Below are 60948 nucleotides of genomic sequence, written 5' to 3' on the forward strand. Positions count from 1 at the left end.
AATGCTAGGAACCATTAGGAAAGGCATAGATAATAAGACAGAAAACATCATAATGCCACTATGTAAATCCATGGTATGTCCACACATGGAATACTGAATTCAGTTCTGGTTGCCCCATAGAAATGGGAAAAGTAGAGAGAAGGGCAACAAAAATGATTAACGGTATGGAACAGCTGCCGTATGAGGAGAGATTAAGACGACTAGGACTATTTGGCTTGGAAAAGACACGACCGAATGGGGATATGATAGAGGTGTATAAAATCATGACTGGTGAGGAGAAAGTAAATAAGGGAGCGTTATTTACCCCTTCACATAACGCAAGAACCAAGGGTCACCCAATGAAATGAATAGACAGCAGGTTTAAAACAACCAAAAGAAAGTACTTCCTCTCATAATACACAGTCAACCTGTGGAACGCATTGCCTGGGGCTGCTGTGAAGCCCAAAACTATAACTGGTTTCAAAAAAGAATTAGATAAGTTCATGGAGGATAAGTCCATCAGTGGCTATTAGCCAAGATAGTCAGAAATGCTCCCCATGCGCTGGGTGTCCCTAGGCCTCTGACTGCCAGAAGCTGAGACTGGATGACAGGGTATGGATCACTTGACAGTTGCCCTTGTCTGCTCATTCCCTCCGAAGCACCTGGCATTGGCCTCTGTCAGAAGACAGGATACTGAGCTAGATGGACTATTGGTCTGACCCAGTATGGCTATTAAAAAAATAATCTGTTCGTATTGGCTGTTCATGCTAGGTGACTCACCCCGTGTAAAGAGCCAGCACACCTATGGTGAATAGACTATGTACCAGTAAATTTCCACATTATCTCTATTTTTCTCAGCTAAGGAGTCAATGATCCATGTCTTGATACTTCAGCTACATATGACAGGTGTTTTGCCTTGCTGCTGAAGCATTCTTCATCTAATCAGTTATATGCTGCCAAAACTTTAACTAGGGCTCCCTCAGAAAATTTCCTCTTTTGTCAGAAAAGCATGCAATATTAGCTGGTAACATACTTTTCCTCCCCTTCTTGCTCCTGATCAATGAATTAATCAAATGTTTTTTTAAAAACTCAGTTCACTGCCCTCTGCAAACCCCCCATCAATTCCATGCTCTCTACCTCCTCAGTGCATCAGTCCTTTCACCCTCATCCCCTTCAGCACAGCCCCTTCTCACCCTACCATATTTCCATCTCATCAGTACGTCACTGAGGCTTCTTTAGGTGGCTCCCTCACCTGCTAACTTCCTCACAGCAACATCAGTAGCAACAGGTAGATCACCCTGCAGTCTCTGGTAGGGCAGGAAGCAGGCCCCCTTGGGCAAGGTGGCCAGTGAAATGCTTTTAGGCTTTGAGATAGACCCATCCCTCTGACCTCTAGAGGTCTCCCTTAGCTGGGACAGGAGACTGGAGAATGGGTCTCCCCTGGCTGCTGGGTGGTGACAGGGTCTCCTGGTTCCTTTCTAAAACAGTTTCTTCGCACTCTGAAATGGCAGACTGCAGCAGGACGAGAGGCAGGCTGTAGTGGCTTCAGGACTCCCACTCAGTACATAAGCAGCATAGCCCCTTTCCATCTCCTCCTATTCCCCTTTCTACGCTGCTGGAGCAGCTGGCATTGCGGGAGCTGAAAGGACTCTGGTGCACCCCCTATATGCACCAAGAGGCACTGGTGGGAATACAACAAAGGAGTGTCCTTGCAGCAGCTGCTTCTGTCACAGTGATAGCGAGCATCCTCGAAGAAGGCTGTAACTTTTAATAAGCACAGTCTTGTCATTTTTACGGTGACTTCCCAACTCAGATGTAACCAATTTCTGCCCGTGTTTATCGCTTTACTATGCACAGCACCTGGTAAAGGATTTGTGAGGAGTGAAATGACTCTTTAAGATACATACAGGCCAGACTTAACTGACTTGATAGAGTAGGTGTGGGGGATGTTTGGGGTCCATCTAGGTGTTTGCTACAGAAGTGAAACCCCGCTGCATTTTAATCTTAGCAATCGGTTTGCAGTGGTGTACATTTTCAAAGCTATCTTCACAGTGAAAAGGGCTAGAGACTTCCTTTTTCTTTTTACTGGGAGCTTGTGTTCTCCTTATCAGGGCCCAGTGATTGGATTTGTTCACAAGCCCTGCATGCCCCTTGCATCTGATCAATGGATTCATTACATTTTAGAAAGACTTGGTGAGAGGCTGTGTCTATTACAGGGGGGTGGGCAAACTATGGCCCATAGTCGGGATCCATCCCGCAAGCCATTTTAATCCAGCCCTCAAGCTCCCGCTGTGGACTGGGATCTGGGGCTTGCCCCGCTCTGGCGCTCCGGCTGGTAAGCAGGGTCAGGGGGCCACTCCACGCAGCTCCTGGAAGCAGCGACATGGCCCCCACTCCAGCTCTTACATGTAGGGGCAGCCAGGGGCCTCTGCTCTGCATGCAGCCCCCGCCCCAAGTGCCGCCCCTGCAGCTCCCATTGGCTGGGAACCGCAGCACTCTCCTACACCCCAAACTCCTCATCCCCAGCCCGACCCCAGAGCCCGCACCCCCAGCCGGAGCCCTCACTCCTCTCCCCCTGCACCCCACTCCCCTGCCCCAGCCCAGAGCCCCCTCGCACACCCTGAACTCCTCATTTCTGGCCCCACCCCAGCGCCTGCACCCCCAACCAGAGCCCTCACCCCCTCCCCTGCATCCCAACCCCAATTTTGTGAGCATTCATGGCCTGCCATACAATTTCCCAGATGTGGCCCTCGGGCCAAAAAGTTTGCCCACCCCTGGTCTATTAGCATCTCTCCATTTAGATTAACTTGAGCCTCTTAAAGGTGAAAACATAAACTGAGTTAAACTGTTTTACTCCTTCATTGTTTTCCTTATTGTTAAAATGCTCCCATCAGGGCCGCTCTTACTGGTATTGATGTCAGTTGGGATTTTCACTGATCCCAGCAGAAGCAGGATGGAGCCCCGAATCTCTGAAAGGTGGTATTTGCAAGAGTGCTCAGTGTTGGCCTAATCCTGCATCCATTGAAGTCAATGGTAAAACCTTTGCTGAATTCACTGGTAGCGGTGCTAAGCCATTGATTTCAATGGGAGCAGCGTTAGGTCAATGTTAACGCCTATTTGCAAATCTCACTCCAAAGGTCCAGGGCGGTAAAAGCCACTCCATGAGAGAATTCTGTCCCCTATCCTTGCCTGAAAAGTAGTTTAAGATAGGGAATAATATTTGGATTTCTTTCTAAGTCATCTATAATTTTCATTTAAGGTAACGTATTTCTACTCCTTACCATCAGTCCTAAAGGCTTCTTAAAAGCAATCTCTATGGTGTCTTGATTTCAGAAAAAGCTGTTCTACCCCCATTTATATAGCAATGAAACCAAGGCTATATCATGATATGATTGAGAGTTTCTTTTCTATCGCACATGTATGTAGGACAAGGTTTCTACTGAGCTACAGTTTTTAAAAGTCCATTACTGAAATTTCAGTCTTAGGAATTACATCTCCCCAAGATAGCCAAGTCCATTCCACTGGAGTAACACTAATCTTCGACACAGACAGAGGAAAGATGTTCCCATTATTCACTAAGATAACTAGTTCCTCATTTTTGGCTGACAATGTCCTTTTTCAACTACTCAGACCAAAAAAGCTGGCAGAGTTCATTGGGAGCAGAAAGAAGCTGAGCTTAGGACCAGTCAGTGAATCTCTGAAGATCTTAGTTCTTTTCATTTTAGTTCTGATAAATGTGGAAATAACTTTAAGGTGCATTGATAAATGCCTGGAACTGCAGCTTCTACATAAGTGTATTCTGTACTTGATATATCAACAATTTGATATATACCTCTTGGGTTGGATCAGTTTTCTGCTTAAGGTTGCCTACAGAACATTGACAGAATACATCAGGTCTTTTGTTTTGAAGGCATATGCTGTGGACTGAGTTTTCAGCTTCACTTAAGACAGTCTCTAGAGTTACAGGACCAATTTTGCATTGCACAAGCAATTGCACCTGCAAAACTGGGAATACAGAATTCATGTCTGTGAACACAAATTGGCAGTGTGTATGCCCCAAACAGATGTACTACCAATCAATTGTGCACATAAAACTGAGTATGCAAGAAGCTGAAAATGTGGTCCAATACATTTCTGGGGAAAGTACATAACTAAAATGGAATGTTGAAAAATGTTTATGGGTACACAATAGGTGAGAAGGGGTAGGAGAATAGGATGAACTATTCAGGGGAAAACTTGGACTTTCCTAATTTAGCCCTGTCCCAATTTGCTGAATGAATCTGAACTTCTGAATCTCAGATTTCAGAGTAGCAGCTGTGTTAGTCTGTATTCGCAAAAAGAAAAGGAGGACTTGTGGCACCTTAGAGACTAACCAATTTATTTGAGCATAAGCTTTCGTGAGCTACAGCTCACTTCATCGGATGCATTCAGTGGAAAATACAGTGGGGAGATTTATATACACAGAGAACATTTCTCTCCCACCACCCCCCCACCACCCCCGCTCTCCTGCTGGTATTAGCTCATCTTAAGAGATCACTCTCCTTACAGTGTGTATGGTAACACCCGTTGTTTCATGTTCTCTGTGTATATAAATCTCCCTACTGTATTTTCCACTGAATGCATCCGATGAAGTGAGCTGTAGCTCACGAAAGCTTATGCTCAAATAAATTTGTTAGTCTCTAAGGTGCCACAAGTCCTCCTTTTCTTTTTGAGATCTCAGAAGATTTCATGACTTCAAGATCATAGTCCATCTAGTCCATTCTCCCCCTTCCCTACCCATTGTGATAGGATTAAATTTACCTAGACCACCCTTGAAACATGATAGAGCTTTTGATAACCTTGCCTCATTCCAGTGTCAGCTTAACTGAGTCCATATTCCAGAACCATATCCCCTCTCCAAATAGAACATTGGTCACATAGGAAGAGGACTGGCCAAGAAGATCCCGGTGATCTCAGAGCCCATATTTCAAGCACAAGCAGAAAGAGATTTGCTGATGCTTTTCATTGTGGCTTCCCACCAGCGCTCCAAGAACGTCTTCACACAGCACAAATTCTTCTGCACTGGGATTACTATCTAGGTACTTGTTCTGCACTCGTCTCTGTGGTAAATGAATGTTCATAATGCAATGCAAATTTTGCAGCTAGAATATTATCCTAATCTTCTTTGGCACTGTCCTCTCCTAATTCAAAGCTCTTCTCATCTGTTGTGAATATACATGAACAAGACTGAAGGAATGACAGAGTAGTCTAAGCACCAGGAGAGACCATTCAGAAGTCAAAATCCTTAATGAAAGTTATAAGAAATTGTATTGCTCAGGTTTGGCAAATAATTGTAAACCTGAATGACTTGGCTTCCATATTTTTTTTCTTTCGGTATTCCAAAGGGGATTGTATCACATTAGGGACTTTTCACCTGTCAAATGTATGTAGATTATAAACTTTTCAGAGCAAGTGCCTTATCTGTATTCTTGTCTGTAAAGTGCCTTGCAGCGCTATTGGCCTGATATAAATAGAAAATGTGATTATTTATTATTAATTATTATTATTAGTTAGAAGTAATAAAACATCTCTAAAACCAAATCTATTTTTGAGTTATAGGAATGTGAAAACATTTAAACAGGTAGATTAAAATACCATAACCCAACACAAATGAATCTATTTTTTTTAATTACTTCTGAGCTGAAACACAGTCAAGTTTCACCCTAGAGCAAATTTCTGTGGCTGAGTTATAAATCTCTTAATAATGAAGTTTTTAATGAAAGCAAGGCTAATACAGTGTGAAAGGTAGCAGAGCAAATTGTGTCACTATAGCCATATCTTAATGGAATACTGAAAATGTTTTCTGATTATTGCTTAATTTATCAAAACCACATCATTTACAGCACACAGTAAATGAGGCAAAATCGTTTTTAAAGATGCTACAGAGATAATTATATGAAAAAGTACTGAGTGGCCAAGGAATGAGTAGGCAGAAAATAAGTCACTTGAGAGGCAAAAGTATTGCCCAGCTAACTGGGAGTCCAACAAATATATCAAGTAATTACATTGCCAGCAATCCACAGGGGTGCACCAAGTAAGTAAGTGGAAATGAGATTGTGGCTGGTGGGATGGCGGTTATTTTTGTAACATTTTCATCTTGAGATATGGTATAGCTGTTATAAATTGAGGCATTTTAACAAGAAGCTTTAGAAACAATTAAGCAAATGAGCAGCTAAAACCAAAGGGCCCCAAAAGAAAGGAAAGGTTAACAAATTAGCTGTGAGGCAATAACACTTAGCACTCTTATAGCACGGTACATTTTCAAAGCATTGTACAAATATTCACTAATTAAGAGCCTTCTCCTGATTACATTGAAGTCCATGGGAATTATGCCATTGACTTCAAAGGGAGCAGGCCCAAAAGGAGATACCCAAGTCCACAAAGCAAATGAGTGCCAGAGCTGGCATTAGAAAGCGCACAGATGCCATGGCACCGGGTGGTATAGAAAGCCCCAGAAGAGAGAGAATTCAGGAGTGACTGATGCCTAGGACACCAACTATCGTGTTGTCTGAGGTGCATTCTGGGAGCACCGAAAGGGCAATAAAGGAACGCACCAAGGAGCTAGAGGTCCAGTAAATAGGTAAGTGGGTAAGGCGGAAAGCTTGGGCGTAAACAAGTTGTTTCGTGTCTATTTACTGTCTGAGCCAGCGTTGGCTCTGAGGGGGACATACATTTCCCAGTTTGTCCTTCAGTTGATTCTGAATACTCTCAGCACAAACAGACGTGGTGAACATTGTAGAATATGGCATGTTTTTGATATTTCTGAAAATCTGGCTCTAAAGCTTTGGTGAGCCATTTATTCCAATACACATTTTGTGGTTATTAGTTTCAGCCCTGTATTGTTTTAGAGAGGACCCTGGCATACTCCTACTCCTGCCCAGGACTTTGGAACAACTGAAGCCGGGCTATGAAACTCCCCTGAAGAATCCAGCCACACATTTAAAACAAAAACAAGCCAACAAAGAAACACATCAATTATAGCACATCATGGAGCAAAACGTTGAGAGTTTTAGCTGTAGTTCCACACAGGCATTCATTCCAAAAGGATGTAGTCCATTAAACTGCTAGTGCCTTGCATTGTTAGAGTATTCATTCAAGGCTTTCACAAACCTGAGACAACATAATCTGAAATACCATACCCAGAAGATTAGGAACTGGGAAAGCAGGCCAGTTCAGTTACAGCACCACTCTTCTGCTATCTTGTTAGCTGCTGTCAATCTGCCTCTCTCCCATCACATTTCCAAAAGTACCACTGTACCTCCTGTGTCAGTGATTCCAACTTGCTTCTGTATAGGCAGACTAATGGAAGCTGGCTAGAGAGACAGCTTGGACTGATGGAGGCAGCTGCAATTTTGCAAGAATAAAGAAAGGTCAACTAGTAGAAGGCAGCACCTTGCGTGATGTGTTGTCCCTAGGTGGCTTAAGTAAGGGACAGCTCACCATAGATACACAAATTCTTAGCAGACATCGGGAGCACACCAAGGTCAATGGAGGTGCAAAGAGCAGGCTAGAGGCTGTGAGTGCCAGTTAATAATAAATGCATTTAAGATACATAATACCAATATTGCAACTTTTCAGGAAAATCCTCCTGACAGTGAATTTTATTCTCTCATGGTACAATACCACTAGACTGCTGAACGAAACACTAGAAAATAGATTACATGGAGCAGCCTTTCTGCTAGATGGCTTAATCGTAGGGCCTTGCCCTCTCTAACATCTATCATTCTTCATAGATTAAAGAGATCCAAGTAATTAAGGTAAAGAAAGTAGCTTAATGGAAAACTAAATTATGAAGAAGGAAAATAATTAAAAATAATGCAGCCTATATTGACAGATTATAATAAAAAAGCACCTCATGTGGATTAATAGTATTTAAATAGCTGAGAGAGTAACCAAATTCTACTTTTTTGAGCGGAGGCGGGGGGAATAATCCAGGCTTAGCATCAATTTCAAGATGTCCAGTGTCCAGGTCACGGGAAATTGGGTGCATTTTCCAGATGTATTATGTCATTGAGGGGAATGGTTCCTGCCTGCTTAATACAAGTGTATCCTCAGCCAATCAACTGCTAGATCATCAGTAACAGTGGTCTTAGTACAATTGCTCTCCCAACAAGAGGACAGGACTTCACTAGGGGATACTGCAAAAGGCTGGCATCAAGGGGTGACGTTCTGCCACCCTTACTCAGATTGGGTCACACTCTGAACAGTGCCATTTATTTCAAGGAGGGGATTTTATATGGCATAAACGAGTGAGTCATACCCATATGCAGATGTCTGGTGTCACAAGGGGAAGTAACCACAACAAATGTGATAGGGAAGATTTGGCTGAAATTGAAACATGGAGTTAATAAGGCTCTTAGGAGGGCTGTATGGTGGTAACTTAGATCCTGAAAAGAACGGATGGATATCATCAGAAAGCAGTTTATGACCGCAGCTGATTTGCAAGGTGAGTCACTGAAGCAGCTACTTCAGAAGAAGGAAGTGCCCAGTAAAGAATGAATATATGTGGCAAACCACATGCCAGCACTGCCTCATATTCATCAGCTCATGTAATGATCATGTGTATAGTGTCTATCCCACAAACAGCCATCAGTTCTTCCAGGCACAGCAATATCTTTGACAATATTTTAACATAGATTCAAATAATATATATCAAATCATTTGTGCTCTGTGCCTTATCGGCTGAGAGAGGAAAAGGGACCAGCCTGGAGGCTGTGTCATTTAATGTAATTTAGCCTGTCAAGCAAGAGTGCTCCTCAACTGGGGGTGTTTAAAAGGGAATAAAGTTGCTCGTGGTGAAGCAGCAAGGTCAGAGATTGCCCTCCCACTGTCTAAGCACTGGATGCAATTCCATTATGGACCCTGCTGTGACAAGGAAGCCTCAGAAAAAGCCAGCAGTTGTGTAGGGCTGAGGTAGCTTTGCTGCAGGAACGGAGACAGGCATATGCCAACACGAAGAGTTTTAATTTCCCAAGGACAGCATCGAATTCTGTTTTTCATCAAACCTTAACACATTGCCAGCCAGAGTGGATACCTATAGCATGCAACTACTCAAGTGGCTACTTTGGGAGATTTCTAAAGGCACAAGGGAAGCTAGGGTGGGATCTACGAAGGGTGGGATCCATAAAGGTATTTAGTTGTCTAAATCCCATTGATTTCACTAAGTCCCTGTGTGAATCCCACCCTAAATCATCTACCACTGGAGATTGTGTGGGAGATTTTCAAAGGCACAACAACTCCCACTGAAAGCTAATGGGAGTTGGGGACCTAAGTCACTTTTATGCCTTTGAAAATCTTCTTCTAGAGATAGAAATATGGGGGGAGAGGGGGATCAAATCAGCCAGTGCTGTTAATTATACCACCAGAATGCAGCAAACCATAGGTACTACCTCTTTAAAAACCAGTAATTCCGAGAGGAAAATGCCCTCTTAAATTATGGTTCTATGTTTATAAAGTGGCATCATATTACTGCCGAGATCTACTGCCTGTGGGATAAGTTGTCAGCACAAACATAGTCATACAATTCCCATTACTGAAGAGTCTTGTGCCTGTGTCTCTGCACATTACACTGAACATTTACTGTTATGTAGCCTCCAAGACGTATCACCTCAGTTTACTGACACAATCAAATGTTTACTGCTTTCAGCAGGGCACAGCCTATATAGCTGCCGAACAGCAAGCTGTATTCTAATCTACCTTTTGCAGCAGCATCAAAATTGCTAGCTGAATTCTAATGTCAGACGCTTTGTTATCGGCTGTGCAGATGTATAGAACCAAAAGAAGAAGGTTCAATTTCCAGAGCCCATCTGTCATTTCAAAAAATCATGTTTTTTCTCAACTATGAATTGAGCACATTTCATCTAAAAGTCATTGACTAAACATGGAGCATCATGGTGCACATTGGTCTGAATGATCAAAAACAGTCTCCAAATATTGTGGGCACAATTACTGACAACTGTAATTCCAGGCAGTTAGATGCCCAACATCCTACTTGAACCTACAAATCAGCTCATTAGGCATCTTCTGTGCGTGTGTGTAGTTAAAAATACAAATGGTTATGTCCACAGTTTTATCTATGCATTTAATTATGGGTGCCGATTGTGCAACCAATATGGGGAGGGGTAAGCGATACCTGATTAAAAAAAATCAGATTTTCAAAAATACTTGCCTAAAGTTAGCCTCCTAAATTCATATTTAGGCACATAAATATTTAGCTTGCTTTTCACAAGCATTGAGCATTCAGCAGAGCCCAATAGGGCAGGCTTGGCATGAGGAGAGAAAGCAGGAGGGCTTTGGTTAACAGGAAAGACAAAGAAATAGACAGTGGCCATTCAGGAGCAAGAAGAAAGGGGGAAGGATAGAGAGGAGGATGGAGGGTAGGGAAGTTTCAGCTAGAAATGACAGACCAAGAGTGCGAATCAGAGTGAGTATGAACAGCCAGTCAGCAAAGGAAGGAGATCTGTGTGTATTCTCACACATTATGCATGCGGTATATATACTTGAAACGGACACCAACACCAGCCAGCCATTCCGTGTTCCACACCTACCCATCATTCTTTGCACTGCTAAACAGCTGACACGTTCCGCCCCAGGGCTGGATGCGTATCAATGCTGGGTGAAGTGATTCCTGTATATGTTTTGAGAAGAGCTTTGGGATAATACAGTAGGATGTTATTATTTACTATACTGCATGCCATCCAGTTTCACAGACTTGGAAAAACATGACCAGTGACAGGCGGATTAACACTGTACTTTGCTAGGGTAACCAGCAAACATTGCATTAAATTCATTGCCGGGAGGTAAACCACATTACCACAGTTTCACTTGTTCTATGCCTATGAAATGCTATGTAGTAGGACTTCACACACTGGAAGTTAAAACAAACAGATCAAAAAAGTGACCAGTGGATTAACTGTAGTTTATCCATTATGGCGTGTTGGGTGATTTTTCCACCATCTCAATACAGTTATTAGTGATGGGCCAAAGAAATGAAGTTTAGATCCAGAAAACAACGTATCCAGCATTTGAGGGGATTCTCATTTAAGGTTCCAGTTCTGATCAATCTCTAATTAATAATCCTTTCTGCCTACATATAAATTATCCATATTTTTCAGTTAATAGGTGAACAGAATGAGTTCAGCTCTTCTAAAGGGAAAAAAAATTGTGTTGATAATATAGGGGCAGCTGCATTCTGGTTATAACATTAAACAGTGTTATTATGTTAACCTTTCAAAAAATATTATGCATTAAAGGTTATGAAAAAGACCACATTGCAGCAACATTTTGATTTGTGACATCGCTAAGTACAATATGCTGGTCCTGTCTCAATTGTGTTAGACAATATGCCAGCAAACTATAGTGTGTGCAATTAAGAATGATAGAAGCACAAATAAACAGTGCCATCTTTTGGCCATTGCTCAAACACCACATTTTAATATGTAACCTATCTATGTAATGGGTTGTTTTAGGGCAGGGGGTACATCAACTCATCTAGATATTTGCCTCATTTTACAACAGGCTACATAAAAAGCACTAGCGAAGTCAGTTCAAACTAAAATTTCATACAGACAATGACTTGTTTATACTGCTCTACACACTACACACTGAAATGTAAGTACAAGATTTACATTCCAGCTGATTTATGTTATAATTATATAATGAAAATGAGAAAGTAAGCCATTTTTCAGTAATAGTGTGCTGTAACACTTTGGTATTTCCATATCTGATTTTGTAAGCAAGTAGTTTTTAAGTGAGGTGAAACTTGGGGTATGTGAGACAAATCAGACTCCTGAAAGGGATCCAGTAGTCTGGAAAGGTTGAAAGCCACTTTAGTAAAGTACTAACTTTATAGCCATGGAGAGGAAGGATCATAACTTACAGGAGGTATGAGCCAATGAGGATGAACGCATGAGCCCACTCCACACATAGAATCATAGGGTTAACAGGGACTGGAGGGTCATCTGTTCTAACTTATTTATTTCATTTCCAGTATTAGTATCTTTGTGTTTTGACCCATGAAAAGTATTAGAATAAAGCAGAAATGGGTCAGTGAGTTCATTTTTTGGCTGGCAAGGAGATGCCCTCTGTTTAATAGAAGCCAGTGCATGTTGTCAGCCTACTAACATTCTGGGTCAGACTTTTAGTGCAAGACAGATGTGTGCATGTGGGAGAGAGAGAGAGAAAGACCCTTCTGACAGACTGGACTTGCCCAGCGTGGTCCACTCTTTGTCACTGTCAGGCCTGACTGCTGTAACATGCAAGAAGCTCCGCTTGGTTCAAAATGTGCCTGCTAAACAACAAAGAATAACAGAGGCAAATCACCACTGTGTTGCAGATACTTCACTAGCTCCCTAATGATTACTATATCAAATTCAAATATTTCTAAAGGGCCACCCCCACAGTATTTAGGTGCCAATCTGAAGGCAGACTGAATCACATATAACATTAGGGTGTCTTTTAAAATAGTTTCTAAAGGGTTAATGGTAATTAAAAGATGTTATACCATGTTAAAGACATGAGTAGTGTATATGTGCACCAGATGGTTATAAGTACATCAACAGAAAGGCTTATAGAAGATTATAAGCAACCTATCACTCCCCTAGATGCTAACACTTGATTAACCATTTATAAAAATATCTATTAATCACTCATTAACGCTTTGTAAGCTATTTAGACATAGAACCTTACTATTAAGTGACTATTCAGGATAGTTACTGAAGACATGACCTAAATAAAGCTAAATGGACTGGGGAAAACACTGGCTTCTTATGCTGCATTTTGTGTATGCAGCTTCCAATGGCATAAAGCGACCTTATTTACTTATCAGGTCCTCGTAGCCTGAATCCTTTATAAAGGTTAGCAGTCAGAACCTTCAAAAATTCCCCATCTCTGCCCATGGTGCAATTATATTACCTCGCACAGAAGTGTGGGTGTATATATATAACTGCCACTGCAGGTTTCTTGCCCTGGGTTACACGAGTGGAAGCACTGACAGAGCTAGAACACTAAAAAAACAGTGGGAGATTAGCATTAGATTTGGACAAACAGCATATGAAACCAAGGTGGAAGCAGAAAGGAACAATAGAAGGAATGAAAGAAAGAGAGAGAGTGAACCCTAGAGACAGAAAATTGAAGGCAAGGGAGAGTGACCAGAGAGTTCTAACAGAAAAAACAGCTTTATGTCTGCAAAATAATGTGTGTCTATTTTACAGACATAGCCTTGTCTATCAGATCTGTCAGTGCTCTATGGACATTGTCTCACTTTCTGTTTTCTTTTACGTAACTGAACTGGCCAGAGAGACGGGATTCATTGCTTCTTTACAGCCCCAGGCAGCCTCTTCTGGTGAGCCCCAACTGCAAGTAAAGATGCCTTGTCCCAGGTATGACAGCTATTACAACCCTAAGCAGTATCTTTGGGGGCCATTTACTACATTTATTAATGGTTTGTGTATGATTGTGTTCTACTCCATAGGGGAGGATTACCACAGCTCCACTACAAATTCAAACCAATGAAGGGTGATGAAGGCTAAACAACGCTAATGAGGTACCACTCCTTGGGGGCGGGGGGGAGGGGATGCATATCTTGGTTCAAACTGAGTTTTCCAATCACTCCAACATAAAAAGGGCATTAAGTATAAAAAAGGCTAAGTTTGAACTGACACCGGGCCTTCTTTCTACTCCAGCAAACACACAGGACATTCTGTCCAAGAGAGGGGCACAACCCTTCTGGAAGGACTGGAAGACTTTGGTTTACCTAGGGCCTCCTGGGACTAGTGGGTGATCTCTGGTAAGCCCTTAGCGTGCATATAGGGACATTTATTGTTTGTACGTTTCCTCTGTAATGCTTTTATCCTACAAATATATGTATTTTGCTTTGTGAAGGCCAGTCGGTAACTGGTATACACTGCTGTAGCCTCGGAGAAAGTGTTAACCACAGCTGCTGGACGGCCGTCAGACCTGCTGGGGAAATAACAGTGAGGCAAAGAGGGACAGCAAGCCTAAGCTACTGTGGTAGAGGAGGAGAGACACACGAATTTCTGTCTGAGAGAGATGATGGCTATGAGGCTGAAACCTTAAGTGAGTGCCCTCAAGGAAGAGTGTGGGGAGAGGTGGGGGTGTCAAAGGTGCAGTTAACCCTGAAACTGTGACACTGGGTAAGAGGAAATCACCCTGCAGTGCAGCATTTTCACTGGAGCAGGTGTTGTGAACTGAATCAACCTCCTTGAATGGCCAACACTGGTAGCAGAAACGGACAGTCTGACAGCACCTGAGTCACTCAACGAACCTTTGCCTGACATATAACCTGAGTGATGCTTTTCTCCGTGCTACCATGTTCTTAGAACTTCTTGCAGGACATTATGGCTGCCTAGCCCTCTCTAGGTAATACCATTCAGCTTTCCCACTTTCCCCTCTCCCTGCCCCTCTCTTTAACAGTCCCTCGTGGTTGGATTTTATATAGCTCCATAAGAATCCATTAAAATGTGAAGTCTGCCTGTACAAACTATTCTTTCAAATGTGTATGGTCCATTCCTTTAATTAGAATAGTTCGGCAGCAGCAACAAACTGTGCATGGTACACATTGCATAGAGATCTACGCAGATCTAAGCACCTCCCAGAGCCAGCACCCCCTCCCCCTTCTCACACACCCCCTCCTGCTCCCAAACTCCCTCCCAGAGCCTGAAACCCCATTCCCTCCTCCTGCACCCCCACCCCCTGCCCCAGTCCAGAGCCTGCACCCAGCACCCAAACTCCCTCCCAGAGCCTGCACCCCAATCTCCTACCCCAGACCTCCTCCCCCACCCAAACTCCCTCCCAGAGCCTTAGGCAGGTGGGGGGTGGAGTTTGGGGTGGCAGAGTTTTGGGAGGTGGGTTCTGGGCAGCATGAGTGACAGTATTGGCCCACTGGGAGGATTTGAAGACTGGCACTGGTCCTAAGGTAAATTGAGTTTGAGACCCCTGCCTTAGATAATAAAGTTCACTCTGGCTATATAGATATAGCCATAGCTCTGAATGGCCACCTAATATCAGCAAACACGTCTACCGACCTGTAATTCCCCAGCCACATTGACTAGGCAGGCCTTCGTGGTGTGCCAGGAGTCACTGAAGTGATTCTTCAGCAATAATATAAACTATTCCCGCATAGAAATATATCATTCAGATATCTAAGGTGACATCATGTTGCAGTCTTTAGCCAGATGCCTAATATCAGGTAAAAGTCACCTTTCTGCAGAGAGCAAGTATAAGACCTGTGCACCTCCTAAATCCCAATGGGTGTATTTCGCACATCTTACATTTGAAAAGCACAGGGCAACATGGGCAGCCTGTATATACACTGTCATCGCATAAGTAAGAGCAAAGTATATCCACGCCTATTTTATCTACCTAATCCTTTTAGCATTTTAGATCGATACACATAGTATTGAAACACTAATTTCGGTCTGGTATCTTACCAGCAAAAATGAGCCCTTGCTTGTACCAGCCAGCACTTTGATTTCAAACCGTTATGCCAACATTGTTGTGGTTTCAGGGGATGAAAGTTTAGTGAGAAAGTATCATATTTGGAAAAAAAAAAAAGGGTAACATAGGCACAGTACTTACATTCATGTTGGCTTTTGTTCATTTCAGCTGCCACTTTAGATCTAAAAGTGGCATTTTGGAAGAAATGACTTTAAGGTCTAGCAAGCTATTTAAGTCTAATAGTACTTTGATGGGACTTTTTTTAAATGAATCATGGATTGATTATTAGGAATGATTTAATTGTTTCTGGCAATTTCAGTTTTAGCTGCTGAATTCTAGCATGTACTGCTGGTACTCCCAATGTCAGCATACCTTGAGACTTTGCCAGACACTCAGTTCTCTGTTTCTTTCATAGTCTATGCTGCTTAAAGCAAGGAGGAAATTGTACATAGTGAAGTGCAATGCATTAACAGTTATGCATTACACTGCTCCATATTACTGCTATCTGCGATCTTCCGTGAATGCCTACTAATTGCCAGGTGCAGTTTAGTACTGTTGATGTTGACCTTTAATGCCATCAATAGTTTGGATCCTAGCTAACTTGGAGACTTCTTCTGTTCCCTTGTGATATGACAGCACTTGTGGCCAAGTAAAATACCCTAGATATCAAGCCCCTCTGTTTACATGATATGAAGAAGCTGCTAGGGCATTAGCAGTGAAACGTCTTTAATTTTGGACTCTCTCCAACACCTTGGTCAACTGACTCAGGGGACCATCATGCATAAGTGAAGGGGGAGGTTTGAGTGGCTGGAGAGGATGGTTGCAGAACACGGATTTGGTAGGGATTGGAAGGGTGTTAGTTCTTGGACATTGAAAAAATATATAGGAATTTTATACTATTCTTTGTATTTGTGGGGGAGGAATGTTTTTCTCAGTGGATGTGGCCCTGGGCTGGGAGCCAGAATCATAGAATATCAGGGTTGGAAGGGACCTCAGGAGGTCATCTAGTCCAAACCCCTGCTCAAAGCAGGACCAATCCCCAATTTTTGCCCCAGATCCCTAAATGGCCCCCTCAAGGATTGAACTCACAACCCTGGGTTTAGCAGACAATGCTCAAACCACTGAGCTATCCCCAGTTCCTCCCCCCCCCCAAAGATGTCAAAGTTGCAGACTCTTGAGTTCTAGTTAATTGACTCCATGGATGTGGTGTGCAGCTAACCCTACTTTTTCCATTAGTGAGTCTAAAGACTCTCTTGAGTAGCCTAGTTTCTCTTGAGTAAATAGCCTATAGCTGGCATCTTACATACCTCACAGGGTATTACGAGGCTTATTTTCAGTGTTTGTTAGACTTATTAGTTATCACCCTTACAAGATGAAGATGTAAATTCCTCTCCCACCCATGCAAACCCAGTTGACTGCAGAATCTTGCCCAGAAAGCACTCTCTATATTGTGCATTTTATATGAATGGACACAGAAAAGGCTGCATTAATTTTCCTGAACACATAATGTTAAATGACTTGATGGCAGGTTAAACCACAAGCAACATAAATAAATGTTTGCACTGACAATTATTTTGAAAGGGAAATACATTTCCATTTTCATGAGACAGAGGAAGATAAAGTGATGTTTTGTCAGTTTCCTCTTATAGGTCTAGCTGGCTTTGTGGAGTTTTTGGATAGCACTTTATCATTGTTGGGGCTTTTCCAGGAAATGAACATTTACCAGATTTTGAAACATATACTCCCTCTCCTAATCAGTAAACATGACCTAGTTTAAGTCACAGTATGAAGATGTGACCTAGTTTTAAAAGACACTTGTGTCCATTTTACTCAGCATAATAGTCTAAAATTTGAGCTGTCTTTTTCCCTCAAAGTATGGATCTCCAGCTTGTGTCACCACAGCTCTTGATCCTGTTTGTCTTGATGCCTGCACACCTGAAAAGAGACTAATATATCTGCCAGAAAGTCCTGGGCACTGCTTCTGTGTATGACTGACAGGAGGAAAGGCCTTTTGGGAACCACTGGACCATTTGGGAACCATTGGACCACTTCAACCCTGAAGACATGGGTGGAAAATTGACAGATTCCGAAACTCTGGCATATTGAGAGGTGCTGCAAACAGGCAAGCAGCATGAAAGAAATATAGATTAACAATAGACAAGTTGAATGTACTGTGGTTTTTCTCATAGAAGCTTTGCAACAATAGAGGGAAATTTTCTTTACTTGCAACTCCTATACCCCAGAAATCCCATATTGCTCCCACCATTCTTCTAGCAGAGGAATTCTGGGTAGACTTGCTTTTTAGAACCCATCTATGCCTATCTGGAGGGTTAGGGCTAGATCAGCAAAGGGACCAAGCATCAGTGTTGCAACCCCTAACATTTAGGTACCCTGACACCTACTGGAATCCACATCCTTGAGTTAGGTGCCCAGGCTTTCCATACAATGTGTGGGGAGAGTTAGGCACCTGAGTGTATCTCAACACTACAGGGGCTACAGCAGCACAGCGAAGACACTGCAACTGTGCTGCCTTCACACTGTAGTGTAGACACTTCCTCCATCAATGGAAGTGGTTTTTCCATTGATGTAGTCAACCCACCACTCCAAGAGGTGGGAACTAGGTCCACAGAGAATTCTATAGTCTACTGTGGGGATTGGGTAAACCTAGCTGCATCACACAGAGTGCAAAATTGTTCACAGCCATAAGTGAGGTAGCTAGGTCATCCTAAGTTTTAAGTCTAGACCAGGCCCAAGACTGGAATTCATAAAACTAGCCAGCAGGATATGCTAAAGAGAGGAGTGTAGCCGAAGCCCTGCCCTTCAAAGGAAGTTGGGTGCCTAACTTTGGGCTGGTGGGAGACAACTCCCTCCGCTCAGGATTCACAGCCATGAATCCATGCCCGTATCGGGGCGCCTAAGCCAGGTCAGCATTTTCTCACAAAAAACAAGGAGGAGCTGGCAATGGAGCTATTTCATCATGTGTAAAATACTTAAATATCCATCGGGCCAGAAAGAGAATGTAGAGAATGACTCTACAGCAGAGTGGTTCGGGCACTCAGCTAGGAGAGCCAGGTTCCAGTCCCTACTCCAATGACTATTTAAGTTTTAATACCAAGTGAAACAGCTTCAACTGGAGAGACTGGGAGAGCTCCATCCCAGAATACCCTCCTATGCCCAGTACACAGGGCACTCGCCTGTGAGATGAGAGAACTGGACTCAAGTCCCTGCTTCAAATCAGGCAGCACAAACACCTTGGCAATGTTTTGTGTGGAGCCTAATCCAGTAGGCACTCTCTGAGCACATTACCAGATTGGGCCCTGCAGGTCAGATAGGCTGGGGCTCATTTGAGGATCCCGCCAAAACTTAAGCACCAAACAGCTCAGTGGTATTATGACTTAGGTGGCTTTGCATGTGCTCAGCAGCATAAATTTAGGCACTTGGGGGACTTCACTGGTGGACAAGTAGGTACTTAAACTATTTAGGTGCCTACAGGGCTAGTCAGCAGCTGAGCAGGGGTTTTGTGAATGCCAGTGGTGTTTAAATGTTGGACTTGTGCCTAACTGCCCCTGTAGGTGCCTCTCAGTCCCCTTTGTGAATCTAGCCCAGTGTGTCCCCCATTTCCCCCTTCCAGTTTCCTGATCAGATGCGGTGTTCAAAAGTTATCATGTTACACCCAGACAAACAAACAGAGAGCCAAGCAGTGAAATGCCATCAAGTTGAGAGGAGGGCCTCACTTCACTCAGCCAGATAAAACATTGGTGGAATTAATATGGAGGTTCTTCCTTACCCCAAACTGAAGACTAACAAAAATCATGTTTATAATAACAATGGCTCTGGTGTAATGACCCATGCATTTAGTGACCAGCTCAGTACTCTAGTAGAAGGGACACTGAAATGTACTGTATTGTAATTCAGAAAAGGAAAGAATATACTTTCCAGAGCAATACAGAACTTGATCCTGGAGATGTGCATAAATAAGTGAAACAAGCCAGGCTATTATTCTTACTAATGCAAAACAATTGATTAAAAACATGAGGGTAACAGGAAAGCGTGGTACTAGTAATACATTGTCTCATTTCCACATACAAGAGATAATTCATAGAACACAGCCGTTCCAGGGTTACGTGCACCATTCAAATCTAGGTCACATTAAGAATTTCAGAGAAAACTTCTGAGTTTAATGATACATTTTTAACAAGCAAAATGTTTCCGAGCATGCAGTAGTCACATTAATACGAGAAATGCCAGCGTTTAATGCAGCGTAACCTTCTCTCACTCCGCAGTGAGCACTGTGGTGAACTTTCAGGTGACGGTCATAAGTAGGAAGCAAACAAGTGCTCAAGGGTTTCACTGTAGCCTAATTTTACTGCCTATTATCATGGTTGAAGCAGCACTCTACTTACTATACCCTTCATTTCCATTTTGCTGTCTGTGAGCATCCTGTTGGTGTGTGCTAATTCTGGTATTCAGCCCCAGGCACAAAAGGACAAACTTCAGTACAAAATAATTCATTTGCAACAATTGGGCAGCACCAACTATCATTACCTCAAGAGGAGGAGCTGGTATTAAACCCATGGTACATTCTTGGTGTTGGTTCTTATTTTAGTGGCTCTTAGCGTTTGTTGTTTTTTCCTCCCTCTAATGGCCAAGAGGGATGGGGAGATCCTGCACTGGCAGCAGTGACTTTCTCCAGCAGACTCTTTGGTAGCTGGCCCATTCCCATTGTTGATTCAGACTGTCTCATGTTGGTAGCCAACCCACATTCATATACTTTTGCTGAGCGAACTTAAATTGCTCTTAATTTAATGTGTCTCTAACCCATAATGGTCACAAAGCCCATCTGGGTTCTCAGGCTTTTGTCTGAAGGGATGGGGACAAAAGATGCTGGGCATGGCTTCCCTCTGCCTAGCACCTTTTAGGGTCAATTACACCCTGTGCAAAGTGAATCCCCAAAACTACCACCAATGGGAGTGAGGGGTGATTTCTGATTTGATCATGTTTTGCATCCATTTTGCACAGGTATATATACAAGGTGCGAGGCAGCAGAGGATGCCTTATGTTTCCCATTTCAATCTGTTTAATTTCAGTTGATGCTAGATGATTAATTTTGTATTGTTCTTTATAAAACTGGCATAGGAGTTGAAATACAATTTGAATGGGTGTGTTTTTAGAATCTTGCCTTATGAAAGATCTCATGAGAGCATGATAGATAATATGTCATCACTTTTAGCAAACACCATAGAACATGTACATCCAATATTATCATCAATCACATTTTTACCACATAAATTTAACATAAGAACATAAGAACGGCCATACTGGGTCAGACCAAGGGTCCATCCAGCCCAGTATCCTGTCTGCCGACAGTGGCCATTGCCAGGTGCCCCAGAGGGAGTGAACCTAACAGGTAACGATCTCTCTCCTGCCATCCATCTCCACTCTCTGACAACCAGAGGCTAGGGACACCATTCCTCACCCATCCTGGCTAATAGCCATTAATGGACTTAACCTCCAGGAATTTATCCAGTTCTCTTTTAAACCATGTTATAGTCCTATTTATATTTATATGAGGCAATTAGAATAGCTCACATAGAGCAACACTGTCACTTGTTTGGGGTTTTTTTTAATCAGTTTAATGCAACACAGAGTAAACAGGTAGAAGCATAAACTATAAGGCTCAACAACTATTTCAGAGAAATTGTCATATTTTTAGAAAAATCTCATCTATATTCTACTGGTATCAGTAGAAAAACTCCCTTTGATTTCAATGAGAAGGCTCAGGTACTATATTACAAGTAACACACTAGATTATTAAAATGATTTTTTAAATCACCAATATGTGTATTTTTCAGAGGGTTGGTTTTTTTACAGTTAGCAAGTCTCACAGCTGCACCAATGGACTAGTCAGTTTTATTACAGCTGTTTTTTCTAGTCAAATGTACATCCAGGTGCTCATACCTCAGCAAAATATTGCAATGTACAGATTGTAAACACTGCAGAAGAAAATTTTTGTTTAAAAAATATTCTTTGGACTTTACTAAAACCTAAGCCCACTAGATATTGTTTCATTTTTTAAAAGTTTTTGGTTTCATAAAATCATTAATTTGAACCAAATTTGACTTTATGACTCTAAGAAACAAGCATAATAAAAGTATTATTAATCCAAAGGCTGCAATGCTTTAAATTGGACGGATAGCTAAAACTGCTTATTTTTGATATTTTCTGGGTTGGGCAACGTCACTGAACCTGGTTAGTGCAGCACCCTCCTTCATTCGGGGAAAATGTAAGAAATGGTAGGGGCCTCAAACCAAAACACAGACACTGCCCAAAACAATGGCACATCTGAGTCTGCTCAGGAATCAGAACTGTGTGGACAGAGGGTTTTTTGCTGGGTATCATTCTTGGGGTGGTATATGTGTGTGAGAGAAGGGGAGAGACGCCAGAGACGAGCAGGGAGAAGAGAGCAGGAAGCCAGACAAGGCCTGAACAGAGAGTGGCCCTGAGGAAAGTCGAGAAAGAGAGCTTTTGTACCAAGTAATGGCTGAAAGGGACTTGGATCTGTGAGCAAAGAAACTATCTCTTGTTTGATATCTTCCTGGGTTCAGGGAAACAAGACTTTTTACATGCTCTGTAAATAAACAGGAGGGTATCAAAGATACCTGAACTCGATCATCAATTTCCCCTCCTAATGGAAACAACCTACGGGTCCCCAAACTTGGCTATTTGTTGGATCAAAAGGGAAACAACGCAATACTGATAGTAATACAAATCCACAGTTATTAGTTACAAATAATAGGAATTTTTTTCAAATTCACAGTGATAAAATAGGAGAACTGGTTAACGTGCATTGAAAGAAGGGGGTTTAGACTAATCATGTAAACAGCAAGTTGAACCATAAACCATAAACAAAGGCATTTTAAATTGGTGGGATAATTAAAAATCTCCTCTCTGGATTGGCTATTACAGACTTGCTCACTTTCAAATTTCTTGTGTCTTCCTCTAAAGTATAGAATTCTGGCCACTGGATACTGGACTGGATGAACCACTCTTCTGATTTGCTATGGTAACTCCTATCTTCCTCAGTTTGACACTACACAGAAGGAAAGTATTTAGTCATGTTAACTTTGCAAAATGTGACATAACTAATGAATCAGTCAAACTGACGGTGAAATTGTTCTGAATAATACAGAAAGTGCAATAAATGGGATGTTAACACAAAAATAACAGAACTTCTACATACAGCTGATGATTAGTGTAGATTCAATGGAATTATAACAGCAAGGAATTTGAAGGAAAACAGGTAACAGTCTAGAAATTTGGATACACAAGCTATACCATTTACTGTATTTCATTTCAGCTGGAGCTCCGAATGTGCCAAAGGGAAGAGCATACTAGGGAAGAGAACCAAGAGGACAGAGCTGAAAGAGAACGTAAACAGACTAAATCAATAGCAGAAAGGTTAGAACAGTAAAAATGATTTTTTTTAACTTTCAGCACATATGCATTGAATATAATTGGGATTATTTCAGTTAGTCAAATGTCTACACTACGAAATTAGGTCGAATTTATAGAAGTCGGGTTTTTTGAAATCGGTTTTATATATTCGAGTGTGTGTGTCCCCACAGAAAATGCTCTAAGTGCATTAAGTGCATTAACTCGGCGGAGCGCTTCCACAGTACCGAGGCAAGCGTCGACTTCTGGAGCGTTGCACTGTGGATAGCTATCCCACAGTTCCCGCAGTCTCCGCTGCCCATTGGAATTCTGGGTTGATATCCCAATGCCTGATGGGGCTAAAACATTGTCGAGGGTGGTTCTGGGTACATATCGTCAGGACCCCGTTCCCACCCTCCCTCCCCCCGTGAAAGCAAGGGCAGACAATCATTTCGCGCCTTTTTTGTCTGCTGCCAGCCAAAGATGTAAAGGATCGATGGAGTGGGTCAGAACAAGACATAGACCAGATTTGTTTTGGACTCATTTTCCTCCTCCCCTGTCTAGATCACACTGCAGTCAGTCACAGAGAAGGCGCAGCGAGGTTAATCTAGCCATGTATCAATCAGAGGCCAGGCTAACCTCCTTGTTCCAATAAGAACGATAACTTTGGTGCACCATTTCTTATTGGAACCCTCCGTGCAGTCCTGCCTGAAATACTCCTTGATGTACAGGCACACCCTTTGTTGATTTTAGCTCCCTGAAGCCAACCCTGTAAGCCGTGTCGTCAGTCGCCCCTCCCTCCGTCAGAGCAACGGCAGACAATCGTTCCGCGCCTTCTTTCTGTGCGGACGCCATACCAAGGCAAGCATGGAGGCCGCTGAGCTCATTTTGGCAATTAGGAGCACATCAACCACCACACGCATTATCCAGCAGTATATGCAGCACCAGAACATGGCAACGCGATACCGGGCGAGGAGGCGACGTCAGCGCGGTCCCGTGAGTGATCAGGACATGGACACAGATTTCTCTGAAAGCATGGGCCCTGCCAATGCATGCATCATGGTGCTAATGGGGCAGGTTCATGCTGTGGAACGCCGATTCTGGGCTCGGGAAACAAGCACAGACTGGTGGGACCGCATAGTGTTGCAGGTCTGGGACAATTCCCAGTGGCTGCGAAACTTTCGCATGCGTAAGGGCACTTTCATGGAACTTTGTGACTTGCTTTCCCCTGCCCTGAAGCGCATGAATACCAGGATGAGAGCAGCCCTCACAGTTGAGAAGCGAGTGGCGATAGCCCTGTGGAAGCTTGCAACGCCAGACAGCTACCAGTCAGTTGGGAATCAATTTGGAGTGGGCAAATCTACTGTGGGGGCTGCTGTGATGCAAGTAGCTCATGCAATCAAAGATCTGCTGATATCAAGGGTAGTGACCCTGGGAAATGTGCAGGTCATAGTGGATGGCTTTGCTGCAATGGGATTCCCTAACTGTGGTGGGGCTATAGACGGAACCCATATCCCTATCTTGGCACCAGAGCACCAAGCCGGCGAGTACATAAACCGCAAGGGGTACTTTTCGATAGTGCTGCAAGCTCTGGTGGATCACAAGGGACGTTTCACCAACATCAACGTGGGATGGCCGGGAAAGGTGCATGACGCTCGCATCTTCAGGAACTCTGGTCTGTTTCAAAAGCTGCAGGAAGGGACTTTCTTCCCAGACCAGAAAATAACTGTTGGGGATGTTGAAATGCCTATATGTATCCTTGGGGACCCAGCCTACCCCTTAATGTCATGGCTCATGAAGCCGTACACAGGCAGCCTGGACAGTAGTCAGGAGCTGTTCAACTACAGGCTGAGCAAGTGCAGAATGGTGGTAGAATGTGCATTTGGACGTTTAAAGGCGCGCTGGCGCAGTTTACTGACTCTCTTAGACCTCAGCGAAACCAATATTCCCACTGTTATTACTGCTTGCTGTGTGCTCCACAATATCTGTGAGAGTAAGGGGGAGATGTTTATGGCGGGGTGGGAGATTGAGGCAAATCGCCTGGCTGCTGGTTACGCGCAGCCAGACACCAGGGCGGTTAGAAGAGCTCAGGAGGGCGCGGCACGCATCAGAGAAGCTTTGAAAACCAGTTTCATGACTGGCCAGGCTACAGTGTGAAAGTTCTGTTTGTTTCTCCCTGATGAAACCCCCCGCCCCTTGGTTCACTCTACTTCCCTGTAAGCTAACCACCCTTCCCTCCTCCCTTTAATCACCGCTTGCAGAGGCAATAAAGTCATTGCTGCTTCACAGTCATGCATTCGTTATTCATTCATCACACAAATAGGGGGATGACTACCAAGGTATCCCAGGAGGGGTGGTGGAGGAGGGAAGGAAAATGCCACACAGCACATTAAGCACAGCACTTTAAAAGTTTACAACTTTAAAATTTATTGAACGACAGCCTTCTTTTTTTGGGGCAATCCTCTGTTGTGGAGTCGCTGGTTGGCCGGAGGCCCCCCCACCGCGTTCTTGGGCGTCTGGGTGTGGAGGCTATGGAACTTGGGGAGGAGGGCGGTTGGTTACAGAGGGGCAGCAGTGGCAGTCTGTGCTCCAGCTGCCTTTGCTGCAGCTCAACCATACACTGGAGCATTCTGGTTTGGTCCTGCAGCAGCCTCAGCATTGAATCCTGCCTTCTCTCATCACGCTGCTGCCACATTTGAGCTTCAGCCCTGTCTTCTGCCCGCCACTTACTCTCTTCAGCCCGCCACTTACTCTCTTCAGCCCTCCACCTCTCCTCCCGGTCATTTTGTGCTTTCCTGCACTCTGACATTATTTGCCTCCACGCATTCGTCTGTGCTCTGTCAGTGTGGGAGGACAGCATTAGCTCGGAGAACATTTCATCTCGAGTGCGTTTTTTTTTCTTTCTAAGCTTCACTAGCCTCTGGGAAGGAGAAGATCCTGTGATCATTGAAACACATCCAGCTGGTGGAGAAAAAAAAAGGGACAGCGGTATTTAAAAAGACACATTTTATAAAACAGTCGCTACACTCTTTCAGGGTAAACCTTGCTGTTAACATTACATACATAGCACATGTGCTTTCGTTACAAGGTCGCATTTTGCCTCCTCCCACCGCGTGACTACCCCCTCAAACCTCCCCCCTCCCCGTGGCTAAAAGCGGGGAACATTTCTGTTCAGCCACAGGCAAACAGCACAGCAGGAATGTGTCCCTGAAGAAAAGCACCCTATTTCAACCAGGTGACCATGAATTATATCTCACTCTCCTGAGGATAACACAGAGAGAGAAAGAACGGATTTTGGTTGAATGCCAGCAAACATACACTGCAATGCTTTGTTCTACAGTGATTCCCGAGTATGTGTTACTGGCCTGGAGTGATAAAAGTGTCCTACCATGAAGGACGAAATAAGGCTGCCCTCCCCAGAAACCTTTTGCAAAGGCTTTAGGACTACATCTAGGAGAACCGCAAATGCCAGGGCAAAGTAATCCTTTCACATGCTTGCTTTTAAACCATGTATAGCATTTTAAAAGGTACACTCACCAGAGGTCCCTTCTCCGCCTGCTGGGTCCAGGAGGCAGCCTTGGGTGGGTTCGGGGGGTACTGGCTCCAGGTCTAGGGTGAGAAACAGTTCCTGGCTGTCGGGAAAACCGGTTTCTCCGCTTGCTTGCTGTGAGCCATCTACAACCTCCTCCTCCTCCTCATCTTCTTCGTCCCCAAAACCTGCTTCTATATTGCCTCCATCTCCATTGAAGGAGTCAAACAACACGGCTGGGGTAGTGGTGGCTGAACCCCCTAAAATGGCATGCAGCTCATCATAGAAGCGGCATGTTTGGGGCTCTGACCCAGAGCGGCTGTTCGCCTCTCTGGTTTTCTGGTAGGCTTGCCTCAGCTCCTTCAGTTTCACGCGGCACTGCTTCGGGTCCCTGTTATGGCCTCTGTCCTTCATGCCCTGGGAGATTTTCACAAAGGTTTTGGCATTTCGAAAACTGGAACGGAGTTCTGATAGCACGGATTCCTCTCCCCAAACAGCGATCAGATCCCGTACCTCCCGTTCGGTCCATGCTGGAGCTCTTTTGCGATTCTGGGACTCCATCATGGTCACCTGTGCTGATGAGCTCTGCATGGTCACCTGCAGCTTGCCACGCTGGCCAAACAGGAAATGAGATTCAAAAGTTCGCGGTTCTTTTCCTGTCTACCTGGCCAGTGCATCTGAGTTGAGAGTGCTGTCCAGAGCGGTCAGAATGGAGCACTCTGGGATAGCTCCCGGAGGCGAATACCATCGAATTGTGTCCACAGTACCCCAAATTTGAGCTGGGAACGTCGATTTAAGCGCTAATCCACTTGTCAGGGGTGGAGTAAGGAAATCGATTTTAAGAGCCCTTTAAGTCGAATTAAAGGGCTTCACTGTGTGGACGGGTGCAGGTTTAAATCGATTTAACGCTGCTAAATTCGACCTAAAGTCCTAGTGTAGACCAGGGCAAACTGTATGTAAGCTGATCCAAATTTTGTGACATGATGTTCTTTGTACAGCATCTGAACTAAAGAGCTGTGCCTGATACAATCTAGAGAAGATGACAGGAGGTGACTGGTCAAGTAGATGGAATGCAGAGCATTGGGCATGTAAACACTCCTAGACAAAAATATTATTTAAAATGGAGTTAAGGCTATGAGTACATATCAATAATTCTAGGATTTAAAAAAAACCCAATGCTTTACACTACCATTGTAGCTACTGAAAATACATTAGAGGTCCAAAAAATGCAGAGTTAAGACTAAACTTAAAAAAAAATCATTTGAAAATATGGGAAATCACAGAGACTCCAACAGCCTAATTCTGTCATCATAGTGACACCAGCCTCCCATCTTCATCCTTTTCATACCAAGGTCTCAGTCTTAGAAACACACGTTGCCTCCCCACTTGACCCCAACCAAAGAAATTCCCTCTAGCCTCCCCTTTTCAATTCTACCAAGCAGGAAAACCCCCCAACGATCTGAGCAATAAACAAATTCTTTGTCTCTCTGACTTTTGGGGATTGTGATTCTCAGAACTGGGACTTGAAGCCTTTCATTTGTGTTGTGAGTTCAATTCTAGCTCTGGTAGGTACTGAATAAAAGGTATTAAGCCAGCTGATACTTGTGTTTTAGACTTTATTTTGAACAGCTAAAATCTTTTAGACACAAAGCACCATCAAAAACTGGCCCCGCTGTTGGCACTCTCAGAAGTCTACCTATATCACTAGAGACCATCCCTTAGAACAGGTTTGATACCAATGTCTGGATGATGCAAGGAAAAAATACTACTACTTCCAGAGCTGGAGAGAAACTTGCTCTTGTTCTGTTCTCTAAAAAGCCTTCAGCTCACACGTCTCCTACCCACTCCGCTTTAAGATTTATGTGCTTCCCCCACCCTCATTTGTCAAACATGAATGTCATTCTGAAATTAACTAGAAAACAATTATGAACATTAGGTGCCAATTTTGATCTGTAAAGCAAAACTAACTATTCAAAAGAGGACTTGAAGGAGAAGTGATTAGATCATCAAGGTTCCTGTTAGACTTATGAAACAATAAGTTATAGAACTACCTGAAAGCTTGTGAATTCAGTCACACTCATTGTATTGCATCTCTGCATTTGCATCCAACCACATAGGTTGGAAGTTTGCACTAAGCAGGAGGATGACTGATCAATACATACCATGCTACACATGAGATGCTACAGAGAAGTGCTAAATTTACAAAAGCAATTGAGGTTTCAGATGAATTTGACAGATTTCTGGTTGACAGCCCTATTGTTGCAGTCTTAGTGGAAATTTGACTTAATCTAATTAACAAAGAAATGGAATCACTCAAATGGAATCACAAAGAGGTGAAAGGACAATTCAGAGAAGCTAAGTTATGGACCCTTTCCATCACTTTCCCCCATGACTGAACGAAATACAAAGGACATAAATTGAGACTAGAATGGGAAGAAGAGCCTGAAAATGGTAGGGGGGAATATAACACTGAGTTTGCTTCTTTTTGTTCGAGCAGATGAAGCTGAAGACCCATAATTCTACACCCAAATCTATGTTTGTGAAGAAGATTCTATCAGTATGTTGCATCAAAATTGTGGAAGTAAAATCATGGAAAGTTAAATTCAGAATGTTATCAGTTATCAGTAAAAATACCTGTACTCCTGTTCAGTCAGCTCAGCAGTAATCAAGCATGCATTAAACACACTTAGATAGGTTTGGTTGAAATCATTAGTAGTCTAGGAACTGGTAAAAAAAAGTTTGTAAAAGTGTAATGGTGGCTAATGTTAGACCCAAAAGAGCGGTAGATCCAATGAGTTGGACTGGGGACTCAACTATTGTGTTTTTATGTTGAGGAATAAAATGCTTTATGAAGTTAATCATACAATAGCTGTATGGCTTCATAAAACCGTCTTGGGGTTATGAGACGTGGGCAATGTCTCTCCCCCCCCCAACAAGAAAACTTTTTTCCGAGATGGTGTGGGGGACAAAGAGGCAGGGGAATCACAGCAACCCTGACTACTGCTGTCACTGTTCTGTAAATTTCAACTACCAAACTTATCTGACCACCATCATGAGCACTATCATTCGATCACAGACATTTTTAATGTTCATCACTGTAATATCTTAGCCAAACACAATTAAGACTTGCATTATTTTGGCCATAAAGGCCAAACTTTAGTTGGTGTTCCCTCTCCCCTCATTTAGAACTGATTCTTCTCTCACAGCTATGCAGAGTGGGTGTAAGTACGTCCAATTACTTCAGCAGAGATACTCCTGATTTATGTGTAAGTGAATGCAGATTTGAGCCCATTAATCTCTTTTTCTCTTTTACCTCATTCCACAAAAACCATAAAACAAAGAGTCCAGGAAACCAAATGCCAACAGATATAATCTGTGTCTGAATAATAATGAAGTTCATGTTTCTGTGTAATTCCCTAGAATGAGCTATACTACACACAGGTTGCATATTCCAGTACTGTGAACAAGATGGGGCACACACAGGTAAACTAAGAGTTAACGAGCAGCTCTGGGCCCAAAAGGTACCACCCAGCTGCACCTACTGGGCATGCTAGGAGGGGAGGCTGAGCTCAAAAGAGAGCAGCTCAGTTCAGTCTAGGCAGACCAGCCATGTGCTGCAAGCTCCCACAGAGAAGCTGCTGGAGCTCCATGTGTCTAGGATGAGGCACCCACCACCAAGTCACTGCCTCATCCTAGCCACATGGGGCTGGAAATGATGGGCTACGACTGATAGGGGAGCATGACCGGAGAGGACTCCAGGAGCAATCCAGATGCAGACCAGTGGAGCCAGCGGAGGAACTGAAGCCAGGTTAGGAAGTGGTCCAGGGAGCAAGTGCAGGGGCGCCCATCCCATGACCACACAGTTAAACTATTACAGGACCCTGGGTTCCAACCCTGTGGAACAGGGAGGGCCTGGGTTCCCCTAACTCGGCCAATGATTCTCACCACTGGGTGACACAGACACTGACTCTCACACTAGGTGGAGTTGCCTGGTTTGGATTTCGGCCCCCTGACACATAGTGAAGAATGTGGACAGCAACAAACTCCTGTTAAAAGAACAGCAGGTGTAACCATTAACCCGACACAAGAGAAGCCGTTGACATGGAAAAGTTACTGAAGTGGATGGTGGAGAGCCAGCAACAGCAGGCAGCTACTCTGGAATCAGGCAACACAGATGCAAGAAGAGCAACTGATTGAGCAGATGGTGGCAGCCTTACAGTCCCAAAGGGCATCTAACGTCATGGTGCCTTCATCCGCCGGGGATGTCCTCCCCATCAGGCTCACGCTGGTCATCTTTGAATGGGTAGTCATGGTGGCAAGCTAGTCACATAAGCACTGGGCCACCCTGATAGCCCCATATTTGAAGTGGAAGTGTTAGAGTACACCAAGGAAAAGGCAGCCATCCTTGAGTACCTGGACATCAACCCTGAGACATTTCACCAACAGTTCCGAAAAGAGAGAGACCTGCCAGGAGCCTGGCTCGGTTGATGGCCCAACACCTGAAGGAACAGGGTTGACACTGGTTGGACCCAGAGAAGCAGAGCACAGTACAGGTGGTGGAGGCAATTGCATTAGAGCAGTTCATCCAGGTTCTCCCAGCTGACAGGAAGGAGCGGGTGAAGAGCCATCAAACCTAGCTGAGGCTGTTACCTTAATGGAGAACTACGTGGTGGCTGAGAGTCCAGCCTTGCCAACACCTAAGATAGGGACCCCTGGAACCAGGATGCCAACCCCTTGTCAGGGTCATGCCAGGAGGGGAGGCTGAGGGTAGCTGAACAGGCCTTCCCTCCTCCACTTGGGTTGCTTCTACCTAGAAGACAGGATCCAGACACCGAGGCAGAGCGAAGAGGAGACTGGGGTCACCGAGGAGAAGAGTATGGCCCACTAGGAGGCCCCATGGCCCCGAAAGCAAGCCAGGCAACTATGACCCTGAAGGGGAGCTGCTTCAAGTGTGGTCAGGAAGTTGCATTTTAGGTGGGAGTGCCCCTTCATGGACTAATAGCTATAGGTGGGCAAGGACGGCAGTCACCAGAACCTATAAGTGAGGCCTGGCCAAGATGCTGCTGCCAGGATGGGTTAATAGTACTGAAGTGATGGGCCTGATGGACTCCAGGTGTAGTCAAACCATTGTACAGGTAAGCTCTGTAGAGTCCACTAACTTGCTGGATGCCCCTGTCTACCTCCAGTGCATCCATGGGGAAGTGTGACCCTACCTCATGACAAAAGTGCAACTGAGAGTAGGAGGCCACGCTGAAACTTTCCTGGTCTGCTTAGCAGCCACCCTGGCCTACCCAGTAATTTTAGGGCAGGACTGAAGATGGTTTGGGGAACTCCTGAAGCAGTGGAGCAGAGCCCTCCCCCCCCCACACACACACACCTTCCCTCCACCAATGGAAACTAACCCAGGCCCCAAAACGATGGGGTTGTGGGCCAAGACAAGGTGGAAGACCCTGTAAAGGGCCCATCCAGACAGCCAGAAACACCAACCTGGCAGTCTGCTAGCCCTAGGACATCTGAGGAAGTAAGCCACACGGGGCTATCAGAAGATGAGGACTTCATGCAGTAACAAGAGGACCAGACTTTGAGCTGGGCATGGGAGCAAATAGCTGTTGCCAATGGGGAGGAGGGTGAAACCCAATGGTTAAAGCAGCGGCCCCACTTCTAGTTCCAGAACAAGCGATTCTACTGGGTTACAGAAGACCCCAATCCCAAGAAATATGGTGACAGCTGCTAGTCCCCAAAAAGTTCCATCAGAGTTTTCTCCATTTAACCCACTCAGGGTCATGTGCTGGGCACTTGGGGAGAGAAAGGACACTAGAAAGAGTGGCCCTTTGGTACTTCTGGATGGAGATCCACTCAGAAGTTCACGATTTCTGTGCCTTGTGCCCAGAATGCCAGCTAGCAGGGCCCAAAGGGATGCCAAAGGCCTCACGGATTCTACTCCCACTGGTAGGCATACTCTTTGAACAGGTAAGAATAAATCTAGTGCCCCTCAAGAAGAGCATACCAGGGTACCGTCACATATTAGTGATAGTGGACTCTGCTACACGGTACCCCCAAAGCCATCCCACTATGCATGACAAATGCACCCACCATAGAAAACAAACTCATGAAGGTCTTTGCAAGGGTCAGAATACCAAGGGAAATACTGACAGACCAGGAAATCCAATATCTCATCCAAACTGATTCAGGAATTGTGCAAATTGCTTAGGACCAAAGCACTCAAGATGACACCGCAGACAGATGGACTGGTTCAATGGGACTCTGAAGGCCATGTTGAGGAAATTTGTCAACACAGCCCCACAGAAATGGGAGCAACTGCTACCATCATTGCTATTCACCATACAGAAGGGTCCCTCAGGCCTCCAAAGGGTCCTGGCCCTTTGTACTTCTATATAGGAGACGTCCCTGGGGGATTTTGGACCTCCTCTCGGAAGCCTGGGAGGAACAGGATCATGGGCTCCATCCACTACATGCTCTAACTACAGGAACAGCTGAATATGCAAGAGAGCTACACTAAGGAAAACCTTTCGAAAGCCCAGCAAGTCCAGGAATGGGGGCACAACAAGGGGGCACAGTTGTGAATGTTTGAACCAGGTCATTGGTAGTGGTGTTACTCTCAACGCCAGAGTCAAAATTATTGGCCTCGTGGTAGGGGCCATTTGAAGTGGTAAGGAGGGTTGGGTCAGTTGACTATGAAATCTGTCAGCTCAGGAAACAGGAGATGCAAATTTATCATGTCAACCTCCTGAAGAACTGGAAGAGCCTTCCAATAGCCCTGTACCCTCCCACCCCGAAACCATAACATTCCTGGGTCCAACCCCCATGTCTATGGGATTGGAGCTCAGGCCAACACAGCAACCCCAAATGCTGCAGCTGACTCAGGCCTTCCCCACTGTGTCCTCAGCCCTTCCAGGGAGGATGCACCTCACTCACCACCACATTGCAGTGACACCTGGACAGAGGGTAAGCTAAAATCAGCAACTCCTGCTGTAAAAGATGTGGGAGACAGTTTGTGAAGAGCTCCAGGCTATGTTGGTTATTATCAGAGTCCCACAGTGAGTACAGCTCTATCTTGCTGGTGCTAAAAACCAACTGCTCAATGAGGTTCTGCCCAGACTTTAGAAAGGCCAACATGATGTCAAGTTTCAACGTTTACCTGCTATTAGTGAGATTGGGGAACACTGACTACATCTCCATGCTGGATTTAATCAAAGGATACTGATAAATCCCCCAATGAGGGCATCCTGGGAAGACAGACTTCCCTATTCTATTCAGCCCTATCCATTTGTAACAATGCCTTGGGGCCTATATGGGGCAGCTACCATCTTTCACTGACTGATGGTCATGGGGCCACAGCATCTAGTCTAATACAGACATCTACATTGATGACCACTTACAGCATGTCACCGTGGTCACCCAAGCCCTAGAGAAGGTGGCGCTTACTACAGATCCTGCCAACCGTCATACCTTGGATACACCATGAGGCACAGCCAGCTACACCCACCCAGGTAGATAAGTTCCAGGCACTAACTGATTGCCCAATCCCATCAACCAAGAAGTAGGTGTGGTGTTTCCTAGGCCTGGACAGCTATTATGGGCAGTTTGCACCTGACTTTGCCACAATAGTCATCACCCTCTGCCCAGTTCCTGACCTAATGAAAGGCACTTGTTCCAGGAAGGTGCAATGGACCAACGCATGCAACAAGGCCTTCAGAACATTGAAGAACTGACTAACCCAGGGGCCAGTCCTTTTCCACACCTTTCATTCTTCAGATGGACAAGGCAGAAGTGGGTCTTGGCGATGTGTTATTCCAAGAGGTAAAAGAGGAACATCTGATATATCTGAGTAGGAAGCTGTTCCCACAGGAGGTGAACTATTCGATGCTCAAGAAGGAGGCCTTGGCTGTGAAATAGGCCAGAGAGACCCTAGCCAGGGGTAGTTTATTTTTTGTCAAGATCCAAATTTCTTGGTCAAGATATAGTCAAGGTCCAGACTCCAGAAAAACATTGTTGAACAGGGCCATGAGCAGTGTGAACAAACACACTACACAATCTTATACCCAGCCAGTTGCCTATATTTTGAGTGCATTAAATGAAAAATAAAATCAAACCACTATATAATCTAAAAATAACCTCTAAGAAAGATGCAATACATCTGAGACTTTAAGTATTAAGATAAAATGTCAAATATATGCAAATATTAGCATTAAAATACTTTTAGAAAAACTTAAGTTTTGAATTGGTTTTGAGTTTACAAAGAATATAAACTTCGGTTTTGTCAAATAAAATTATCATAGGCATATAACCCTCCTCCCCCCGGTCACCCACCAGCTCCTGCCCAGAGAGTAGGGTAACCATATTTCCCTAAACTGAAAAAGGGACACACAGGGCTGACCTTAGCCATGTGGCATTGCCACTCATTCCCCCACCAAAAAATGTTCCCCATGTCCCCAGTTGAACCAAGTAGCAGAGATAGGGGCAGGAGGAATTGATATAGGCTGTGGATCTAGGCAGCCAAGCAGAGAGAGTACTTTTGAGCTTAGAGCCAAAAAGGTGAAGCTATTGGACTATGATCCAGCTAGCACCGCAATGCCCCTTTGGCCGCTGGGACAGCAGATGGGCAGGAAGGAGACTCCAAATAGCAGCCCTTTGGAGGTGCTGGGAGGCCGAGATGTGGCAGAAGCAGGTGAGTGGAGGCAGACTGGAGAGTGTGAGAGGCCAGTTGGGACAGGAGGGCTCCCGGGAGGTGAGGGGGAGCACGGCACCAGGGAGGATACAAGGCTGGTGCTCCAGGAACCACTGAAGGACAGAGGGCACAAGGCCAGGCTCAGTACCCCAGCACAAATGGATGCTGGAGGACCCAGATGAGCACGTACCAGCCAGATTACCCAGTCATGGCTCTACAGTGCAGCTGGCCCTGCCATCTCCACAGAAAGCAGAGAATGTGAATTACAGCCCCTACAGTGCTGCCATCTGATTGGGCTGCAGAGTGAGCATGTGATACCTTATTGCTCCCTGATTGGAGGGGCAGGGTGTAGCAGAGACAAAGGCTGCCTGCAGGGGTGTGCACATGGAGACGTTTCCCCCCCACCAAACATTGCCTCTCCCCCACCCCCATGCCTGCACTGCTGCTGGTGGGGCTGCTGTGGCTGCGCAAGCAGCCACCCGGGGACACGATAGCGCCCTGCAGCCTGGCCCAGCCACAGCAGCCCTGCATTGGGGAGCAGCACAGCTCTGCAGTTCCAGCTCTGGCTCAGCTTCAGTCTGTGCAGTCCATTGAAAAGCATCTGGCAATCCGGATTTGGCCTGCAGCCCACTTATTAACTACCCCTGCCCTGTGCAATTACCTACTAGGGAACTCCTCCTTACTCATTATGGACCATGCCCTTCTTCGTACAGTTTAGCCAACTGAGAACACTAGTGCCCAGATCGAGAGAAACAGAGGACTTGTGGCACCTTAGAGACTAACCAATTTATTTGAGCATAAGCTTTCATGAGCTACAGCTCACTTCATCATTTGAGCTTATGCTCAAATAAATTGGTTAGTCTCTAAGGTGCCACTAGTCCTCCTTTTCTTTTTGCATATACAGACTAACACGGCTGCTACTCTGAAACAGATCAAGAGTACCTTACTGCCACCACCTGGGAAGGGCACATGCAAATGCCCATTTTGCCCCCTCAGAATAGAGGAGAAAGACCCACTGCTAGGTCCTAGCCTGAGAGGGAGGATGTGTGATGGTGAACTAAGAGTTAATGAGCAGCTCTGAGCCTGAAGGACTTGCCTAGCTTTACCTGTTGGGCTCAGCCTCCCCTGGGAGCATGCCCAAAAGGGAGCAGCTCAGCTCAGTCTCGAGGCAGACAGAGCAGGAGAGCAGTCATGTGCTAAAAGCTCCAGCAAACACCCTGCTGGGGCTAAACATGGCCAGGACCAGGCCCCACCACCAAGCCACCACAGGCCCTTAACGCTTGGGGGACAGGAATGATGGACCACAACTGATAGAGGAAAACCCTCTGGAGAGCAACCTGAGGGGACACCGGGGAAATCCAGATGCGGACCAGTGGCGCTAATGGAGGAACTGAAGCCACAATAGGAAGTGACCCAGGGAGCAGGGCCCTGGGTTGGAACCCAGTGGAGAAGGGAGGGCTTGGGTTCCTGTACCCCCCGGCCACTGCCACTTGCCAGGTTCAGACTTCAGTCACTCACAGAAGCACAAAAATGAAAGAGGAAAAAAAATAAGCCACAGTTTCTTTTCTTCAGAAATATATTTTGTAACAAAATATTAACATTCAAAAGAAATGTTTATTGTACAATATAAAATAATTTCTACTGAATTCAGCTTGGTTGCTTCAGTAAATAAACCTCTGAGGAGGTGTAAACACATGTTTGGTGTTGTACAAAAATTCTACTACAGGATTTACAATTTGCTGTAGGAAAAAATGCATGTTCAATAATTACATAAATACTCTTGACAGATTTCTATGTCCCATTATGTACTTTTTTTTACCTTCCCAATTTGAAAGGGATCTGGTGACCAACCTTCTGGTATAATTTTCATGACAGTTTGGTTTTCTATAATACTGAAAAGTTTAACAGAAATCTATTAAGTTAAAAAGAAACAATATATTACATTTGCTAATTGCAAACAATCTTTTAGCTGCAATTTTTCCCATTGGGATTAACAAAGTGCACCAGTTAAACATACATTAAAAACAGTTTAAAAACATTAAATATACAAACAGCAAGAGATTTTAAATATTTTGTATCAAATACTATAGGACAAATATAATTTACAATTTTTTTGCACAAAACATTACATCTGAAATATAACTTTAGATATTACAGACTATAAAAATACATATTTTGCCTCTTAAAAAAGTATTTGCAGGTTCCGGCACAATGTAACAGTTCAAAGGAATTTAACACTTCAGATTTCTTCATTTGTAATTGGATGTGCAATGATAATTAATCAGACTTGCAATTAGTCTTCTATAACTGCAAGTAAAATGTAAAGTCAGATCTCCTAAAAGAGCCCTTTCTAAATAATCCAAATGTAGTACCTGATTAGCTACAACACATATGGTGTGAACCATGGTCAGCCCTTACAGGAATGACCCACTCTAGTCCAAATTCAGCAAAACAAGCAAGCACATGCTTCACTAAGTATCTGCATAGCCCACTTGCTTAAATCGGACTAGTTACATACTTAAGTTTACTACAAACAGTTATTTTGCTAGATCAGGGCCAGAGCACTCAGCACTTTTAAGACTGAGCCCCTAATGAATGCTATGGCCACATTCTGCCCTGTCCTATATTTACACTGAAGTCAACAGGGTAACAGCATGTCAGGGCAGAATTTATAATTAGCAGTTCAAAGATGTAAGAACATCAGACCTGATTCAAATTTCAGTTATGTCAGTGTAAAATCAGTAGAGCCAGTGGAGTTATACAGGTATGAAACTGGTGTAAGATCAGAATCAGGCCCATTGTGTAATTTTGTCCTAATATGTTTTTCTGGGGATCCCTCTGAAGTAATCCTAGAGCAAAATTCAACCTGAAGAGTGATATTCTGCCTACAGTTACTGCAACTGGGCCCTAAAGGTTTTTTTCAATCATGTCTCCCAGTAGTCTCTGGCCCAGCTATATAATGATCAAACTTTTTTTTTTAAAGTCCTAAAAAATACATATTAATTTACAGGAAATATCAAGACTCAGTCTATATCCCTTACTTTAAATGCCCCAAAATAAGTTGCTTCTTGAGATGAATCCAGTAATGATGGATTTGATACCTGGATACTTATTACTTCTCCAGACTTTAGTTTAAAAAATCCTCCTATGTTTACAGAATAAAAATGAAATTCTGAATTTCCTGCCCAATATTTGGTGCTTCCTCCCTTCATCAGGACATCAGAGTGTCTTATTTTAAGGTTTGTTTTAATCATGTACACCATCAGCTGAAGCCCTCTTCTAGTTAGGTCTCCTGAAGTTTCATGGTGTCTAAAACAAATGTTGGCATACAAGTAGTAAAACCCATCTTGATTGACTATTAGTTTTCCATCACGGAAGGTCATATTCGATAAGTTTGCCTGGCCTTTGTCATGATGCCAGGATGTAAGGTTCACTTTGCGTGTGCCTAGGGAAAAAGGGTTTAGCAGAATGTTAGTTTTGCTCACAAACATTTTCTACAAAGTTGAGAGATACCATGGCTGGATTTTTAGTGTCAGTAACAAAGGTAGCTATATAAGCTAAGGTAAAGAGTCAAAGTGAAGGGGAGAGAGACACTGTAGCCAAAAGGCTAAGATGAGGTCAAATAAGTCTCAGGCTTTAGGATATAAGCCAATTGCCACAAAGGACAGGAATAAGTTTCCTCTCCCCTTGTGAATACAGCTAGCTGTTCCTACCCACCCTTACTCTGGAGCATCAGCTATTAGCATGAATCAGGACAGGAGGTTTGTTTCACCAATAATCAGATCAGGCAAATCCTACATGGAATCAATTGCTAAAAACTGTCCCAACTAAAAAACATGTTTAACGTACTTCAGAGTGGATTTTGCACTGGCCAAGGAAAAATGTCTGCTCTCCTTAGCTATTTATTCTTAAATGGTTTGGTTAGTATTAATATAATGTATAGTTCTGATATAATCAGGGTAACCACTGTCTTGATAGCGAATCGGGACTTTACCAAGTACCGCTCTCCATCACCACATAATATGTTTCAATATTACTCACTACCAACCCAAGCATGTACTCATTTCAAGACTGACTCACTTAGCTTTTCTACAGTACTCAACTCCTTCATCTCTCCCCCTCTCATCTGTTGATTCCAACACCACACACTCTTCTGTGCCCACTCCCACAGTGCCTGTCCCACTGAACAGTAACCTTGTCTTCTCGTCTCATGCTCTCCCCTCCCCATTTCCTGTTCTCATGCTGCAAAGCACCTCTGAAGAAAGTTCACAATGACTTTGTACTTTCAGGTACGTTTCTTCCTCCTTCACCTCTGCCTTTTACCTTGCTAAATAAATCTACTTCTTGAGACTCCTGCATCTGCAGCTCCCATGACTAATAATTTCCCTGACTCAGCTGAGATTCTCAAAGTATCTTGAAAGCCAAAACAGACGTTCTCTAAACAAAGCTGTCTTTCTCTGCCTCTCCTAGTCTTCCCTTCCTCTTTCTAATTTCAGAGAGATTTTTCATAGTATCCAAACTAATCCCAAATCCTGACTTTTCTCACTCCATGCCATATCTTCTCCCTCACCTTTATGGTCAACCTCACTCTAATCTAGCACCTTTTCTTCATCTTTTTTTGGACTTATAGTTACTACCCATCTCCCTCAATCCTTTGTCTCCAAACTCCTAAAACAGGAGTGGCCAAACCATGGCTCACAAGCTGCATGTGACTTTTACAGTTAAAGTGCAGCTCATGGAGCCCCCCAGTCCCCCTTTTCTCCACCTACCAGACTGGGGGGAACTTGGGACTTCTGCCCTGCGGTGGAGTGGTGGTGTTAGGGGCTTCTGCCAGAGAAAACTGGTGCCTACTGAGAGTGGGGGGGCACAATTTAAAGGTCCCCTGCAACAGCTTGAGTCACGCCCACCAGATATGCCCCCCCACTACCCTCATTGCTCTCCCCCTGCAGTTCCCAGGTGATAGTGCCCCAGGGAAAAGCAGCAGCAAACAGTTGAGAGCTGCAGAGAAGGGTCACTGCTTTAGCTCCACGACGAGGCAGCAGCTCTCCTTGCAACTCCCAGCTGTTAGCCGCTGCCTCTCCCCAGGGCCAAAGCTGCTGCAGTGACCATGCAGGGAGAGGGCCCAGCAGCACCATGTAACTGAGCAGGGCCAGCAAACCCTGGCAAAAATCTGGGGGGCCATGTGACCCCCTCCCGTGACACTTCCCGCCCCCCGTCGCCTCTGGTTTCTGCTCAGTGGGGAGGGGAGTCCGACGGCTTCAGCCCCGCATGGTATGCCTGATGGGCCAAAGCCCTGAGCCAGAGTAGGTGCCTCCCATTGGGCTGAAGCGCCGACCTCCCACTCCCTGCAGGACTGAAACCCCGAGCCCTGGTATGCATGCCCCAGCTCTTGAACTTCTGACAATTGTTGTATGTGGCTCAGAGGGACAGTAAGTTTGGCCACCCCATCCTAGAATGTGCTTTCCCACATACGCTATCTAAACTTTCTTTCCTCCAACTCCCCTAAAGTCTGCTTGCCATCTCTCCACTCCATTAAAGACACTATAAAATCAATGGCCTCTTCCTGGCCAAATCTATGATCCTCTTGTCTGTTCTTCTCAATCTCTCAGCTGATTTTGACAGTGTCAGTGACTCCCAGCGACCTCTGCTTGCTGCTCTACTTGCACTTGCCTAACTTTATGCTAATCTATTTCTCCTACCAATCCAGATAGGTGGAGGAGCAAATACATCTGTGTATCACACACTGCATGGGCGGGCAGTACACTTCTGTATGCAGTTCAGGGTTCTGGTTAACAATTAACAGATGGGAGCTCTTTGGTGGAGGGATTTTTTGATTTTAAAGAGCCACACACACTTCTGGCACCGAATAAATAAAACATGGTTACCACGCACAAAGCCCTACTGTCCTGCCAACCACCTGCCTCCAATGACCTCTCCCTCTGACCCACTAGTGTCCCATATGAACACAGGCAACTGTCCCAAAGGTGAGGTTCACAGGAACGAGAGGCAGGGCAGTCTTCAAACCAGGGCCCTATTAGTGGTACTGCAGTAGCACCAGGAAGCCACAGTAAGGCTCCTTTGTTTGCACAGTGCCTAGTACATGTAGTTAAAGAAGACCGTCCCTGCCCAGAAAAGCTTATCTTGGTCAATATAATGCAACAAGTGGATGTAACAAACATGGGTGGAGGTTGGAGGGAGGGGAAAAAATAAGCATGTTTTTACATGGACTATGTGTAGACCTGCCTAACTTATCTGCTGGTAATGTGTGTCAAATCACATAGGAGAGGGGGAGAGATTTCCCCTTTGCCAATGGAATTCACTACTATTGGAAATACACATAACCCTAAGGTTGGGCGCATTCGTTAACTGGTGTAAGATACACCTCTTTATCCTGGCTTATCAGTTTTCTTATTTGGTTTACTAGTCTTCTTCATCAATGCATTTTAACATTGTGGGGTACATGGGATATTAGCTCCTTGCACATAAAGTGTCTACCATGTAAACTCAGCCAGATTATGGTGCTGGGAACCATGACAACGTTTGTAATAAAGAGACAACAGTATCTGAAAACTAAGTCTGGAAAGTTCAGTAGTAGGTTCTCCTTCTCCCCTGCATGACAGCTTCATATTTCTTCCACATTTAATTTACTGGGCACAGCAAATTTCATGAAAACACAGGCAATAAAAAGTAAACATAGTTTTAGCTTGAGATAAAGGAAAACTAAAAAAATCACCATAATTGTGTATTTTTGCTACAGCATAACATATATTGTACTTAAGGTACATAAAATAAGCAAGTGGGAAAATACTCCAAATACTTACGTAATAAAAAGCTTTAACATACAAAATTATGTGCTTACAGGCTTAACTCAAAGCTTGAATGAATACAAGACTCTAGGGTATGACTTAATCACAGTAGATTTGAGAGTGATTCATACATCATTCTAGCTCTGTAGTAACTGTACAGGAACAAGATCCTTATTTTCTAGGTGGTCAAATTAGTGGAGCTCTCAGGCCAAGAGTTTCAAGAGGGCTCGAATTCTGGGGTCCTCAACTTGAGATACCTTTAAAAGGGTCCAATTTAAGAGGGTGAATATTCAGCACGGTGTGAAAATTAGGCCCTTTTAAGTTCTCATACTGGGGACTCACAAACTAAGGCACTCAAAATCCCTGCTCCCCCACTCCTCCCATGAAAGCCGATATACTTGGGAATCAAACAATCAATGGAAGGTGTAAAACTGCATAATTTAGGGTGGTAGTACAGGTGATCAAGGTCCTAAGTTATTCCAAAGTGGTTATAGGTAAATATGGGTTGTTTAAAGTGTGTGTAAACTGGCAGATTCTGGGTATGGCTTTTGTGCATACCTGGAAGCAGCCACCTTAAGAGTTAAGAAACCTCAATGCTTTGTAAGGGGGATTTTAAAAAAAAAAATGAAGGAATAGTTGATAGCATGGAAGGAATTTTTGGAATAGTTTTAGGGAGTATCATTTTGGTGATCCCATTGGATGCTAGGTTCACATTTACAAATACAAGGAGATGTGCCAGACGTAGTTGGACTTAGAACATATGACTGAAGGACTTGGTGTGCCCAGAGATGGCTTGAGGAGAGGTTAGAAAGAAGTATACTGAGAGATCTCTCTTTTGGACTTTCTTCCAGTATTGGTGGCAGTCACCATTGGGGTGAAGAATTTAGTAACCAATAGGTTCATTTTTGGTGGGACAACCTGGCAGTGGTCCACTGCATTAACAGAAATCTGCAAGGTTGCCATGGGCAATGCAGCTAAAGACATCTGTATTCTTTGTTGAAAAATATTCTGATGTTCAACAAAGAACATGTTCCCAGTATTGACAATAGTATGGATTCAGGGAGATAACACCATTCACCAAAGACCCACTGCCAATGATTTTTTTTTTTTTTTATCTAGAGCCCTGGCTCCTAACATTGCTAGGACTGGCAGAAAATTCCAGTGCCTCACTGACATTCAGCATCCGTTTCAAGTGACTAGATATATAGAGTTGTTAGTACACCACAGACTGGTAGCATCCACCACATCAGGTAATCTCCCCGGCCTGTCATTTCATTAAAGGCTGGTGAGATTTGCTGATCTGTTAGAGGAATCTTGGTCAAGAAGCTCTGGGAAGGCTGGTCCAAATGTGAAGGCTGCACAGAAGTTGCCAGGCAACAGATAACTATACAGATCTTTTAGGTCAGTTGAGGCTTTGCCTCTACAGTATGTTCTTGGCAGGGAAGAGGCATTGCTCTTTGAGCATTTGCAGCATTTAGTGTTGGTCGGGTCATGCCTAGGAAACTAAGGGACAGTCCGGACATGAACTGGACTGGCAGAGGGGAAGGTGAAATAAGGGTCGAAGTCAGAACAAGCAGAAGTGGGGAGCCATAACAGAGCTAAGAGAATACCCAGATGAACAGGTATGTCCAATGAAAACCATAGGAACATTTCTGGCCCTGCAAAAGAGCCAGATGTTGTATTGCACATGGAGATGGCAGCTACCTGACCAGATATCCATTTGCTGCAATACTGAGAAAGGTGTTAGTCTGTGTGTAAGGTGCAATCCAGCAAACTTTGGTATGCATTCCTTCATGACCAGTGCAGCAACATTTGAGGCATTTGATTAGCTGAAGCGTCCAGGTGGCTTGACTCTTGTGGTTGGAATGTTCTAGCCTATGCCGGCCCTACAATGGGAACAAGGGCAGATGTCTGGATTTGCAGACACCTGATAGTGCACTGATCCCACAAGAGGAAAGGAAAACAGCAGGCAAGTCACAGATGGGTTTTCGGGACAGAGCTGTCTGTCTCTAATGATTTAGGAGGAGGAGCATGTTGTAGGCCAAGCCCATGCCTCTTCTGCGCTCCCTGATGGGCAAATCACATCTATGTCTTGAATATTCACTGAAGGGAAAATGATCTTGGGTTTTAGATGGGGGTGGATTTGAGACTTGTGAGCTAACAGGAACATCAGCCAGAGTACCCAGCTGTTGCTGGTTACCAACCATGGTTGTACGGAAATGCTCACAAGGTGGGTATGATTGAAGCAATCAAGCCTGCTTCTGTGGATTGGGCCTGGAAGAATGTGAACCAAAAGGGTCACCCGAGTCTTTGTGAACACTGATGGCACAGAGATGACATGCTGAAGATTCAGGGTGTTCCTGAGCATTACAGGGAAAATGGGCATGTTTATCAGACACACAGACTGATGTGGTTGGGAGAACTTACAGACTGGACTGATGGGAGGCAGATACCCAGCAGTGTGGTGTGGGCAAGCTATCTGCTGGCACCACCATATTTGCAGTCTAGTGCAAGTGAGAGGCTTAAAGAGGCCAGTTCCCAGGAGTAAACATAATACCCAGAATGGTGGCCCCAGTTAGCCTGGCAGAAGAAGAGGAAACCTTAAGCCTTCCAGACTGAGGTGCCCTTCATGTCTACCCTCATTCCCCCTGGAAGGAAAAAGCACGAAAATCCAGAGGAGTGCTGAGTCCTAAGGATTAGACTCAAACCTGGATATTGGCACAGAGGCCATTTAGCATCACACTGCACTCCAATGTCTGGTACTTGGATGTGGGGGATAAGACCTCCATTCAAGTTAACAAAATTACAGCTTTCCAATTTAAAATCCATTCTTCGTTTGTATTTCATTTTCCTGCTAGTCCTGATCATCAGCCACTTTTGAAAGTCTTTGTCCCAGGGCTTTATGTATTGTTCAAAACTCTGTAATGCAGCCAAAATGTTTTTACAGAAACATTTGATTAAAAGTGAACTTACCAACTGGAATATTTTTATCATCAATAATGAGATGTGCAAAGGGCTGTTTCTCAGGTTTGTTTCTCTTGGACAGATCAAACAATGATGCTTCCATTATAGCTAGAGATAAAAAGTTACATTAACTCAAAGAAACAAATTTAGTAGGATTTCAAATACTTATTATAAGCCACTTGTTACCTTTTCCTGATCTTGGTGGCTCTCTTCCAGCAATGATGCGCTGTATCTCCTAAAATGAAAAAGAGCTATTACTCCATACAGTCATGTCCCCAGTAATGTACTGTACTGCTGAAAATTTATTGGCTTACATTACATGATGTTGAAATAATTTATCACTGTGTATTCAGGTGTCTGGAATATATGTTTTCAACCTTCCAGGACATAAAATGTGGCCACAAGGGTCAACTTACAAGAATCAGCTCCTTTCTATAATGGGGGCACTACGTCCAATACTTCTGAAAAAGGAAAATAGAATGATGGTGTTTATAATTACTTCACAGTATCTTCGACTACACAATTATCAGGGGTACGGTCTGAAAACTGAAGATCATGCTGAAAGGATGGCTACAACCCTTTATTATTACTGTGCTTAGAGCAAATGCATTTCTGTAAATGTAAATGAACAATCAGAACAACCAAGTATCGAGCAAAGTAAAGTAAATATTTGTCACGCTGAACATTGTGCAATATGGAGTAATTTAGATACCTGGGGCCAGACCGTGCCATACAGGGGCAGCATGCAGTCACATTCACAAGAATTCAGGGATGTTGAGCATGTTAACTGCATCACCCTTTATGGGTTTTAGGAGGCTGAAGAGAGTTCTCTCCTTCACAACCAGCCATTTACGTGGGCTGTTGCAGAAGGACAATGATCCTTCTTCCTTTGCGATGGGGCTTGTGCCCTAGAGATGTCAGCAGGCAGCTGTCCCTGCACACAAATGAGTGAAGGGATCGCAAGTGTACCTGGCCCTTGGTAAAGTATGCAAGAATGAGATGGGTAAGGCACCTTGCACAGTCATACAAGGCCCAAGAACAGCCTGGACAAGTGTTAATTAAAATTGTAAGTGAATTTCAATGTTAACGAAAACAGGCTATGTATTGGCTATAGCCAGGCATAGCACAACCAAGAGATATTTAAGCTGCCACATATCCACCTCTGCTCCTGAACAGTCACTCCCCAACATTCCAGTCCTGATCTTCTTCACAAGTAGATACTGAAATTGTAACTTTAATGACTGGAAGCAGTGTCTTGTGGGTAAGCCACAAAACTGGGAGTCAGGAATTCTGGGTACAGTTCCCAGCGCTGCCCCAGACTTCGCAAGCTTGGGCAAGTCAAACTCAGTGCCTCAGTTCCCCATCTAAAACAGGGGTAAAACGTTCCTTCTCCTACCACATGTCTTGTGTAATTAGATGGCACACTGAGGCAGAGATTGTCATACTGGATTTGTACAGTGCCTAGCCCAAAGGAACTTGAACCTTAGTTGGCCTCTAGATAGCACAATAATACAAATAAATGATCATCAGAAGTTTTATGATACGGACATCATAATCAATCCCTCATGTCAGATTTTTCAACGTGTCCCTGTTTTCTATACGTTTATCCTTTAGTCTAAATTCTTTGGGACAGGGACTATCAAAATAAATGAATCAAGTGCATTTTGTAATGCATTATTATTTCTTTTACTGTTTGAGAATTGGCAAGAGAATAATATCTAGGAGATCTGTTGTAAATAATATTGATCTAAATTTGCAATGTTCTATTGCAGTGGTTCTCAAACTTTTGTACTGGTGACCCCTTTCACATAGCAAGACTGAGTGCGGACCCCCACCCCCAATAAATTAAAAACACATTTTTATATATTTAACATTATTATAAATGCTGGAGGCTAAGCGGGGATTGAGGTAGAAGCTGACAGCTCGCGAGCCCCCATCTAATAACCTCACAACCCCCTAAGGAGTCCCAACCCCCAGTTTGAGAACTCCTGTTCTATTGTATTCTGAATTAGTGCCATCTTGTGGAGTTTGACATGTAACACCAATTCTAAATATCAAGGAAATGTTACTTTTATGTAACTTTGTAACCACAATTAAATGAAGGTGCTCTGTGTGTGTGTGTAGATATCTGCTGAAAGGGGAAAGTGAGCATAATTAGGTAGGCGTCTAAATGCTAAACCAAAATGGAAAGCCACAGCAGCATGAAAGTCATAGTATGACTATCAAAGTAATGTAGGCCTGCTGAAACGCTGATGAGTTTATAGATAAGATTCTCTGCTCAGTTGTACAGCAAAGTAGCAGATTAATTTTATTTTTTGTTGAAGTTGCAAAGCATTCCCTCCCCAATGTTGGTGGGAAAGTTATAATTAACTCCCCTTGCCCTCACTGGTTCTTCTGCTTTCATGCCAGTTATTAGAATATGTGGGTCAGCACAAGCTGTGGCTTAGTCACACGGAAGACTGGATGCAAGCAAAAATCTACTGTGGCAATATGAACGACAGCACCAACCTCTTAGCCACCCACACGAGCCTTGTTACCTCACTTGAAGGGGTAAGAGCAACAATGGTGGGCATTGAATATTCCCTTGTGCCAATAGCTACAAGGTTCCTGGAGAGGACATGCCACCATGAGAGGACAGATCTAGGGAGCATAACGTTCAGGACCTCTGAGAGGATGCCCTTTATTTCAGAGCATCCATGAGATTAGTGCCCTTTGGCTCCAGCCACACACACCCTCCATCTGCCTTCTCTAGAGGGGATAATCCTCTTTATTGTGTTGCTTCAGAGCCATGGAAGTATTTGCTTGGTAATTTTCCCCTTCCGTGTAATTTGGGGACATGATTATTTAGTCCTAGATTTGTTTGTCTGAAGGGATTAGTTCACTGTCCAATTGATTAGGAAGTATATTTACTGCAAATTACATCCTTCTTGAGAGACCGAACAAAGACTAATTTCTTTCATTGTACAGCGAACTGTAGTAAAGCACTCACAAAGTTGCGCTCTTCTACAATCCAAGCAGTAGTTTCAGGAGTATCTAACACAGGAGACTAATCCCTTTTTGGCACAATGCCAGGCAGGGATCATCTACCCCAGGGATACTCAGAGTGCAGTTCATGAGCCGCAAGTGGCTCTTTAATGTGCCTCCTGAAGCTCTTCACAGCACATGGTATTAACACACTGTGATTTAATAATTAACCAATCCAAGTTAACAACCAATTAGTATGCTTCTATTATATTAACCAATTGTAGTTGATAATACTTGGTCATTTTGCTGTGAGATTTACCCTGTCTCAGATGTATTCACTTTATGATTCTACCTCACTAACATTTACAGCAAACTGAGTACAATTAGGATTTGCACAAAGCAGGAACAGAACACAGATAACACCCCAGATTACTCCCAGTTATAGGTTAATTTTCAGGTCAGTTACATACTTCAGTCTTACTCTGTATACTTAAACCCAGGTATAAGCAATGTTCCAGATCTTAATAGTTTATTATAATTTCCTTTTGAAAACTACAATGTACAATATTTTGATTTTTGCAGGCAGTCAGTCACAGTCACCTACCCAAACCTTCTAAGGCCCTGATCCTTCAAACGCTTAGACACATCTACATTTTCAATGGGTCTACTCACAGTAGTGCATGTTTTTAGGATTGGGCTTACTATAATCATGTAGCAACCACCACAATGATAGGCCAGAAATTCAACTTAGACTGCTCTACAGCAAGTATGAAAGTGCCCCAAAATCTTCAGTGCTAACCAGGCAAGCATTTCAAAACCAAATTAATCTGTAGTTTAATGAATTTTTTAACATGTGATGCATTTACAAAGGTCTTATTTTCATAAAACAGAATAAAGCCTTTGCTGAGACTATCCTGGTATATTATGAATTTTTTTTATTTTATTTATTAAACAGAACGCCTATTTCAGTAAAGGTCCCCTTGGATTTTCACACAGCCCAGCAGAAAATCATCACAGCAGAACAGCAATTTTAGCATTAATAAAAGCAGGCTATTTTAGGGGGTTTACACTAGATTGCTAGTCTAACATTTCACAAGCCATCAAGGGGTAGGGTGCTTTATATTCCCGGAGAGTTGGAAATTCTGCTTTCCAAAAGGATGCAACACTTTGCCTCTGGTAGATAGCTAGATATCAGAACTAAAATTACAACAATTAAAACTTTCAAAAGCGCCTAACTGACATAGGAGCCTAAGTCTAATTGTACTTATGAAAATTTATAGAAAAGCTATTTTAAATTTATGAATGCTAGAGCTTAGTATAATTCTATTCTCTTAGGCTTTGTGCAATTTCCCTTCCCACAGTCTCAAACAAAGGGATGTAAATATGTTTGAAAAAGCCTCCAGGCTTTTGAAACTTAAGTGGACCCTTTTGACATTCAAATATATTACATGTATCAGGGGGTAGCCGTGTTAGTCTGTATCCACAAAAACAACAAGGAGTCCGGTGGCATCCAGTTGCATCTGAAGTGGTTTTTTACCCACAAAAGCTTATGCCCAAATAGCACCATAAGGGATTGCTGTAGTATATCTATCTTTAATGCTACCAACTTTGTTCATTTAAAACTAATTGATACCAGGAAGAGATTCTGATCATCTTGCAGGAAATTCAGCAGTTTGAAGAATTCCCCAGAAGCTACACTAAAGACACCAATCCTGTAACTCTTAATATGAGTATTCCCAGTACCTGCAAGAGGTTGCAGGATCAGGATCACAAATATTGGACAACTTTTAACTCTGAAACCTTGCCTCTGAAGCACTTTGTTAATAACCACATGTGCTTAGAATGTTTGTTAAGTCTTTATAAGGGCCATCCTGGAGGTCTAACAGTGAAGTGTTTTGTTGCCATGTGGGTGACTAGTTTAGGCCTGACGCTGCCAGGGTCCAGGAGCACTGCCAAAAAAGTGTTACTTCATGGATTGACCCCCAGCTATGTGTTTGTCGTTCTCTCTTTACTGCCAGACTTATGGTAGTCTTTACAAAAAGTGTGGTCAGTGTATCTGGACTGCCAAAGGGCTCTTAGGGTTACATGAAAGAAAAAAAGCAGCCAAGCCATGCAGCCACAAAACAAGAAAATTATATTACTTGTCTACCTAAAGCTGTGGTTCTGATCTCAGCTACTTCAGTGTAAATCTAAGGTAACTCCACTGATGATGACAAAGTTACTCCAGATTGCACAGGTACTTGAGATCAGAATCTGGTCTGTGATGAGGAATCACCACACTTAAGGTGAACAACCCCGTAATGCATTATTGATGCTTGTAAAACAATAGTTTAAATGTGCTGCCCTGAACATGCTGCTCTCTAAGCAACAGTTCCATCACCCAAGAACGTGTCAAGTAATATAGGCATAAATATTAGATTTAGTTAGAAAATGCTTTAATGAGTGTTTTGGGTTGGTTTTTTTGTTGGGTTTTTTTATTTTGTTTTTTAAGGGGGAAATGTTTGGGCCCCACCCTGCAATGGAACTCCCAAATGACTTTAGTGGGAGCACTAAAATACTTCCAGATTAGTCCCTGTTGTGGATGTAAACACTACTCCACACATATACAAGGAACATATGCAGATACATACCAGTGCACCCAAAAAAATCTAGAAAATGCAGCCTGCTACATAGAACATGAAACTGATTAGTCTCTTTTCATTGGCCAAACTGAGTGAAGTGCAAAAAGTAAAAAGTCATAAATGACAAGAAGTTAATTAGACTTTAAAGTGTTGCATTTCAGTAACCTATTGTATAATTAGTATTGCAAATAAGGAAGTGTGGATTTTAAAAACATACATGGGGAATATTCTCCGATAGGAAACTGCACCTAGAGAACTCAGGAAAGCACTCTCCATCCATGCCCCTGGTATGCCCCTTATTGTTGGGTCTAGACCCAACAGAGAAAGAGATCCAGCCAATTTCCAGCCACTTTGCATTGCCAGAGATGGTGCAAACCAGACTCCGACCCAGGATTTTTACCTTGACATTGGCCCTTTAACATCTGGGATATATGCTCATTCAGCTGAAGAGATGCACCTGAGGCTAAGTTAACATTTCTTTTTCTTATTTTGACTTACCTCCCTCAGTGTCAACATATAGGGCCAAATGAACTAGGATGCAGACCCGGTTACCCAGTGTCTCATATATACATTCTCCTTTACTGCGTTCAAATAAATTTAAAAATGGATTATTTTGGCAAGAGAAATTTTACTGTTCACTTAAATTAATGGCCATCAACCAAAATAATCACCCCTAGTCATTCAACCTCTAGTCAGGATGACAGGACATGCAGCTTCCATTAAAGCCAATGCCTTTGTTGATTATACCAGCAGATAGTACTTCTCATTCACTTACTGGAACTATACACTCCATCCACAGAGCTCCCTGGAAGAGAAATGCACTATATGCACACAGAATATAAATATAAACGCTTGCCATTAACTCCTTTTTTCCCCCCTCTAACGTATACAGTGCATGATTTCAGCAAATATTAGAAGAAAAACAACTAAGCCCAAATTTTCCCAACAGTCTTTGAAAGAGACAAGCTGGATGGAAGGAAGGAGCAAATATCTGAAATCTTAGGAATGTATAGGAGTTCATATAACTGAGGGAGTTTATATAATTATCCTCAGACAAATAGTCTCTACCATTCATGTAACCTATGGTATAATTCATGGTACATATGAAGGCAGCAAAGAAGTATGGACTAAGGGATTCTGACACGAGACTATTATAAAACAAAGAAGTCAAGGATTTAACACTCTTGGTATTTAAATAATTCTTTATTAGATGGCAATTAGGTTGAAATAGCACAAAATACTCATATGAATGTGCTAGGAGATCAAAACGTATAAATTCCCCTTAGGAACCTGGGTAATTGTGACAGGTACACCAAATTTGTCCAGTTCCCCCTCTCCCCACACCCCCATTATGGCTAATGACTTTATCTGACTAATTTCCCTGTTAGAGCTTGTCTACACTGGCACTTTACAGGAAAAACACCCCCGAGCACTGCACGTTTCAGCATTGTAAAGTGGCAGTAGAGACGGTACACCAGCTCTGGGAGCCGCACTCTCAGCACTTGGAGCTACGCCCCTCATGGAGGTGGTTATTTTAGAGCACTAGGAGAGCTCTCTTCCAGCGCTGTGCCGCAGCTACACAAGCCGTGTTCAAGTTCTGCTGCGGCAGCGCTTTAACGCCGCCAGTGAAGACGTGCCCTTAGTGTTTGGGAGTAAGCTTTACCTCTGCGATGCCAAGCAGGAGCTACCTAGTTATCATGCTAATCAAGACTTCATTACATTGTTCAGACTCGTTAACACAAAGGATCTGCTAATGGGCATGTGTGCAATTCCATGTGTGCAATGCAACTGTTGTAAAATTATATTAAAAGATGTGTTGTCTAGTTTTAGCCCCTTTCTACCAGATACATAGGCTTTGTCCACACTGGAAACTGAACAAAACTTTTGTTGTTCAGAGGTGTGAAAAAAATGCACCCCCGAAAGTAGCGGCACAGCTGTGTCACTAAAAGTTACGTAGTTTTAGACATTACAGTAGCTGAGAATATGGTTAAGTAAGAGGACTGCTATATATTTTGCATTACTTTTAACTATCTTGTGTTTGTCCTCATTATCCCCCTATCCTACCGCTCTAAGATTATCCGGCACTCCACTCAGTGGTGTCAGCTCCCTTACTGGGCCTACATAGTTCTCATTCTACGTCAGTAAGAACGATCCCCACACAGAACAGAGAACTGGCTTGTGGAAGACTGAATTCTCTGTGCAAAGAACAGGAGCGGTTATCTCTCACACATGGGGGAGTCACATTCCTGGAATCCCACTTCACGCACAGAGGGCAAAGGGGGGGGAAAAAAAAGGAGAGATGCGCTGTTCCCTTCACAAGGAAATGAGAGTAGATGCCCTCCATCTAATATTTTGCTTGCCCAACCACCTTCCCTCTGCTTGGGAATTTTATTTGGAAAAAGAATGTCACATCTGACTCATCAGGAACACAATCAGGAAGATTGGAGATAAAAAGATAGTCTAACTCTCTCAAAACCAAAATTCTGGGATCCATTTGGACTAGCCTGAGGGACAAATTGGCCAATCAACTAACCACAAACATTGTTTTTCCTCCTAGTGTGAATCCAAACTTTCCCCTCTTAAAAAAATGCTAGTCAAAGCACAATTAATCTGCATACAGACATGATGAACCACTACCAAGGGGTTCATGAACAAATGCAACAAAATACCAAAGATGTTAAAGATTACAATGCAACCACTAGTTCTATGTGAAACAGGAAACGCGGTTTTTTCCCCCCCTAAAACTTCTCTCTCTCCAGGTTTTCAGAAGCTCACTTAAGTTTAAATATTAGTTTAATTCTTAGGGTGCACTGACCTTTTGCATAACTCCTTCCAAAGCCTGTTTTATTCTCCAGCATGATTCGGACATTAATTTTGTTTCCTGATTTTCCAGTGTTGTCTCTTGCAAATCTGTGCTTTCTTGAAGTCTTAAAAGTGCTGTGAAACAACGAGTGTCTTCTTTTGTAATTCTGTTAGGGTCCATCTGAAATAGGTTTAAGAACATCCATAATTTAAGTTTGTCCAATAGACCTTAACTCAGTATAACCGAAAGGTACACTTGTATGCCACTCAATGCAATATCATACTAATCTTACTGCTATAAAATATATTCTCAACACACAAAACTTCTATTCACACAAAATAAGTAAATGATAAGCAAAAAACACAGATGTCTTATATTAAAGTAAATCACACCAGATAAACTCATAAGGACTTTCAGATATAGTAGGAGCATAAAAAAGGTTTTCTCCAAATTTCCTAGGGATATGTAGATGTAGGAGATGGGATAACAGGACAGAGTATTTCCATGAAATCTTGAAAGGGACTCTATATTTTGCCTGTGCAGCAAATGGAACGGAGATCATGAAAATTAATAAGCTTAGAATGAATCAGACAAATGATCAGCAAATTTGGAACCTGATCACATGGAGAATGATCTCGTGTCCACTGTAACCACTGGATATCAACATTAAAAAAAATGGATTCATCAGGCTTAGACGCCAGGACATGGATCAGTGTCTTTATGTCAAACAGATTTAAAAGATGAACATTTTGTAAATGGTAAATTTTCTCTCTCTGCTTCGTATGTGACATAGAAAAACTGCCTTCAACTCTGGACACCACACTACATTTATTGACAAACTGAAGCAGTTCAGGACAGCACTTCAAAAATGATCAGTAGCTTTGAGGAATTTATAAGGAAAGATGCAAAATACACATAAGCATGGCTAGGTGATAACCAAGTGTGTGGAGAAAACATAATATTCTACAAATACTTGAAGGGTTCAAACCTCATGAAGGGAGAGGGATTACTCAACATGGTTCAAGGGGGTTATGACAACTAGAAACGCAATGAAATGAACAAAGGGAAAACTTAGGCCAAATATCAGGAAAAACATCTCAATAGCCAGACATACTGGTCTGTGGAACAGCCACCTGAGGGATGTGGTAGAAGCCCCATACTTGGAACTTTCAAACTCAGCTAGAAAACCCACTATAAAATGTACCATGGAGAATACTCCTACATTAGCAGAGGGATGGACTGAAGATTTAAAAAGTATGGTTAGGCTCTAACTTCTATGATTGATTCAAATATATCATGTTAAGATTTCAAAGCATAGGCTTAGAATCTATTGCCATCCAATTTGAAGCAGCTCTTTCTACATTTAAAAGAGTGACTGGAACTTAAAATATTGTAAGTACTGCATCTTAGAGTTGAATCACAAAACCATTTATTTCACATACTGAAGGATAGAAAATAAAACAGCCTTCTCTCAGAAACCCAAACAAAAACAAACATGTATCATTCGTACTCAAGAAGACAGGACACAGGGTCATGCAAATGTAATGTGTGATCAATGGAAAGCATGTTAAAGAAAGTATTGAACTTAATGGAATACCAGAGGTAAGGTTAGCAGGATACAGAATTGCTAGCCAAAAACCACAGATGAATTCCTTTATATGCATTCTAAAGCATGAGAGTGAAAGATTCAAGCTAGCCTAAAAACAAACAACAAAAACTTCTGATCAAGAGTGAATTTTAGAACACAGTGATCACTATTTAGAACAAATTAATATTTACTAATACATGCCAAACTGCAGTGAATAATACATGTAGACTGGAATTATCAAAGGGGCCTAAGGGATACGGACTATTCACCAGGAGTTGGGTTTCAAACTCATATAGCCCCCCCTTGAAATTCTTATCTACAATATAGTAACTTCAAGTATATGTTTACTTTTCAGTGGCAACCACTACTGAAAAGAGGTTACTACTGCAGTTTTTAATGTAATCAAAATAAAAGCTTCTGAAAAAAGTTGACATGGGTGTTGTAACACAAACAGGGGAGACCAAACTTTGTAGGGGCCAGATCCAGTATACAGCAAGTCAAATTCATCTGCAGCATAACTTCATAGACATTAATAGGCAATGAATCTTGTGTGTCAAATGGAACGTTGCTTGAACAAGATCAACAGTGGATTGTATTAAAGTATTTTTCTGGATTATCTCTAATTTAGTACCTCATTTACTAAATGCTATTGGACAATAGCACAGAGAACATCTTCACAAATGTAGTTAGAAAGGCTGATGGGGATATGCTGAGAAATGTACATGACTACTGATGGCTTTGAAAACATGTGCAGGATTAGTTTAAATAATTCTGGTAAAGTTAGAAAGCTGTAGGGCTTCAGGGAGAACATTTGATTTGTGGTGGTCAGTTAATGTAGCTGATTGCCGCAGCCTTTCAAGGGATATTCACCCAGCCACTGCTACACCCATAACGTTTTTACGTTTTTTGAAAATTAGCTTGCCTGAGTAAAGTCTAAACAGAAGTTTATAGGAATCCACAATATCAATAAGAGGAACATTATAAAAGTTAGTCACCAAATAGACATTACACAGAGTGGGGGGAGGCAGTGGAGGCGGGAGGAGAAGGGGGAAGAGAGCTGCAGGCAAGAACTCATTGACAAGACTTTTTAGAAAAGGCACTGGGAATTAATCACACATACAAGCAAAATAAAATATCAAAATAGTTTCCAAGAAGTTGGTTGATATTCAGGTAAAAAGAATGCCATTACAATATTTTCAGTATTCTTTTCTATCCTATTAGATATTTTAACAGTTAGCTTGCCTTTTTTTTTTTTACACCACCACTGCACAATGAGTTGAGGTTTTCATTAAGCTCTCCAGAGTATCAAATTGTCACTTTTTGTGAGCAGTTACACAACTTAGAATCTACAAACATACAAACAGTACATACTTTTCAATCTGACATATATTACCATTCATTTGTCAAGACTAAATTTCACCTGCCAACATGTGGCCCATCATTCTAGCACATTATGCCCCACTGAAGTGCCTCAGTCTTTCAGCTTTGATTAACCTACATATTATCTCATTGGTAAAGTCTGTCACTCTACTAAACCCCCCCACCCCACACACAAAGAAATACATTTATTTATAGAGCTGGTGAAAAATGGTTAAGTACATTTCATTAAAAATTTCAAGTTTTCTGGAAAAAAATTAAAACTTCATTTTTGACTCCTTCTCTCCCCTCTTCTGGTGGCCAAAAGGAAAAGGGGGAAAGGGAGAGAAGGGAGAACAAAACCAAAAACCATGAAAATTGGAAAAAGTTTTAGTTTTATAATTGAAAAAATCCAAACACTTTCAAAAAACTTTTTTTTTCCCCAAAGATGACAGTTTCATTGAAAAAAGTTTTAAATAAAATATTAAAATCGGCTTGGTTTATTAAACATCTGCCCTTGTATGGAACCACTGTTAACTTTTTCTCACATTGAAAACTGACCATTTATTCCTGCTGCTGTTCTGCCTTTTAGCCAGCTTCCAATTTATCAAAGAACTTCGCCTCTCACTCTATGATTACTTGGTTTCCTTAACAGCCTCTTCTTCGGCACTTTGACAAAGGCTTTTTGAAAGTTCAAATAAATTACACAAGCCAGTTCTCATTTATCCACCAGTTGGTTAGCTTACTCACAGAATAGAACAGAAATCTGAAAGACTTGGTATATGAAAAAAAGCTTGTAAAATGGTCTTGTGTTAAAAGGTATATTTTCCAAATGTTCAGTAAAGCCTTTCTAATTCACACTTGGTCAATCCACACACAACTACTAGCTAGCTGAGTAGCTCAGCATCTTTGAGAAGAGTGCTCTGAAGATTCCTACTGCTAAGCTGTCATTACCTAACAAAATATACTAAAAAGTACATAAGTATACTATGAAGTACATCAGCATCATAAACAATTAACGCTATACTGCTCAAAAGTCATGCTCCAATTCACAGTGAAGTCAATGGAAGTCTCTTCATTGATTTCATAGGAGTTGAATCAGGCCCTGCATGATTAAGTGCATTTTGTCAGGAAGCATATTTTCTGTTTTCCTGACTATATCAAAATTTCTGAAAATCTGGAAGAGGTTACCATTCAATAGTGTGAATTAATGACGTTCTCTTGTATTTTATGTGCACTATTCTATTTATCCATAGAGAGAGAGATGACATTAAAAATATTGAAGTCTCATTGTGTCTACAAATTGTAGAGAAATATTTTGGGCAAATCTTGTATCAAGTTGGGTCATCCAGATATTTTGGAACTAGTTCAGATTTAAAAATAAATAGGAGTTTTAGATCAATTAGAGGATCAGGCTCTAATTGTAGAATTATGTTTATATTGCTGTTTTTACATTATGCAGACTAAAGGATAATGTGTATGCCATGGGAATAATTTTGCCCTTTGTTACACCTGTATAACCTCAGACTTCACATTGTTAATTAGCATGCTATGAAGTCATTGCAACTAAACTTACTTGTCAAAATAAACAAAATACATTTAGTTATATAGAATCCTGACTTTTTTTGGCCTGTTTTTGAAGTAAACATACTATTGGGTGTTTTCTATAAGTTAAGATGTCTTAATGGAGATGTTTCAATGGGTTTGTAATGGAGAGAATAATTTTTCACCCTACAAGTCGAGTTATTGTATACATTAGTCTATTTCATTGTCAAGAAAACAAGTAATTCTAAGCTACTTTACAATAAGTACCATAAATGAACTGTCACTCTGCTAAGGTATAGTCAATTAAGTATGTATAAACATGGAACAGGTCATACATAACTTTTAAAAAGTAACTAATAAACACAAAGCATTTGCCAATAATTGAAAACAGACAGGAATAAATAAGTAGGTGCAAGTAACAAATATAAACAATATTACAATAAATTTGGAACTGTCACTTGTTTTATTTCAATCACTCGTTTAAATGTGCATGCAATTGTACTACATCCAATCTGTAGGTGGTCTAGATTTAGAGTAGATTTTGTTGTTAATGTATCCAGTCTGTCCTGGGGCCCAAGAGCAATTCTGTCTACTTAAAGTATGACCTGAAAGAAAAATAGATTTCCACTTCTTCACTGACTTCAAATGAAAATAAAATAAAAACCATTTCTATGAAGACAGACTAGTGTTCGTACTATACATATAAAAACTTCTTAACACCCTAATTAAAACTCATATCCAGTTTTTGGACAGTAAAACTTATATCAGATCCTACAGCATCTTTAGTTCACCTATTCTGAACTAGTAATCTTTTTTGCAAACTTCAAGAGCACAATCTTTTGTTTTACCCCTGAGAAAGAGCAAACGACAGCCCCCCACTTCCTTTGAGAAAGTTCACAGTACCAGGCAAAAAAAACCGTAAGTGAATCCAACCAATGTAGTGTAATTTCCAAGAACAAAAAATAATCTCTTTCTAAAAGCTTAAACCACTAGAAAGCACTATCTCCCTGCAGCTCAGATCCAATGTGCATAGCATTGCCCAATTGAAAACATTACTTTGCCATATTTTTGTGGCCTAGTAGGGCAGTCTAATTCTCCCCTCCTGGGAAATGAGCTAACAAGTTACAGAAGGTACCTTTTCCCTGTGCCAGCCATTACACACCCAAGTTCCAAGTGAAGAGCAGCAGCATCAAATTCACAAGGAAGGTAGCCTCTAAAAAGAAACCTGGGACAATTCTTGTACCCGGCTGCAAGTAGTTATCCTCCAAAGGGGAAACAATGATAACTTAAATAAAAGGCAGGGGCCCTATTTGTTCTATGCAACAAGGAAACTACTATTTGTTAGGGTCATACATACATACAAACCGAGTTTAGATTTGTTCAAATTATTCCCTTTATTTTCTGAACTCTCACTTACCTGCATGTTTTGGATGTCCTGGACACAATGTCACCATTATATTCTGATGACTATTTCTAAACTTGCCCACTCCAGGGCTCCCTTTACTCAGCGGGGCAGTGGTAAAAAACAGAAGTAGGTAAAACTAACTTGTCCTGAACTAGACTCCGTGTTTCCCAAGTGAGAAAACTCAGTTTGCCCAGCTCACCCTCCAGGACCAGACACCCTTGACCGGAGCCCACCTTCTTCCAACCCTCCTCCCTTCTCCCCCCAACTCTCAGATCAAGAGCACGTGGAGAGTCAGTAAGAAGCGTAAAGCAGCCGCCCGCGTCTCACAACCCAACCCCTGCAGTGAGCAGAGCCCCTGGGTTACTCCGCAGACACTGGGTCTGTGCACCTGACCTCCGCCTCTGCCCAGCCTGTGAGGCGCCCAGCACCCACGCCCCCCCCCCCGCCTTCTGTGCCCCAGCCACCCGCCCTAGCCACGGCGCGAGGGTGCAAACAAGAGGCGCCGCGACGCTACCTGGGCTCTGAAGCAGAAGAACAACGCAACGCTGCAGACCACCTGCCCCAGCCCGAGCAGCACCAGCGGGACCAGCAGGGCCCTGGCGGCGGCTGGAGGCGGCGGCGGCGAGTGCGGATGGGCCGGCGGCGCTGCCTGCGGCGGCTGCGAGCCCTCGTGGGGGGCGCTGCCGCCCAGCTCCTCGGAGCCGCGCAGGTACTTGGTGTAGTCTCGGCTGGCGCGGCGCATGGCGCTTCGGCACTCTCCGGGCGGCGCGGGCAGGCTCCCAGGCTCGGCAGCGCCCGGCGCCCGCGGGCGGTGGCTCTTATAACCTGGGGCCGGGCTCTTCAGCCAATCAGGAGGCAGCCACGAGGCTCGTTCTGCCCCGCCCGCTGAATCCTGCCCGGGCGCCACGCTGTGGCCGCCTGCAGGTAGGGAGGCTGGCAATTGAGCGCAGCTTTACCACCAAAGCCCGGATCCAGCCCCTTTATAACAGCCCTCCTGGCCGGCCCTTCCAGTGTGGGGACCCGAGAAACAGGAAATCAGTTTAGCTGCCTTTCAAAAAGTTACATCCCGACTCCCTCCGCCCCCCTTGAAACGCAACAGCACTTGTGAAACTTTGGCCGCAAACCCACAAATCATGCCATTAGAATAGACAGCTATCGTTGTTACCAAAACATAAAATGACATCAGTGCATCCTCCTGCAAGAAAACTCCAAAATGTGTAACATTGTGCCTGTATCCGGCTGCATCTGGCTAATTTTTGTAGTCAACCCCTACTTTTCAATCTAAATTTAATACATAGGCAGTTCCTCCTAGTCTACTGGAATATTGTAGATGATGGAAATCCTAATTTGTGCTGCTCACCAGGGATCCCTTCAGAAAGGATCAAATTTATCGGTTAATTTGCTATTCAAAATTATAACCTACCCCCTCAAAAAAACTCTGACATTTAAAGAGCATCCAGCTAGTATAAAAATAAAATAAGAATGAACAAATAGAAACAATTTATAGTAGCTTTCCATTCCCTGAACACTGTAAAAGTTGTTATAGACTTATTAGGTTAACCAATTTATTTGAGCATAAGCTTTCGGGAGCTACAGCTCACTTCATGCTCCCGAAAGCTTATGCTCAAATAAATTGGTTAGTCTCTAAGATGCCACAAGTACTCCTTTTCTTTTTGCGAATATAGACTAACACGGCTGTTACTCTGAAACTTACTAGGTTGTTACACATTATCATTAACGGAGTAGGTAAATGATACATATCAGAGATAGAGT

The 60948-nt window shown here is 43.1% G+C and overlaps 1 protein-coding gene across 1 annotated transcript; it reads right to left on the reverse strand.

The window, feature by feature from the left end:
• Positions 1 to 36748: 36748 nt before the first annotated feature.
• Positions 36749 to 60008, reverse strand: TNFSF11 (TNF superfamily member 11). Its single transcript, XM_073345529.1, has 5 exons — positions 59690 to 60008; positions 53294 to 53461; positions 45080 to 45128; positions 44903 to 45001; positions 36749 to 38568 (listed from the first exon to the last, which is right to left on the reverse strand). The coding sequence occupies exons 1-5, from the start codon at positions 59915 to 59917 to the stop codon at positions 38147 to 38149; spliced, it is 966 nt and encodes a 321-aa protein (XP_073201630.1). The 5' UTR covers positions 59918 to 60008; the 3' UTR covers positions 36749 to 38146.
• Between the last annotated feature and the right edge of the window lie 940 nt (positions 60009 to 60948).

Source organism: Lepidochelys kempii, chromosome 1 (genome assembly GCF_965140265.1).
Source record: "Lepidochelys kempii isolate rLepKem1 chromosome 1, rLepKem1.hap2, whole genome shotgun sequence".
NCBI classification, from domain to species: Eukaryota; Metazoa; Chordata; order Testudines; family Cheloniidae; genus Lepidochelys; species Lepidochelys kempii.

Bases quoted from the DNA above. Each gene is read 5' to 3' on its own strand.
- TNFSF11 (XM_073345529.1), bottom strand. From the start codon at position 59,917: ATGCGCCGCGCCAGCCGAGACTACACCAAGTACCTGCGCGGCTCCGAG. The intron at 45,129-53,293 runs GTCAGTGCACCC...TTTTCATTTTAG, and splicing joins TGGAAGGAGTTATGCAAAAG to GAGATACAGCGCATCATTGC. The intron at 45,002-45,079 runs GTAACAAGTGGC...TTTTATCTCTAG, and splicing joins GCCACCAAGATCAGGAAAAG to CTATAATGGAAGCATCATTG.